The following is a 72,089-nucleotide window of genomic DNA, read 5'->3' as shown; positions in this document are numbered from 1 at the left end:
CTGTGATGTTGGCTCATAGGTAGTGACATACTCTCTGTGAGGCAGGAGTGATATTGTTTCTCTTAAGAGCAAATGATGGAGATGACTGAATGTACATAAAACACCCGGGCCCAATAAACATTTACCCTTGGCTTTACTGAGTCCTGCCTACATTGCAGAGGCTAAATATAGCATCTCAGATGAGATATGTTGGAAAAGGGACCAGGGTACTTCCTTCCCAGACACCTTCTCAACTCTTCTTCTCCAGGAATGGTGAGCACCCCAGGGCTCTGTCCATTTCCATTCCAGGGTCTCTAGAGGTGGAAAGGCATGGGTGGGAGGGTGGCTGCTGGAGCCACTGCCAAGGGTTGGGGGAGCCTTTTCTGCTGCCTCACCACGCAGCCCTCCTCTCCAGGTGCAGGTTCTGAGTAGCATCCATCCTCCATTCCCTGAAGCCCAAGGGGCAACCTTGCAGATAAAATGACCACAGAGCATCATGGCCCAGTGAGGTTGCCTTGCTGCCTGGCCATCTTCCACAGTCCCACAGGAATCCCCTCCTGTCTCTGATAAATACCTTTTGACCTTCTCTCTCTCTCTCTCTCTCTCTCTCTCTCTCTCTCTCTCTCTCTCTCTCTCCCTCTCCCTCTCCCTCTCCCTCTCCCTCTTTCTCCCTCTTTCTCCCTCTCCCTCTCTCTCCCTCTCTCTCCCTCTCTCTCCCTCTCTCTCCCTCTCTCTCCTCTCTGTTGCCAGCTTACTTTATTTTATACTGTTTGGGACTCTGTGATTCTTCATTTGTGAGGATTAATGTCCTTCATCCATTCTGGAAACCTCTGATTCATTAATCTCTCTAAAATTTTCCCCATCTCCCACTCTCCTCCACTCATATTTTTAGGATCCCTACTAAGATCCGACCATCATACTAGCCTCCACATTATCTTCTGGTGTTTGCCAGCTCTTCCTTGTCATGGTGCCTCTGTATATGTTATAGAGATCTGTTTCTGTATCAGTAATTCCTTGCCTGCCTCAGTTCACCTATGGTGAGAAGGCAATTCACCTCAGGAGAACACTGAATGCCTTAGAACTTGTTAACACACCACCCTGAATCCTCTAGTTCCAAGCCTACCGTAATGGGAAACCTGTGCCAACCTCCTGGCTTATAGACTTCCCTGCCATCCATCACTCTTTTGATACTTGTAACCCTCAGCTACTCTGCCTGTGAGTTACTTTCTCAAAAGCCTGAGATGCCACTCCCATAGCAATGTCCCAATATCACAAATGGCACTGCCCTTTCACCAGCCCACAAAGTTGGCAGTCAGTGATGGGTAGGGTGGTACACCTTGACACTAGAGTGCTAGTAAGTATTGCTAATTCAGTGGTTGTGAGCTTGACAACCAAGGGCAGCAGACTCAGTTTTGAAGTCCAGTTCTGACACTGTACAAACTGTATAATCTGAGTCAATTTACTAGCCAAGTTACACCTTGATTTCACTCTACAATGTAGGGTTCTAAGTGAGCCTTCTACTCAAGTGTTCTTGAGGACTCAGAACTTTGAAGCTGGAAGGGCTTTTCTGTGAGGTACAGGTGTTCTCTGGGTCCATTGTGAACATCTTCATCAATAAAAAATGGGATGGGAAATCCATTCATATCCATGGGTCATGGCGTTGCTTTGTACATACAAGAATTCAGTTGCTTCTGGGCATGATAGCTCATGTCCATAATCCCAGCATTTAGAAGGCAAAGGCTAGAGAATAATGAGTTTAAGGCTAGCCTGAACTATATAGTAAGTGTAAGGCCAGCTTGATCTACCTTGTGAGACTCTGTCTTGAAAAATAAAAGAAAGAAAAGAAAGAAAAATCTAGGTGCATCTTCATTTTTGTCTTAACTTACCTACTATTCATTTTAATTTATCTACTTTTTTGTTATGGGGCTGGAACCCAAGGCTTCTTGTGTGCAAGGAAAGTGCTCTGTCAGTGAGCTTCATCTCCAACTCCCAACCACAAATCTAGTCTCACTGGAGGCATTAAGATGAACCTCCTGTTCCTAGGCTTGGCACAGGTAATGAGAAGCCAAAATGAAGCTCAGAGCCAGAGAAGCTGCTGCTTTGCTGAGGGGTGTGTCCATCGAGTCATTAAGGTCAGAGCCATGTGTCTCACTTGAGTTAACTAACTCCAGGTCCTCAGCTCTTCTGACCTGCTGAGCTAACCAAGGGGCAGCTGTGAGCCTGACCACCCCCATGCCCACCCTGACACCCTTCCACAGGACCAAAGCCTTGGAGTCAGAGCTTTGTCCTCCCTCCAAATGTGTCCCTGCCAGATGTGCCCACCCCTACCACAGAAAGCAAGAAGGTTCCCCTCCCCCAAGGGGGACATGCTGCCTCTGCTGCCGCTCCTCCAGGATCCATAGTCTCAGAAATGTGAATTCAGAGGCAAGTTACAGGGCTTAAGTTACTGCCGACACTTGATTGGAATAACTGTTACGTAAAAGCCAACACAGATGAATCGCCTGTAGGGAGTTGTCTGCCTGCATGAGTTTTTACACATCTTTCAGCTAAATCAAAGATCCAAATGCTAAATCTCACACTCAGGAACATCAAGTGGATTTGTGACAGTCCCCGGAGGACTCGGTGTCCATAAACCAATGAATGAATTACACTGATCCCGGTATGTAGTTTCTCATCTGTGACTGATACAATATTGATAATATTCTTTATTTCACTTAACTCTTTCTGAGCCATGTGGAAACTCACAGCCTCAGGTTATGTCAACCTTCTGATGAAGGTGATGATCTGTTAGGGGCACAGAGTGGATCAGCTGACTGATTATCACCTTAAAGGCCAGATGAGGGTTGATAACAGATGCTGTTGGCTTCCATGGTATTGGTGTCGGGGGTCTGTATTTTCATTCAGGAGCTACTTGTGTCAGAGCTTTGTGAGCACATTTGCAGCTACTGTAACCAGCAGCACTGTTGGGAGATCATTGGTCCTAATTGAGCCCTACTTTGGAGCTCAGTAACTTGGCCAGGTCTGTTTGCTCTTTTTCTTTCTTTTAGATTGCATGTAGGGGTGGAGCTGAAAGATGGCATGGGTTAAGCCTACTTGCTGCTCTTGCAAAGGACCCAAGATCAGTTCCCAGCACCCATGTCAAACAGCTTACAACTGCCTATAACTCCAGATCCAGGGTCCAGTGCCTTCTTCTGGCCCTCATGGGTACTGCACAATGATGTGGACACACACACACACACACACACACACACACACATACATAAATTAAAGAAGTTGTTTTTGTTTTTGTTTTTTGAGACAGGGTTCCTCTGTGTAACAGTCTTTGGCATCCTGGAACTCAATCTGTAGACCAGGCTGGCATCAAACTCATAAGATCCACCTGTCTCTGCCTCCCAACTGCTGGGATTAAAGGCATGTGCCACCACTGCCTGGTTAATTTAAAAATATTTTTAAGATTATGTGTATGAGCAAGTGTCTCTCTGTGTACCATATGTGCAGCTGCCTATGGAAGAAAAGGCTTCAGATCTCCTACATCTGGAGTTAACAAGAAGTTGTGAGCCACCTGATATGGGTGCTAAGAACTGAATTCTGGTCCTATGGAAGAGCAGCAAGTGCTCTTAACTGCTGAGCAATCTCCCAAGCCCCTAGCCTGATCCATTCTGAACACAGCATGTTGATTCACGAGTCTAAAATGGTTGTATATGGAGGATGGGTAATGGGGCTCAGGGGAGGGGTAGGAGTGGTGGTTGCCTTCAAGGCACTTCCGGGACACCATAGTGCATTAGATGTGCACACAAGACAGGGACCTTGTCCCATGTGGTCAGAGAGGTAATGAACATAGTGAAGATGATGTGGATCATGGACATGTTCCTGCCAGGTGCTGGACTTGGGTCTTCATGCACATTAACCCCTTCACTTGTTGATTCTGTTTCCTGTTATCTAGGAACTCCACTCTACAGACGAAAAAAACTTCAATGAGGTCACTTCTACTTGAGGTCACAGTGACCAAGCAGTTTGAACCTGGAATACTCAGATTCAAAGCCTTTGATCAGTATGGCCAAGACAACGAGTACACAGGGATGCCCTGCTGATCCAGCTGCTTGAAAAAAACAAAACAAAACAAAACAAAAAAAAAAAAACAGAGCATGAACATTTACATTTAATCCCTCTGTGTGGGTCTGTCTCTGTGTCTCTCTTTATGATCTTTTTCTATGTGCATCTCTTTCTTGGACCCACTCACCCATGGTATTTTGAGATAAGGTCTCACTAGATAGCTCAGGCTGGCCTTTATCCCCTGATTCATTTGTCCTGTCTTGGGAATAGTAAGATTATAAGGCTGGAGTCACTACGCCCTGGATATTTTATTCTCTTTTGATCTTCTGGCCCAGTGAAGGGGACACCTGTGGGTGTTTAGTGGCTTCAGATTTAGGATGTTAAGGGTACCAGTTGAGACTAACAGAGCCCCAATCCAAAAGTACCTGGCTACTTCAGGAAGCTGAGCTATGGCAGCACAATCGGCTCCTGCTGTATTGAAAAGCCACACTGTCTGAACTTGACAAACCCTTGGGAGTTCCCAAAGAATATTCTAAGAAGTCTGAGGGGTTTCTTGTAGAAATGTTACTGCTGGTCAGGGTCTGGAAGGGTGCTTCTGCATTCTTGAATTGAAATTAAAAATTAAACTTCAAGAACTAAAAATAATACATCTCATAGATTTGCAAAAGCAGTAAGATAAGAAGTTATATAGAACATGCTGTTGAGGCTGATGTAGGCTGCAGGAGAAAGAGTGCTCTGGGCCCTGGTGATTGTTTGGTGCTTCATTTCATAAGGTTTAAGAAAAGGAGGGGCTGGTTACTAAAGTGTCAGTCATTGTCCATTTTGACTGACAGATTATGCTGTATATTCATTTTTTCCTATTCTGCCTGTCCTTTCCCATCATTTTAATCATACATGTGTCCAATTCTATATAGTCATAAGATTATAAAGAGGGGATTCTCTCTAAAAGTTTAATTGAAGACATGTTTTTTCTGTGTTTCTATATGTGCCCCAAACCAGTTCAGGCTAGATGAACCTCCATATTCTTGATACCTGCATACCTTAGGAATACACTTGAATAGAAGCTATCTAAATTTGGTTGTTACTGGGGCAGAGAAATCTATACTGTTGTTCAGAAATAGGAGGAGGTGATGCAGGTGGAGTCTGGGGTCTGGGATTCTGAGGTGACTGGGTACGTTGTTTGGAGTGGGGTGTGTGTGTGTGCATAATACACACAGGTTAAGGAACTAGGCTTCCAAGTGCATTGCTATAGAGAAGGGAGGAGTGCAATTAAGCCAAGACAAATGGGGTTCCAGGCTAACTTGTCTCGTGTGCTTGCCTGAGCCAAAGTACAGAGTATTGCCCTTGTGAGGACAGGAGAATTGAAAACAGATTTGAGCCACGCCGCCTTTTGCTTTTTCGTTGTAGAGAAAGGACTTGGTGAGAGTCACACGTAAGTGAAGCAAGGTTCATTTTGCTCATGGTTTTAGTCTTTCATAGTTCAGAGACTCACACCATGGTGATGAGGAGGCAGAGAAAGGGGTACAGGGAGAACACCCCAATGATCCACTTTCTCCAAGGAGGCCCCAATTCCTACCTGTCACCACCTCCCAATAATGCCATTGTAGAATTAATTCACCAAAAGGTTATTCCACTCACTAGGTAGAACCCTCAGGATCCAATAGGATCTGAACTGCCCTCACAGACAACCCAAATCTTGCCATGGTGATCTCCCAGCCTCTTTCCATCCGATCAAATTGACAGTGAAGATTTTAATCATTACAGACTCATTGAAATAATTAAACTTTCATGACAAGCATCTCTTTCATCTGCCCCCCCCTCCTCAGTTCCTCAATGTACAGTGAGGGTCTGGGACCCAGAGAGTCAGCCCCTCTCACCTCAAGTGAGTCTGCAAAGCAATGACAGAGCCAGGTCTCTGGCCTCCAACTTAGTGACTCCCCAGCAGACAATAGATAGAGGCTTGGTAAGTCCCACCCCTAAACATGTCACCTTGCAGTCGTTGTATACACATGGTCTGCATCAAGGACTTCTCACAGCCCCTTCATTATCCTGACAGACTTGAAAATAGTCAGGGAAATTCCAACAATCCTGGAAGGCTGAATTCTTAAAAAGCAAAATAGCTGTGAAAGGAAAACCAGTCAACCATGCACAGATCTGAGCCTATAGACCTTCTTCTCTAGGACCTTACAAATCCCCTCCCACCCAGCAGAGGAGAAACAATGACTGAAGTGATTGGGCTGTTGGTGAAGGGCTACTGTGGCCAGTTGATACAGCCCAGTTTGGCCTTAAGGGAATATGACTTTCTGATTAGTTTGGAATTCCCTGCTGGCCTCCACACTCACCTCTAGTCACCACACACAAACCCTAGTCTCAGTGGCTAAAAACAAATGTTTGCATCTCCCAGCAACTGTACCCTGATCAAGTCCTCCTCATCCTGGGTCCAGGAGAGGAGCTGCCACCTTCCAAGTCATTACAGTGGCTACCGCAGGGGCAGAGCATCAGAGAGCTCCATGCTGCTCTAAGTCTTCATGCTACTTCTGTAGACTGTCTTTAGGCACAGGAAGTGATGATGCCGTATTTCACCTCTCTCCCTCTCACACTCGTCCATGACTCAGGCCCAGCTGCATGGGAGCCATCTTGCCCAAAAGCATGCTCACTATAAGCCAGAGCTTGGGGGCCATGGGCTCCAATGTGTACACAATCTGTACAATAGAAACAGAGGCTGACACCCACTGTGGGCACCACATTCAGAAAGGACAAGGACATACCACAGCAGACCCTTGCCAAAGCTATTCCATAATCTTCCAGATGAGCATTTCCAAGCGCTTCCCCCAGGAATGTTCTCCTGGGGTCAGTCTCTGAATCTGCTCACAATGCCAGCTCCCTTGGTCCTGGCTCTGCCTCCTAGAAGGCTTTACATGGGCCCCTCTCACTCTCTAATGATTTCCTACTCAGAAAGATGACTCTAAGTCTCGTAACAGCCGATCTTTTTGGAAAAGCTTCATTGGGAGTGCGTTCACTCGGGGCAATCTGCCTCTTATCTACTTGTGTCTAGTAAACTCTGTGTGCCAATAAAGCATGCCCACAGTTCTCCGAGATAAATTCTTCCAACTCTTTGCTTTGTTCTCTTTGTCTGCTCCACTCCCTCTCTCCTTACTTTTGGTGATGATTTCAAGTTTTTATTTTGAAATAATTTTACAGAAGAGTTACAAAAATAGCACAGTGGATTCCCCTGGGCTCTTCACCCAGTTCCTTGGTGTTTACATCTTGCATTAAACTATGGAGTGATTGTCAAACCGAGCAGCAAAGTCACTTCCTGCCCCCCTCCCTCAGTCGGTAACTGCTCCTCAGCCTATTCTTATCTTTTGTGACCTTGACACTAAGAACTAATCACTTGTATTTGGATCTTCCTCACCTTGGTTTTTTGTTTGGTCAGTTAGTTGATTCTGTTTGTATTTTTGTTTTTGTTTTGTTTTGGTTTTGTTTTGACTCTGTTCCTGACAGCATTAAGATTATGCTTTTGTGTTGTGAAGGTTCAAAACCCCTCTGTCCTATGTTTTCATTTTGGAGAAAGGAAATAAACAAACAAAATTATCTGAAAACACCTATTTACCCTGGCTTCCTCTAGGTGTACAAGGAAGACCACCTGCTTGGAATCTGTCACACACACACACACACACACACAGCCCCTCACTACTGGATTCTAGGCAAGTGTTCTCCCACTGAGCCACACCCTCCTCCTCTTCTTCCTCCTGTTCCTTCTCTTCTTCCTCTTCTCTCTTTGAAATAGGAATTTACTACCTAGCCCTGCTGTCCTAGATGTTACTGTGTACCCTCAGCATGGCTTCCAACTCAAGAGCCTTCTGCCTTAGCCTCCTGAGCTCACAGGCAGGAGCCTCAGTGCCCAGCTGGCCTCTTCTAAGTAGTAATTTCTGACTGTTTTGCATCACTAGATGTTTCAGTTTCATCTTGGATTCTCCCCACCCCTGTTCTAGAGTTTGTTATTTCTAAAATAATAAGTTTGGGGTCCCTATACCAAAGAATAATACCTGGAAAGAAAGCTCAGAGCAGTCACTGTGCCAACTGCAGCCACAGTACCATGTTTCCCAGGTCATCTCAAAAGCAAAGCCCAAAGTACTTCACCAATGCTTCCCCTGTGCAAACATACATATGTTTTTCTATATCTCTCTGTGGGTCTCTGTCTCCATCTCCCTCTTCTCACGTGTGTGTGTGTGTGTGTGTGTGTGTGTGTGTGTGTGTGTGTGTGTGTTTTGTTGTTGTTGCTGCTGCTGTTGCTACTGCTTTTGTCAAGATATCACTCTGTAGCACAGATTAGCCGGGACCTCACTATGTAGCCCAGGGTGGCCTCAAACTTGTACCAACCGTCCTGCCTCAGTCTCCTAAGTGCTCAGATTATAGGCCTGAGCCACCACACCTACCTACAAGTCTTTGCTAGAAGAAAAACTTGCAGATATTTCCCCCAGTCTGTGTTTTGTTTATTGCCCTAATAGTGTATTTTTCCAAAATAGCAATTTTTAAATTTTTAAATGAAGTTTAACTTATTTTTTCCACTTATGAGTCACACTTTCAACATCATGTCTGAACACTAACCTAATTCAGACACAGAACATTCTCCTGTGTTCTCTTCTAGAAGTTTATTGCTGTGTATCTCACATGCTCTGAATCATTGTGAGCTTTTATTGTAGGGGTTGTATTTTTTAATTAAAAAATTATGTGTATAGGTGTTTTTGCATGCATGTATGTCTGTGCACCATGTGCATGCCCAGTGCCCACAAATGCCAGAAGAAGGTATTGTATCCTCCAAGAGGGGAGTTATAGGTGGTTGTAAGCTGCCATGTGGGTGTTTGGGGATCAAATTCAGGCCCTCTGTAAGAGCAGGCAGTGCTCTTAACCACTGACCCATCTCTCAAGCCTCCTATTGTGGACTATTTTGAGAAGGTGAGATATGAAATCTGGGTCAAGGGTCATTTCTTTACATAGGGATTTTCCATTGTCAAAGCACAATTTCCATCAAAAATTGTGCTTTATCCTTTCTCCCTTGAATTTCCTTTTTACTGTTGTATAAGTCTTTGGTGAGAGTTTTTCCGGGTTGTATTCTATTCTATTGACTCCTGTAACTCTTTAAAAAATAAATATCATGTTCAGATTTCACCCACTTTTCAAAAGGTCTTGAAATCAAGTAGTTTGAGTTGTCTACTTTGTGTTCTGTTTTCAAAATTGTTTTAGCTCTTCCACCATCTTTGTTACGCCTTTCCAAAGGAAGATTGAAATTAATAAATACTTGTTTAAAAAGACAGGATTTGGAAAGGGTGGTTGACTGGTTACTAGATCAACTCAGGAAGAACTGGCATATTAGCAATATTGAGTCTCCAATATTTAATCACGGCTTTTTCTCCAGTTAGAGTCTTGATTTCCTTCCTCAGTGTTTTATAGCTTTCAGCTTACAGAGCTTATGCAAATTTTTATCAGATTTACATATAAATATTTCATTTTTGTACTATGATAGGTCTTCTATTTTATAAATTTTGGATTAAAATTCTACAGATCTAGTATTTAGAAATGTGATTTGATTTTGTATATTGATTATGGATCCTCAAACCTTGCTAAATTCATTTATTTGTGTCAGAAATTGTTTTATAAATTTTCTATCACTTTCCACCTTGATAATTGATAAAAAACATGAGAATTTCTCCCATCTTTTCCAATGCATTTGCCTTTGATTTCTTTTTCTTGCCTTATTGCACTAGCTTTCACAGTTCTGTTGAACAAATAGGAAAAACATTCTTACCCCAATCCCAGTCTTAGGAAGAGAATAGTCAATGACTCACCATTGGGGATGATGGTAACCTTGGGAATTTGGTGGATACTCTTCAGTTGAGAAAAATTCCTTCCATTGAGTTCATGTATGGCATGACTGATCTAGAATTCATGAGGAGGTGTTAGCCTCCAGTGAAAATTATATTTTTAAAGACTAACCAAAGTGTTAGAAGTTCCAAAACAGATAGCAAATAAAGACAATTTACCAAATGCAGCAAGACCAACAAGGGTCTGTTGTGTTTGAACCAAGCCTGCTCTTTCCCCCTTCTTTCTCCCGGCTCAGAAAGGTAGAAATTGCCCTGCAGATGAGCACAGCCAAGGACAGTATGTTCCTCATCCTCCCACCATGCCTCCTAAGATAGAAGGCTGTCTTTGTGGGGCATGGCATGGATATCTCTGACTCTGTCTCAACTGCCAGCTCTGAAGGTGATTTTCAAATGAGGAAAGTGGAGCAGCTGGGGAAGGGTCTCTTGTTCCCACTCCTCACTTATAGGATAGAGGCTCTGCTGTAGTGACCTGTTACAGGCTCTTAGAGACATAAGATTTATTTAAACACACACAATGCATTTGTTGGGTTTGTAACATTTACAGATGGAACACAGACAAAAATAATACCACAAAGAGAGAGTAGGAACAACGCTGTAACATTATAACAGTAGTATGTCTATGCTTAACTGGAATGAACAATGAATGTGAAGAGCATTTGACAAATGAAAAGATCAAAGGTCTGCCCAAGAATAAATACCAAGGAAATAACTCAAGAAAACATACTAAAATATAGTTAAAGAAATTAAAATTTCTAATTTAAAAATATTGAGATGCAAAATAAAACAGCAAGAACAAGCAATGGGCAAACACCAGGGCAGAAGGCTTAAGGAAGCCAGGTGGCGATTGTAAACCTAACTATATCAATAATGTGATGGCTAAGCTTGGTTCCCAGCTTGACTGAATCTAAAATCAACTAAAACACAAGCTGCTGTGAGGGACTTTCTCGATCAGATCATTTGAAGGGAGCAGATGTATCTGAAACTTGGGTGAGAGAAGGAGTCTTTGCTTTTTGTGTGCCTGCCTTCATTCCTGCTGCAGAGGCATTCCTTCGCTGGTATTCGAATCACCTTCTTCAGCATGTCAACCAAGACTGAAGACCATCAGCTCTCCATGGATCCTCCAGGCTCTCAATGCCAGGATGAAGCTACTGAGATATCCAGCCCCATGGACTGCACAGCTACACAATTCTTGGCTTCTCCAGTGTGAGACAGCCATTGTTGGACTACACACCATTTTGTATAAGCCAGTCAAAGAAATATTCATGTAAACTAGTCAAAAAATACATAGATATATGTAGATATATTTACTCTGTCATTTACATTCCTTTGGAGAACTCTAACTAATACAGATTATAATACTAACTGTGTATGGATTAAGCAATCAAATAAAAGGGAGGCATATTCACTCTGGGAGGGGGGGAATGTACGATTTAACTATATGCTATCTCAAAGCACATTTACATTCAAAGACATAAACCAATTGAAACTGTTACATATTAAGATATACTTGTAAACAGCAACCATAAGAAAACAGGAAATAGAACTATGTCAACATCAGATAAAACAGACTATAACACAAAAAAACATTATTGTAAATAAAAGATGTTTAATTACTATAAAGGTTAGTCCATCCAGAAGCCATAACAATAATAAGCATATAGACACCTAACAACAGGGCAACAAAACAAAGTAAAAGTTATTTTCAATAAAGAGCAATAGACAATCAAAGTAGACAACTTCAGAATCCACTTTTCATCACAAATAGGAAAACAAGTTAGTTGTAAAAGACAATAGAAGACTTGAACTTCGAACACTACACATCAACCAGACCTAGTAGGTACCTGTAGAGAATGCTACCTCTCAGAAAATGTACACTCTTCTAAGACACACATGAACCATATATTAGACAACCTCAACAAACTTTAAAGGATTGGGTCAGGTGGAATATATTCTTTAACCACATAATATAAAATTAGAAATCACTTTTAAAGAAGCACATCAAACTGGAAGAGAGACTGTCAGGGACTAGGAACAGGATCTAAAGGAGCAGCTGATAAGTGAGGCTGATAGAGAAAAAAAGAAAATACAATTCAAATACTTTATGTGCATGCACAAAATGAATTGCTATTTTGGATAATTAATATGTAGTATTAAACATTAGAAATCAATTTAGGGTCAGTTGGTAGTGATGTACATCTTAATCCCAGCACTTGGGAGATAGAGGCAGGAGAATCTCTGTGAATTCAAGGCCAGCCTGGTCTACAGAGTGATTCCAGGACAGCCAGGGCTACATAGTGAGACTCTGTCTTGAAGAACTCCCTCCCAAAAATAGGAAGAAGAAGAAGGAGGAGGAGGAGGAGGAGGAGGAGGAGGAGGAGGAGGAGGAGGAGGAGGAGGAGGAGGAGAAGAAGAAGAAGAAGAAGAAGAAGAAGAAGAAGAAGAAGAAGAAGAAGAAGAAGAAGAAGAAGAAGAAGAAGAAAAGAGAAAAAAAGAAAGAAATCAATTTAGGAAATCCATAGAAGTATGAAAATCAAATACTATATCTCTATTTAAAAAAGAAGAAACCAAAAAGTGCATTAGAAAAATAACATGAAGGAAACAGAAATCACAAGAATCAATATAGTTAAGGTAATGCTTAGAGGCAAGTTTATAGCTATTAATGCTTGTCTTTAAAAAAAGAAGAAGAATGGAGACTAAAGAGATGGTTAAGAGCACTGGCTGCTCTTCCAGAGGACTTAGATTCATTTCACAGCACCTGAATGACAGCTTACAACGGTTGATAACTCTAGTCCCAAGGGATCTGAAGCTCTCCTCTGGCCTCTGTCAGCACCAGGAACACATGTGGTATACAAGCATTCATGTAGACAAAATATCTATACATATAAAAATAAAATAAAACAAAATATTTAAGAATAACTAAGAAAGGACTGAAACTGTAGCTTAGTTGTAAAGCATTTTCCCAGCATGTTGGAAGAAGAGGAGGAGAAGGAAGAAGAGGTAGGGAGATGAGAGGAAGTGCTAGGAATGGAGGAAGCCTTGAGGGAATGTGTGAAGAGTGGATGAAATCCTGAGTGAGTCCATATTGTTTGTCATGGGCATGGCCATGTCAAGGACCCCAATACCTCAGTCCCATAGGAGGGGCAAAGTCCTTCTCTGGTTCTTGTTGGCAGTGTGTGCAAAAACTAGCCACAGTTCCTTCCTCTTCTGGGAAGACTGCAACCTGAGACTGTTCCCCTACAAAGACCTCTTACTGAGACTGGCTAACTCCTCCAGCTGTGCAGAGGTTCCAGGATGATTAGTTGGTGGTGACATTTCATCAGAACTTTGAATATCAACTAAACTTAGTAGGCATCTATAGAGAATGCTAACACCCCTCCCCCAGAAAATATATACTCTTCTTAGATGCACATGGACATTTTCCAGAATGTACCATATATTACATGGTCACCTGATCCCATCCTTTCTGTATGTGTAGTGTATCTGTGTGACAACCCTTTCTTCATCTCCTCATGACACCATCCAACCATGTGGATGAGACATGCAAAAGACTTAAAATTAGTTTAATCTTTCATCTTAAAACACAAAGATAATAAAAGTAAGAACAAACTAAGGTAACAAGAAAACAATAAAGATTGAAGTAGGAATCAATGAACTAGAAAATGGGAAGAAACTCAATAACAACAAAACCCAGTTCTTTGGAATGATGAATAATGTTGGTGACCTTTTAACTTATACAGAAGAGGCCTGCAATGATTAGAATCAAGCCTGAAAAATGAAACATTACTACTGAGCTTACAGAAATGAAGTGAGGATTATAAGGAGGCATCATGAAAAACTATATGCTGGCAAAATGCATAAATTAGACTGAAGTAGATACCTCTGAGAATGGCATTGTCTTAGTTAGGGTTTCTATTGTTGTGATAAAACACCACAAAGAAAAGCAACTTGAGGTGGAAAGCATTTATTTAACTTTACAGTCCCACATCATAGTCCATGATGGAAGAAAGTCAGAGAAGGAATTGAAAGCAGAACCTGGAGGCAGGAACTGTAGCAGAGTCCATGGAGGAGTGCTCCTTAGTAGCCACTCCTCATGGCTTGCTCTGCAAGCAAGAAAGCAAGCATATACTCTAGGAAAAGAGTAGCAGAGCTGACAGATTCCACCAAGCACTGGCTGTATTTCTCCTCTCCCTGTTAGTCCCCCCTTGTCTCCCCCAGGGTAGGTACTTCCAGCAAAGTGGTGTTATTTTCTTGAAATCCCATCTTACCCAGAATTCAGTCTCTTTTGTAGGATGCAAAGATATGAATAGGGCCTTAAGTACCCCTAAAATTGAAAAGTTTACTAGGGGAAAGGGCAACAGCACTCTGCAAATGCTCCCCTGAAAAAGAAATCATAAAGTTGCTTTATTCTGACCTAGCTAGTGTGGGCCACTATTGACCATCCTGTTTTAGGGGCCCTGAACTAGCCCATCAGAATAGATCACCTCAAATTATCTTTATGTTCCATTTATCACTCACCACCAACCAATTCTTTTATGGCCCATCTGGAGGCACCACCACCACTTATGTCCCATTTGGGAGAGTGGCTGTGGGTCAGTCCCTCCCAGAGCTAACAGAACTAGCCTAGGTGTCCAACATAGAGGTGTCTTAGCTTGCTTTTTATTGCTGTGGTGAAACACCAAAAACAACTTGGGGAGGAAAGGGTTTATTTTAACTTACAGTTCCAGTCTATCATCAAAGAAACTCAGGCAGGAGCCTAGAGGCAGGAGCTGATGCAGAAGCCATGGAGAAGTGCTGCTTACTAGCTTGCTCACAATGGCTTGCTTGGTCTGCTTTCTTACACACCAGCTGCCCACAGTGAGCTGTGCCTTCTCACATCAGGTGCCAATCATCAATCAAGAAAATGGCCACAGACCAATCTGGTGGAAGCATTTTTTTTTTTCCAGCTAAAGTTCTTTCTTCCCAAATGACAGGGGCTGGAGATGGCTCTGGGGTTAAGAGCACTGGCTGTTCTTCCAGAGGACTTAGGTTTGATTCCCAGCACTCACATGGAGGTTCACAACCATCTGTAACTACAGTCCCAGGGGATGTGAAGCCCTATCTGGCCTCGCTGGGTACCAGGCACAGGTACATGTGGTACACAGACATACATGCAGGCAAAACATTCATGACATATTTTTTTAATTTAAAATTTTAAAAGTTAAAAAAAAAAACTAGCAGCACAAGAGTTACAGATAGAGAAAAATGTGATATACATACACAATGTTTTTCATCCTTAAGAAAATGAATACAACTGGAGATAGTAATACTCAGAAAACTAAGCCAATGTTAGTAATGGCTCCTAGATTTTATATAGATGTGTGCATGATATGAAAGTAGAAGACAAACTACCCAGGGCAACAAAGGGGACCTGCAGAAGGAGGACAAGCCAGGGATGTGGGTGTGATATCCTCAACATTCAGTGTATGAAATCAAATGCGTACGTTATGTTTTAAAGCAGAGCAAGTCTTTGTTCTTACTCATTCCCTTTCCTGAACACCTTCAGTCTTCTACCAGCTGCCAAATTCCTCTACAATATCCTCTAACTTAAATCTTCCAAAAAGTAACTTCCCAAATTTTACTGTTTTTTTTAAATGTCTTCTATGTTTTGAAAAATATTTTCACTGAGTACAGAATTCCAAGTAGACAATATTTAAAGCATTTTGAGGCTGTCACCCCATTTTCTTCTGTCTTACCTGACTTCTGATGGTACTCAGCCTTGCTTTATCATATATAATCTATTATTTCCCTCTTCAGTCACCTCTTGGACTTTCTTTGTGTTCTATTTTCTGTGGATGGAATGTAATGCATGTACTTGTCTTGTTTTGGTTTGTTGTTTTGTTCTGACTTTTTGTGGGTAGGTGCATTTAATCTGTCTGAAATTTTTGCATCTATAGTTTAATATCTACCACTAATTTTGGAAAATTCTTAACTATTGTTTCTTCAAATAGTTTTTCTGTCCCACCTTCTCTGTCTTCTCCTCCCAGGATTGCTACAGTGCATACAGTATGCTGCCACGCAACTCTTGTTTCCTTTTGGAGTTCACATAGGTCATGTGTTCTGGCCAGTCTTCAAGTTCACTCTCCGGTGAAGTTCCTGCTCCCTCATTTAATCTTTATCTGTGTTGCTGTGTCTCTCCTTCTAAGAATTGCCATTTGTTTTCTCTAGCTCCCATCCCTTTCCTGGTTGTCTTTGTTAGGGTTTCTATTGCTGTGTAGAGACACCATGACCACAGCAACTCTTATAAAGGAAACATTTACCTGGGGTGGCTTACAGTTTCAGAAGTTCAGTCCATTATCATCATGGTGGAACATGTTGGTGTGCAGGAAGACATGGTACTGGAGAAGGAGCTAAGAGTTCTACATCTGAACAGGAAACAGGAAGTAGTCTGTCTGATTGGCCGTGGCTTGAGCATATATAAGACCTTAAAGCCCATCTGTACAGTGACACACTTCCTCCAACAAGACCATGCCTACTCCAACAAGGCCACACCTTCTGATAGTGCCACTTTTGGGGGGGCATTTTCTTTCAAACCATCACACTGGGTTTTTTTTTTTTCTTATAGCTGCCACCCCTTTCCTGGTTCCCTACTCTTTTCCTGAAATGATCCCTTTGATCTTACGTGCTGTGCACCTTTTCCATTACTTTCTTTAAATATCCATTTGTAACTTAACAATCCCCTTTCGGGTAGTTCCAACATCTCATCTCTGCAAAGTGTAGTGGTCACTCATCTTTCTGTATGCCATTCTTGTTGAAGACTGGGCACCCTGTATACTGTCTGAGACAGACATGGGCACACCTTTCCTTTTGCTGAGCTTTTATTACTTCTTGTCAGGAGTTAGGCTAACTTAGAAGCTGCTTGCTGTAATGGCTTCCCCAGGGTACTAGGGGCTTCAAATTCCTCTACTTGAACTGGAGCAGACACAGGCTCAAAAGGCCCTATTTAGAGATTCTGATATTAGTACTTTTCCAACTCTTTCCCCTGAGGTAGGGGAAATTTTCCTGCTGTTTCATCCCAGATGCAATAGATTTTCCTAGTTCCTTAACTATAGCAGTTTTTCATGCCTATTTCTCTGCAAAGTAAGACTTTTGTTCCAAAGGAAAGATGCAAAGGAATAGCCTAGGTATAGCCCCATTTGCATGGTTGTTCCCCTCCTCAGGGAAACACAAAGGGAACTCTCAAGAGCCCCCAACCCCACCCAGTCTTCCTAGTCAGCGCCTTGTATGGGTTGTGAAGCAAAAGCTTGCACTGAGATATTTGGGCTCCCATGAGGCACTCTGGGCTCCGTCATGTCCCTTCAGCCTTTTACACAGTCTCCATCAATTTGTCTATTACTCTATCTCACTCTTGCCACCAATGTCTGGTGGCTTTCCCCACAGCCAGTCAAGTTCTATGCCCGTTGTATCCTTACATGTTTCTGTTTCTCTCCAGATCTTGTGCTAGGTGATCATCCAGCAGCTTCGCTGTGAGGGTTTCCTTTTCCCTTGTGGCCTATTGGCCACCAGTCCATGAGGTCAAGGGACAGAATCAATGACAGAGAGCTTTATACAGCCTGTGGGTACAACAGAGACAGCCCTCTGGGAGATGGCTTGGGTGAATCTGCTCAACTTTATTCATATATAGGATTGGGACCAGTAGCTAGGGGATCACCTAATTTGCATTAAACAGCATGCTCCTATCATAAAGCTCCTAGTACAAGTCTTAGTTATCATCTGTGGAAGCATGGTCCTGTCGTAATGTTCCTAATTACCATATGGGCAGCAGGCGAAAAGTTTCTGCAGAGAACTGCATCCAGGGTCACACTAGAGATAAGTCAGGCATTCAGGCCTAGTGACAGTCTCCAGATAAGGTCAGGTAGAGAACAACACGCCTTCCACAGGGTAGGGGGTCCCCAAGTCATCTATGTTGCTGAGCTCAGAGACAGCTGCTAGGTGGTAGCAGATTGCAACCTCCAACCATCAGGGCCTCCCAGCACTTCATCTCTGCACACACACAGCAATGGCTGCTTCTGACTTTTCCCTTTGCTTTCTTAATGTGTGTGTGTCAGGGGTCACTTTTCCTAGTTCTGTACATCCCTCCTTGTTTCACAGTATACACCTTAAACTTTGTCTTACCTTGTTTTCCATTGCTGTGATAAACACCATAACACAAAACAACTTTATTTGGTTCACACTTCCATATCACAGTCCTTCACTGAGGGAAGTTGGGGAAAGGAACTCAAGGCAGGAACCAGGAGGCAGGAAGCAGAGACCGTGAAGGGGTGCTACTTTCTGGCTTGCTTCCCGTGACTTGCTTAGCCTGCTTTCTTATACAACTCAGGACAAACTGACCAGGGATGGCACTGTGCCTAGTGGCCTGGGCCCTCCCACATCAATCATTAATCAATAGAAAGCTTCACAAGCATGTCCAAGGGGCTAATCTGATGGAGACAATTCTCCAGATGAGGGTCCCTCTACCTAGATAACCCTAGTGTGTCAAGTTGACAAAAAACTAACCAGTACAACCTGTATTGTTTTGAGGAAAAGAATCTCATCTTGTTTTCCTCTTCCACTTAAATTTTAATTTTTTTTTTCAATTGATCACACCCTCACTGAGTCTTGGGGATGCAGAGATGACAACTCTATGGTTAAAAGCACTGGCTGCTGCCGGGCGGCGGCGGCACACGCCTTTAATACCAGCACTCGGGAGGCAGAGGCAGGCGGATCTTTGTGAGTTCGAGGCCAGCCTGGGTTACCAAGTGAGTTCCAGCGCAAAGCTACATAGAGAAACCTTGTCTTGAAAAACCAAAAAAAAAAAAAAAAAAAAAAAAAAAAAGCACTGGCTGCTCTTGTAAAGGACCTGGGTTCAGTTCCCAGTACCCACATGGCAGCTCACAACCATCTGTATGATGTACATAAACTCACATAGGCACACATATTTGCATAACTAAATAAATCTTTATAGTTTTGATCAATTGAAAGTATTCAAGGGACTCTACACCCTCTCTTAGCCTCTACTCTGAAATCTTTCAACCCACCCAAGATTTTGACAACTATCAGCTGGGCTCTCAATTCGCTATGTTTCCTTGAGAGTTTTCCATCAGCCTTTGTTACCAAAAGTATTTGCTAATAATTTGTCTTTACTAATTGCTTCTTAGGACCTTTTAAGCTGCAAAGGTATCACACTTTTCCTTCCTTCTTGTGAACCAGATAATTATGGTTAAGCTCATCTTTTTCTTTAGTACCTTGTCAAATGCAGCTAGCAGCAGCCAGCATGCACTATAAGTATCTCCTCCATGCTATCCTTGGGAGCTGTGCGCCTGCATCCCATTTCCCAAATCCCTGCAGCTGACAGTTGTGCCAAATGCTTTGCCACATTCTAACACTCTGTTTCTTCTTCCCAGCTTTTGCAGATCACTCAGTGCCTACTGGAGTTTGGATCTGAAACATCTCCCAAAGACCACATGCAAAAGGTTTGTCCCCCAGCCAACAGCACTATTGGGAGGTGATGGAACCTTTATTAGGTGGAGCCTAGTGGGAGGAAGTAAGATCATTGGAAGTGTTCTAGTCTGCTTTCTGATTTTGTGATAAATATCACAACAAATAGCAACTTCAGGAAGAGAGGGTTGCTTGTTTTTGTTCTTCATTTTACAGTTCCCTGGTCATAATCAAGGACTCATAAGCAGGAACTCAGGTTGGGCAAGTACCTGAAGGCAGGAACTGAAGCAGAAATCACAGAGGATGTTGCTTACTGGCTTGCTTCTCACAGCTTGCTCGGCCTTTCTTATACTACCCAAGACCACCCGCTCAGGGGTGAGAAGCAAAAAGTAATAAGCACAGGAGACACGTCCTTGAAGGGGATAACTGGAACTCTGGTGTCCTCCTCTTATTTCTCCTATTTCTACCCTGTTGTTATGAGGGGCCCAGACATCCTCCACTATACCTCCCGCATAATACACTATGCCATCATTGGCCAAAATCAGTTGTGCTGAGTGACTATAAAATGAAACCTCTGGAACCATTAGAGAAAAATAAACCTTCCTTCCTTAGAAGTTGAAAGTCTCTGGTATTTTGTCACAGTGTCCAAAAGCCAACTAACATTCTACCCCAATATAGTCAATGCTCCTTGTATTTTAGGTTTGGATTTTTGTCTGATACAGACTTCCACATCAGTCAAAGAGGATATATTATAGGATTCCCTTAGGTCCGTCAGGGATAGCTGGTTGATGGCTTTGCTTTGGCCCCTACTGCCTAGAGCTTTTCAGATTTCTTCCTTATATGTGATATCCCTAAGTTCCCCTTATATTGTACTCCTAATTTCAAGTGATTTTGACCTATCATTTTGTCCAACAGATAGAACCAAAGGCATTGCAGACCTTCATGCCCCAGAATGAGACTCCTACTTTCCTCTTTCCCACTAAGTGTTTCCAGTACTAAGTGTTTCTGATTCAAACACTTAGTACTGCATTCTAGTCTTGGCTCTGGAAGTGTAGTTCTGTCCATTCAGAACACCAAGTCCCTCTGACCCTGGGGCTTGCTGAGAAGCATCTTGCAACCAAAGCTAACTCAGAGGTTTACACACCTGAGCCTCCTTTACAGTATCATGACCCTGGTGGTCTTGGAACTGTGAGAACTGGAACATGGAATTGGCAAGAGCTACTGAGTACTCAAGCATCACCTGATAGTGTCTCCACTGAAAAGCAAATAGGCGAGAGGTGTGGAAAGGGAGGATGAAAAGAAGAGAATAGTCTCTAAGCTTAGCCTCCCCTGACTCAAGGACTTGCTGCCTACAGTACCTGATAAGTTTTAGGCCTCCTAAAGGCCTCTCCTCCAACACAGCAAACTGAATCAGACCAAATTGGAAAGCCTAGGTTTAATGGGTAAAGTTCTCCAGCGATTCCCCGGCCCCCTGCAGAGAGGAAACAAGAGACAGGGATGCAAGACCTGAAGAACCACTTGTCTGTTTTCTGGGATGCAGCTTATATACCCTGTGGGAGTGGTCTTCAGCCTCTCTGGGGGAGGAGCTGTGTTTGGCCGGCTTTAAAGGGGTGGGTTTAGGGAAAGAGATAGGGGAGGGAAGTTGAGGTGGATTCCACCAGACTCCTTCCAAACAGTACCCAGTAAATTCCTCCCCCACCCTAGTTGGATGTTGTAATACACACCAGTTGGAATCTTCAGCAACATGCTGCTGTTCTGAGTCCACTCAGTGTTCATGCCTGGTGCCTCTCCTATCCCAACCAGCATCCTCGGAGGAGGCCACCTAAGAAAGATAGAGAAAACTATCTTCCTATATGCTCTGAAAGACCCTGTGTGATAGATATGCAAGACCAACCTGAGGCCACCAGGTTTAAAAGGCAGCCAATCAATAGAAAGTCATTAGAAATCAATCCTGTGGCAATGAAGGCTCCCATTTGCTCACCCCAGCTCACCACTAGCAGCCTCTAATGCTGGAGCTATTCCCCATTGATATGCATAGCATATGCCAATTTAAATTTATTGAAGCACTTTGCTTTTTTTTTTAAGTGCTTAAATTTGGAAAAGATGAGCTTTATGGGCCAGCCTAACGTGGAATGATCAGAAGTGTTAAAAATGTGTTGCACTTTTTGTCATTTACAAAAGGTTAAAGAGTTGGGTTTATGAAATTCTTGGTGATTTAAAAATCACAAGTTCGCTTTAATCCAGGGCAGTATCAGAATCTAAGAATCCCTGGAAATGTGGGAAATGTGGTATCCAAGGTTCCCTAGAGGAACAGAACGGATAGAATGAATGTGTATAACAAATGGGATCTGTTAGAGTGGTCTACAGGCTGTGGTCCAGCTAGTCCAACAATGGCTGTCTACCAACAGAAAGTTCAAGAGTCCAGGAGGCTGGACATCTCTGCTGGTCTCCAGCATACTCTGGATCCTGAAGAAGTAGAATCTAATGTCAGTGAAGGAATGGATATGCTAGCAAGAGCAAGGGCAAGCAAGCAAAGAGCTTCCTTCTTTCATGCCACCAAAAGATGTGGCCCAGATTTAGGGTGGGTCTTCCCACCTCCAAAGATCTAATTAACTAAAAGTTCCTCACAGGTGTGTCCAGCAATTTAGGATTTTAGTTAATTCCAGCTATAGTCAAGTTGATGAGCAGAATGGCCACCATACATGGTTTATTCTCCAGCTTGCCCACAGTGATCTTCAAAACTTAGATCTTTCCCCAGGGAAGTCACCTAAAAGATCATTTAAAAGTCAATTTGAGGTTCCTTTTTAAATTTCTTATTTAATTTACAGGCAATGTGGGCTTCTGATAAGCATGATATTACAGTGATTCCAAATATTTAGCAGAACTCATATCCTTAAAAGAATTCCACTCTTTCAAATTAAAACTCATTTAAAAAAAATTGAAGTGATTTTAATTGGTCTTCTCTTCAGGCTGGGGGGAAAAAACATCTTACTTCACTTTTAAGAACATTAATTTTTTGTTTTGCCCTGCTTGTTAAAGACGCACACATAAAGTTAGCGCAATCAGCGCTGTGATTTCAGGAATCTTAATCTCACACAGTAAACACTGATCAACCTGCAGAATCTCAGACTGCTGCCAGGAGCAAGCAAACGACGAGCTTCTCCTTCACTGGGGCTGAAGTACTGATCTGCTTTGCAGAGGATGGGGAGACTCACACAGCCACAGATGAAGCAGGATGCCACCCCTCTCCAGGGCAAGGAAAGGCAGGAAGGAGTTGTAGGAGGCTCGAGGGCACTGAGGGTGGGTTTTCTCTTCAGCGGTGGGCTCTGGCTGGATTTGACTTTCTGTATCCACACTCCGTTTTTTAATTTTACCTATAACAACTCATTACAATGATCTCTGACCTAGAACATGACTTAGAAGAGGCGCTGGTACCTACATTTGCTGATTTTGTCCTGAAAAAAAAATTCTTTGTAAAAGAGATAAACATTCCCTGCCTCTCATCACTCACTGAAAACACTCACATGTGAACTGGAGAAGGGTTCAGCCAGTAAAAAGAGCTTGTGGTCAAATCTGATGACCTGAGTTTGATTCCCAGGTCTCCTCATGATGGATAAGAAAATAAACACCACAAAGTTATCCTCTCACCTCTGCTCTTAGCTCAACACACACACACACACACACACACACACACACACTTAAGTAATTCCTTTTTCTTTTTTTTTTCTTTTTCTTTTTCTTTTTTTTTTTTTTTTTTTTTTTTGGTTTTTCGAGACAGGGTTTCTCTGTTGTAGCTTTGCGCCTTTCCTGGAACTCACTTGGTAGTCCAGGCTGGCCTCGAACTCACAGTGATCCGCCTGGCTCTGCCTCCCGAGTGCTAGTACTAAAGGCGTGTGCTACCACCGCCCGGCCAAGTAATTCCTTTTAAAGATGCACATGTTCCATGGGTGATCAAAAATGTCACACACATGAAAAAAGGTATATAAATGTGAGCATAGATGTTTGTCCCACTTGAAGTACTTGTCAGCTCTCCATGTCTGAATTACTTACCAGTTATTAGTTATTTGCTTATTGATTTGATTTTTGAGAGTCTTGACTATCAACATAGACTGACCTGGAACTCATTATATAGTTCAAAAAGGCTTGAATTCCTAATCCCCCTGCCTCCACCTGAGGAGTGCTGAGTTAGAGGCATGCACCAACAAGCCTGGCTCTGTGCCTGGAATTCCCCTCCTGGTTTGTGCTTCATCCTAAACTCCCATGGGTTTCTGGAAGCATGGATCTGCCTCGTGGGTGCTCAGTGCCTCACAGACACTGGGATCCCTTCTGGCCACAGCAACAGAGAGATCCTTTTCTGCTCTCTCCCACCGTCCACGGGAGTGCCTCTGGCAGTTGTGGCAATTTAAGTGTCTCCGACCTGGGAGTTTTGGAGCCAACAACCTCAGTCTTTGAGATAGGACAGGAAGGGAAACAAAATTACATCCAGTGAGTCACTTTATCAAAAAATTCCACAAGAAATTGGTTGTTACCTGCAGATAACAATTGGTTTGTTAGCTATTAGCCAGGGGCAAAGCCAAGGCCAGTAACAGCTCCAGCTGTCCAGTCGTTAACTGCAGTAAAAGCCGATTCTGAGGTGGTTATTGCTGTGATAAAATATCCTCAAAAGATTATAACAGCAATAGTGTATGGGAGAAAAAAAGTCTTAGTGGCCCTGGTATGACTGAATGGCTGCGTTTGAAAAATTGGCCGTTCCCTGGCGGTTCATAACCGATTTTCCACCAGTCAAAAGCAAGTTGTGCTCTGTTAGGTTTATTGTACAAGGCAATAAAAATATTGGCCAGGTTAAACTGTCAGTGTGCTATGGCATTAACCATTCTTTTACTGTGTTTAATTTAGGCGTTACGATGATTCATTATGGAAGAACGTGTCCCATGCAAATGAACAGACATGGAGTGTCAAAAATATGCACCGTGTTTTTTTAAAGCAAAATTAATTTTTATTTGACAGCTTCTGTAGGCGGAAGGACATCGGAAATGTGACAAAAAGTGTACAGAACTTATACTTTTTTTAAATTGCCATGGCATCTCTGAGAGGTTGAGTCGTGACAGTGTGGTTTCCCTGGGGTGTCTGCCTGCTGTGTGTTAAATAAAGTGTCTGCTCAGGGCACGTGTTAACCAACAGATGCCTTCTAGAGGGACACAGCTCAGGGAAATACGTGGTGGTCTCAGTGCCAGGTGAATTCTTGCCTCATAGACCTGGGCATTTTGCTCTTCTCGAGGTCTTCCCACACATCTGGCACCAAATGACTCTGGTGAGGCATGACTCGGGGTTGACCTGTTGGATCAGGCTTGTGGGAATGCTTCCAGGAACAGCTGTGACCTTCTAAAAGGGGTCAGCCAGCAGTCAAGGCAACAGATGACAGGGATCTGACTGCTGGTAAGGGAGTCAAGAGTCTACCTTGAGGCCTGGCTCTTCTCTGATGTCCTCCTGCAACCCCGTCAGCTGTGGAAGCATATTATCAAAACCTATGGGTGCTAAAGCTAGATGCTTGCTGTCTAAATTAAGGATATGGCTGCCACAGGACATGGGAACAATTGGTAGAAAGTCAACATGGTTCCTGATGCTGACCAGGAGGGAAACATCTACGCTCTCCTCCCTGAAGTCCCAAGAATGAACTATCTAGCCCTTCCATGGCACACAGTACTTTCTGACTCAAGAGTTCAGCTGCTGACAGCTCTTGCTGCCCAACCTTACCCTTGTTTCTTGAGCAGACAAAACAAAAGTGGTCCTTGTTTGGTGTCTAGGGACACATGTGCCCTGCCTCCTTCCGAAGCAGGAAAGCTCAAGAGCCCCATGCCCTACCCACCTGTACACACTTTTCAGAACCTCGTCTGCCCAAGGGCTGCAGCTGTGGCTCACCATCCAGGCTCCTGGTGTGGACATCTTTCAAGCAACATCACCAGACACTCTTTTCCTAATACACTGGCATCAGCCAGCTACCCAAGGGCTATCTGGTGTCTGAGTAGAGTGCTGGAGGTGAACCAGAAGGGGATCCATGGACAGCTGTGTCAGCAGGATCTACATGGGTGCAAACAGGGTCCCTGCTTTCTTATTCCCTCAAAGCACTCAAGCCAACCCAGGTTGTAGGCTGTGCTTAAAATGGCTCTTACTGGCTCCATAGAAACTCCATTTATTTTCCTTCCAGGAGGCCTCATGGTCTTACCTCCATGCTAAGAGTGAGTCCAGAAGACTCCACAACCTGGAGAGATCCCTTTGAAGCATCTGGGCTTTTGGAAACAATGTCAACACACAGGCACCCACATAGTCACACAGTTATCCACCCACTCTCTCACTGAACACACACACACACACACACACACACATCTTAGTCAGCTGTCATCATCAGGCTCTGTAGAAGATACTCAGCCACACCTTCTTCTCACAGTTCTGATAACTGAACATCCAAATCAAGGTGCCGACAAACCAAGGCACATATGTCTGAAAACTTGATCCCTAGTTGGCAAAAGTGTTGGAGAAGGAGTAGGAGGTATGGCCTTGTTGGAAGAAGTGGGTCACTGGAAGCAGGCTTTGAGGTTTCAAAAGAGTCACACCATTTCCAGTGTGCTCTTTCTGCCTCTTAATTGAAGTTTGAGAATGTGAGCTCTCAGCTGTTCCTGCCACCGTGCCTTTGCTGTGCCATTGTGGACTTCAACCCCCTGAAACCTTAAGCCTAATTAAACACTGTCTTTTAGAAGTTACATTGGTCATGGTGTTTTGTCACAGCAAAAGAGCAGTAACTGAGACACAGATGAACTCCCTCTTGCTGGGTCTTCTCATTTCAAGGACAGTGATCATGTTCTTGTATCTATTCTTACTCTTATAAGGCCCCACATCCATCATCATTATCTCACCTAAAGTCAGTTACCTGCCATGGTCTCTACCTCCAAACACCATTGCTCTGGGAGGTGAGGCTCCTGCATATGAATCTGGAGGACACCAACATTCAGTCCATAGAACCCACATATATATGTGTACCATATTTGCACAGGTACATGTACACATAGACACTCACACTCACCTGTACACATGCACGGACATACACACTCACATGCATACCCATATGATCACATACTGTACACAGAGTTTATACACATCCACTGATGGAATCAGGAGGTGCTTATGGAGCTAATGGGGTAAACCAGGTCCTTTGTCAAGCTGGCCAGATCAATGCACACTCAGCTCCTTATAAGCCCAGTTTTGGCAACACAGCACCCAATGAGCATGAGTTTAATAACCAGAATCTGGGTCTATAACTGTGTGTTAGCTGGCATTTAGTCAGTGACAAATACCTGAGAAAACCAACATAGATAGTTAGTTAATAGTTGTTTTCATCAGTGCTAAAACTAAATACATGACAGGAAGCACCTTAAGTGAGGGAGGCTTGCTTTGCCTCATAGTTTGGGAGTGAACATAGCTGATCACGGTAAAGAAGGCTTGATAACAGGAGTGGTTTCATGCTGGGGCCATCTGAGTGGGTTAGGAAGAAGAGCAATCAACTGTGCTCAGCTGACTTTCTCCTTTATTCATCTGTTTCATTTGTACCTGTGTCCACAGGTATGTTCACATTCACAGGTGTGTGCACATCACAGGTACAAACCTGCACTGGGAGATGCGAAGGGTGAGGGAGAGGTGGCAGAGCTGCAGTCAAGCTATTGGTTCCGAAGCTTCCTCTGTTCTGCCCATCAGTCTAAGAGACTAGGATCCTGGAAGGAAGAGGGAAGTGGCTCTTGCTCCTAGGACCTCTACCCTCGAGCGCTCAGGGACAGCAGGTCCAAGCCTGACAGGTGAATGGCTCATTGTTTGCTGAATGATTTGAGGTAAAGCTGAGAATCCTGGGTCCAGGGGTCCCCCTTCATCCTCATTTCGTTGTTAATTTTTCAACTCCAGCTGCCTCCTAAACCAAAGAAGCTGTCCTGGTCCCTTCAGATCTCATTCTCCTGACAGGGCCAGTGCAAGGATGCTCTAGCCATCTCTTCCCAGCATTCTGGAAGCCAAGCCTCAGGGCAGCCCAGAGACACACTAATGAAGAATCCAAGCACTGTTCCAGCCACTTGGGGAGGACCATGACCATGCCTCACAACTTGTGCTACAAGGCTGGTTCCTTGGTAGCCCTGGGTGGTGGCCTTGATCAGGTGATGCCACATGTCTGCTCCAGCTTCTACCAACTAAAAGAAAACATGGTTCTTAGGCTGGCCCTTGCCCTGGCATCCCTTTCAAAACACCAGTCAACCCTCCCCAAATTTTCCTTTGACTCACAAACATTTATCTTTCTGTGTCAAGGATTGATTCTAGCATTATATTTTCTAAAACTATATTGCATTTTTGCAAATGTTACACCAAAAAAATGAACAAAATAATATAAAAATTATATTTATTTTTATTCCTAGCTAACTCGATGTTGTATATGGGAAAGCACAGCCCTAGGCAAGTCCACATGAAACACTTCAGTACAGTGGTTTAGCACAATTGACTTCAGGAACATGTTACTCACAAACATAACTAATTTTCTGTTTACACAGAGAATCGAGAGTTGGTGTTATGTCTCCAAAGCAAGTTCATCTGGTTTCAGATTTAAAGCAGCATTTCCTCTAGATCTTTGGGTAGCAAGCCTGTGCTTGCATGGCTCCACAAAAATCCGCCAGGTCCCCATTCTCCTTCCTTCTCAAAGGCCGCATTTGACTAATTCTGTTCTTCTGTAATTGCTAAATCAAAAGAATTTATTATCCCTGAAACTTTAAATGGGAAGGAAATAAGAGGAGGAGGTTAGCATTGAACCTTAATAATGATAAAATTCAACCATGGTCAGCCGCCTGCAAACCCATAATCCCCGTCCAAGAGAAGACGGCAAACGAGGGAGGTGGGCTGCTCTGAAATAGCACAGCCATGTCGCCCTTCCATTTGGCACCAGGCAGCTGATGTGGGCTCCTTCTATGAGGGAGAAAGAGCAGCACGGGTTTTTCTGCTACCTGCTTAAATGAAGCCTAATTCCTCTTATTTTGCTGTAATTAATTTGGCTTAATTCTCCCTCCTCTTGCTAGAGGCCTCTTGCCATATTCCTGGGTTTTAAAGATCACTCTGGGATAGAAAGAAAAGGGAAGGGAGAGAGAGGCAGGAGGGGAAATAGGGGGTAAGGAGCAGAGCGAGGAGGGTGGAAGAGCTTGGCTTCACAGCATTCCCTCAGCAATCAGAAAGGCACATCTTTGGGGTAGGGACACTGGGCTCAGATGGGGCTACAACAGGTGCCTGGCTAGGGCTGCACTCACCAACAGAGATGCTCCCAAGACAGAACCTGTGAAAATGGGTGCTTTTATGTCCTTTTGGTGTCCAAGTAGAAATTCCATGCTGAAGCCACACTGTCCTTGGCCCATGGGTTCCCCTTGGGGGGCCTAGAGCTTCAAAGCAGATCCAATCCACCTACAAGGAATGGACAAGTGGTGATGAGCTCCCTCATCCACAGGTTGCCACACTACTAGGTCATCCAGGGGCTAGCAGTCACCATGTGGATCAGCAGGAAGCACGCATATTCCCTATTCCTCATGCTAGGAAAAAGCTGGTCCTAGGAAATTGCAAGGTCTGACATCTCTGTCCTGAGCTGTCAGAATGTCATCTGTTCCCTCCATCTTGGGTTACATCCTCCATGTTCTGCTATCCTGACCCCCGAGATGTGGCCATGCCTTGTAACCTCTGACAGCCCTGCATATTTGGCTGCACTCTCCAGGCTTGGCTACATCCCCATGTAGCTACACCTTCCCACTCTGCCATCTCCATGTTAGACTGGGCCCTGAACAAGCAGCTTCACTCCCTTACAACTAATCTTATCCTAAGTACACTTCTGCTGTTCAAGATGCCCAACCTTGTTTCCCAGCTGCCTGGCTCCTGTTTAATTTTTATTTTTAAAAGCTAATTATAAAAAATTAACTTTGTATGTGCACAAATTTATGTGTATGAGGTGTTTACGCACAACAGCTTGAGCCTGTGCACATGGGGGTGGGGGGTGGGAGCCAGAAGAGAGTATCCAGTGTCCTCCTCACACTTTCCACCTTATGCCTTTTGAGGCAGAGTCTCTCACTGAACCTGGAGTTTGCATTATCCAGCTAGGCAAGCAGCCAGCAAGCCCAGGTGATCCCCATCTCTACTCTCCTTAGTGCTGGAGTTACAGATGTGAACAGGACCATGACAGGCTTGCCCCACAGATGTTGGGATCTGAATTCTGGCCTCATGTTTTCATAGTAAGTGCTTTTAACCACCGAGTCATCCCTCCAGCTCCGGGATTTTGTTAGTGTGCAGTCATTGTGTAAGGCAGTGACTTTCAAATGACATTTTCATACAGCTACCTCATGTACTTTGCTCACCCCCTTCACTTACCCATTCTTCTTATGTCCCATCCCTTCTACTGGTCCCTTACTCTTCCAAAACAGCTCCCCCTCCGCTTCTATGCCATGGGGTTTTGTTTTGTTTCCTAAAGCTGGACTCTGACTATGAGGGAAAACACAAGCTTTTTGTCTCCCTGAGTCTAGTTATTTTGTTCAACATCATGATTTCCAGCCCCATCTATTTTCCCAAAAATGACATGATTGCCTCCTTCTCTGTGGCTGAATAAAACCTGTTGTATACCTATACCACATTTTCTGTATGTAGCCAACTATTGAACACCTAGGCTGTTTCTCTAAGTTGACTGTTGTGGGTAGTGAAGCAGTAAGCAAGAGTGCTCACACATCTCAAGTGTACACTGCCTTCAGTTCCTCCAGGCGCATGTCCAAGAGTGGGATAACTGGATCACAGAGTAGTTACCACATGTCTTAGTTACTTGTCTTATGGTTGCAACAACAGACAGCCTGATAGGAGCAACTTCGACAAGAAGGGTTATTTGGCTCACAGTTATAGGGTACAGTCCAACATGTTGGAAAGTCATGGCTAAGAGCTTACAGCAGCTGATCACATCTCATCCATAGTCAGGAAGCAGAGGGAAATGAATGGTCCTTCTCAGTGTACTTTGTCCTTTCTCTTCAACTGTAGCCCATGGAAAGTTGGGTCTTCTAGCCTCAGTTAACCTGATCTACACGGTCCTCACAGGCTCCTGGTGGGTTTCCTTGGTCATTTTACATCCTGCCAAGGACTTGTCAGGGTCCTAAGTTCTTGGCAACTTAATCAAAGATTTGAAGTGTGCACAGTCAACAGCTAAAGGTTTGATTCACAAGGTAAAGAAATGGCATCAAGCAGATGTGTTGCAAAACAGTACCAGACTCAACAAGATGGCTCAGGAGTCCTAAATTCTTTTCTGGGTACCTTTTATATAGTCTAGGCAGAGGGAGGGGCTGATCCTTCGGGAAAGGATGGGGTGGGTCTTTACCCTGACAGATAGATGGGCTGTTATGTAACTTTGGACAATCTGCACAGGCAATAGACACACATCCCGTAATTTTAAGACATACACAGAAGATAGTAAATAGAGGGGTTTCCTGACAGTTCATTTCAAGGACAGATTATTTCTCATTGTGCTTATGCCCAACCCTGACTGGTTTAATCTGGACTTATTTAACTCTCTACCAGGAAGTGCCTGACCACAAATTACCCTCAGGAGTGAGGGATGCTGCATGTTGTGTCTGCTCCAAGGACACATTTTTCCACAGGTTGTCCCCTACACTGCTCATCTGAGTAGATCTATTTTTAGATTTTAGAGGACTCGGCATACAGATTTCCGTAAGTAGCTGAACCAGTTTACATTTGTACCCACTGTGTATAATGGGTTTCTCTTTCACCACATCTTCAGAAACACTGGTTGTCATCTGCTTTCTTGGAGAATTCTGACTAGGATGGGGTGGAATCTCAATGTAGCTTTGATGTGCATCTCACTGATGGCAAAGGAGGTGAAATGTGAGTACCTCCATGTCCCCCAGAGGGCCAGCTGGAGGCTGTGAGGTGCTTTGGGGGATCTGCAGTCATCTGCAGGTGGGATCCTCAGTTCCTCTATGTGACACCAATGTTGATCAGCAGTACTGGTGAGACATGGCAAAGAACAGGGGAAAGAGACTGATGGTTGGGAGGGAAAAACCTGTATGTCTTGACCAGCCAGCTTCCTATCTCCTTCACCTTGCACTCCCACAGATGGATCTGTGGTTGGTAGGTAAAATAAATAAAAAAAATTTCTTAATAAAATAGTAAAATAAATAAATAATAACAAAACAAAACAAAAAAGGAATATCCTAGGTCCCTCTCTACTCTCAACTTCCATAAAACCACATGCTCATCAAACCTCGTCAAACCATGTGGGCACCTCTCTAGGTCTCTGTGTAGAAAGCTTGGCCCTGCCCTTCATCCTCAACACAGCAACAGCCATGTTATCGGCTTTCTTAGCCCTGTGCCCACTCTCTCGCAGGGGCCTCCTACCCTCCGTCACCTGCATAAAGTCCCACTATCTCATGGACCCCATGGTCTCTGGTGACTGCATCTACCTTCTTGGAACAGTTAAGACAGTAATGTCTGTCCTTTAGTTATGTGATTAACTGACTAGTATTCCTCCCCCAACAGGAGGCTTTGTTTTTTGCTCATTTTTTAGCTCAGAGCCTGCAACACGGCCTGACAAGGAAAAGTTACTCAATAAAATTAATTTTAAAAGTCTATTGGCAGGGTGAAAATCACAGGATAAGAAAATATTTACAACACAGATAATGGAATACTGTCAGATACTGGGTTGGTTCTATCAATATATAAATATGTTAAATCATCTGTGTGAGGGCTGGAGAGGTGGCTCAGTGGCTAAGAGCACATGTGGCTACTGTAGAGGACCTGGGTTCGATTCCTAGCAGCCATATGGCAGCTGACAACGATCTGTGAACCTAGTTCCAGGGGATCCCACAGGCATGCCCAAGGAGTATCTATACATGCAGGCACAGTCGTACACATGAAGTAAAATAAATACATCTTTTTAAAAATTCATTTATGTTTTCTTCTCTCATACATTGCATCTCAACTGCAGTTTCCTCCTCTCCTCCCAACACCTCCCCCCATGTCCCCTCTCCCCCAGATCCACTTTCTTCCATTTCCCTTCAGAAAAGATCAGGCCTCCCAGGGATATCAACCAAACATGGAATAACAAGTTACTTTTGTGCCACTTTTCAAAAGAGATTTGTTTATGTTTATATTATGTGTATGAGTATTTTAGCTACATGAAAGTCTGCACCACATGCATACAGTGCCTACCGAGACCAAAAGAAGGCCTCATATCCCACAGAACTGGAGTTACAGGTATTTGTGAGTCATCAATATGAGTGCTTGAAATCGAACTTAGGTCCAAGCAGCCAGTGCCGTTAACTGATGAGCAACCTCTCCAGCCCACTTCTGTGACACTTTGGTAAAATACCTGGCAGGAAAAATTTACAGGAGAAAAGATCCATCTGGGCTCATGGTTCCAGAGAGTTTTATTCCATCTGGCAGGGAAACCAAGGGAGCAGCCGATCCATGTCTTGTCAACTGGCTTAGGGAAGAGTGGAGAGAAGAGCTACCATTCAGTAGCCCAGGGACATGTGCAAAGTGGGTTTGCAGAAGTCCACACCAGCTGATAGCATTCCATAGCTGCTCCTTCCACACTCTGTCCAGGGAGTTATTAGAACCCATGTGCCTTCTGCAGATGCACTTGTTATTTCCTTTTAAAACACTCAGACAGAATCCTCATTATGAAGCAAAATCGTGTGCATCTGCAGTGTGAGTCAGTTCCCCCTATTTTACAAAAATTCCTGACATTTGTACCTTGAGTCTACTTAATGGCACCCCCACCAGCCCCACAACCGTCCTGAATACAACCTTCTACTTTGGCTTCCCACCCCCACCCCCCGCCTCAGTTCACAGCCCACGCCTTATTTTCTTTTCACCTTGATCTGTTTTCTATTTTAATACTATCTTACTGTATGTATTTTTGTCATCCACATTAAATGCTTCTGGAACACAGTGGGTGTAGATCAGCAAATAAGCACACATGCATGCCTGGTGGTGTGACTGCTTCTCTGCTCCACCGACAGCTAGTAGAACCAGGAGCCCCACAGGAGACCATGAGAACTTCTCCAAAACACCAAGGAGGAGGGGCTGGAAGGACCTGAAATGTGGGGTAATATCAAGTGTGGCCATAAAAGAATGGGGAGAACATTTATCCAAGCTGTGGGCACTATTGTCTCAGCATGGATGGAGGATGGTCATTTTTGGCCAAAACTTGCCTAGTGGATGCCAAGAAATGGACTGGCTGAGAATGATGGGTGACATATGTCTGTCTTCCCAACACTGGGGAGGTAGAGGCAAGAGAGTTCAGAGGTCCAGATCAGTCTGACATTGTGTAACTCTATGTAAAAAAAATAAAATAAAATAAAATAAAAAATTAAAATAAAAATCTAAGGGGAAAGAGGGTAAGAGGGAGGGAGGGAGGAGAACAGAATGCAAGCCAACACTGGCTGGGAATAGGAACAGGCAAAGCAGACCCTGGTCCCATACTGGTGTCCTGGGAAGTCTACTTCATTACAGAGGCCACCTGACCCATAGTCTCTGTCTGGCTGACCATCTATCTCTAGACTTAAAGGCGGAGTGACAGGCTGCAAGGGAATGGAGCACAGCCGATTGAATCAAAAGAAGAAGCTGTGGGCACAGGGCCAGAGAGTATTTTGGATGGGACTTTTTTGTTTCCAGTGTCCTATGGAAACCAGCTGCAATTCTTTTTTTAAGTACCATCCCAGCTGACCTTTTGAAAGGAAGGATTTGTATTTCAATGGGAAATCTGCATTTCCACTCAAGACAGAGGCTCAATTTTCTGTCCTTGGTTGTTCTCAGACAAGCCAATTCTGGGGGCGGGGGTGTCAATCTGTAAATTTGCTCTGAATCAAAGACAGGATCACAAGTGTCCAGAGAGTGGCAGCCTAGAGGCAGTCACCTGCACTGATGGAAACAGGAATAACTGCCTTCAGTGCACATGAGAAGAACATCTTACAGTAGCCATTCTTAAACTCCTGAGGACACACAAAAGTAACCAGTAGAGAAGTACTAGGGAGGAGACTAGTATTTCTATATACCCAGACAGGCATCAAATGGCTTTTGCTTCATAGGGGCAGAGAATGAAGTAAATACTCATTATATTTTTAAAAAGGTTTGAGAAATGGATAGAAGATTGGATACATAGGTAGATGTGTAGATGGGTAGATAAATAGATGAGTGGATGGGAAGATACATAGGTGGAAGTATAAATGGATGGATGGGTAGATAGCTTGGTGGGTGGGTGGGTGGGTGGGTGAGTAGACATATAGGTAGGTGGGTGGATGGGTAGGCGAATGGGTAGATAGAAGGATGAGTGGGTGGATAGATAGATGGATAGGTGGATGGGCAAATGAGTTAGATAAGTGGGTGGATGGATAGGTGGATGGTGGGTAAGCGGATGGGTAGTAAGTAGATGGATGAATGGTTGGGTAGATATACATATTTGAGAGTAGATAGTTGAGAACATGACATAAAAGTACATTTAATTTTGCAGCCATAGCATAGTACTAGAGAAAGGAAAGAAAGTGAGAGGTAGAAAGATTAAGGAAATGTGGTTGCCACATGACTCCTCAGGCTTCTACCATACTGACCAATGGACTGCATCATATCAGCAAGTGGATGGTGACCTATGCTGAATACGCTGACCTGGAAGCGGGAAGCTATGATGCTGCTGTCACTTCAGAAGGTGCCACTTGCCTGACACCTAGACCCTAGTCATCTCTAGGAAAAAGGAAGGCACCTGTTGAAGCCAACACTGAGATTTACTCTGGGTTAGGAATAAATCATAACCTTCAGGGTATGCAAGAAAGAGGGGCCAGGGCTCACATTTGCTCTGGGGAGCTCAAAGCATATGAGCAGCAGAGATCTGGCTCAGCTTAGTGGAAGTTCTTAGCCAACAGGACACAGTGCTCCAGGGCAGGTGTCTAGGCACCGAGCCACTAAGGTCTGAGTCCCACTCTAGCACAGTCTGCAGAACCTGGGGCAAGAACTCTGGATTTGGGAAGTTCTGAAGCAGCTGACTTGTGATCAGGAGTTAATAGCAACACAACTGGTCCTTAGGGAGGGGACATATGGAGACATCAGCCCTCAGAGGCCCTAGGTTCAATTCCTGGCACTAGAAAGGGGAGGGGAGAAGAGAGAGCCAGCCTGTTCATTAACAGTAAAAATGACAAGTGCAGGAGGGAGCTGATGAGGCTGGCTCTGCTGGGACAACCTGGAGTCAGCACACGGGCCCAGAAACCCATTTTTCAGGGACAGTGTGCTCTGTGCCCTCTTGTTGCCATGGTGACCTGGGCATGCTGCAACCCGTCATCTCAGGTGCTTAACTGGTTAAGAATCAGGAGGGAGGAAGGGTGGCTCACACCATCTATTCTTCAGGAACATCCTGAATTTCTTTTCAGAGGCTTTGCTTTCGTCCTCTGAAAGAAAACAACTTATGAGGTGCAGAACTTCCTGGCTTATTAAGACAGCTATCACCACTCATATCCATGATGTCCAAGAGAGGGACTGGGGGTGGGGCATGACCTCCCTCCTGCAACTGTCCCCAGTTTACAGTCCACATCCAAGAAGCTCCTGCCCCCATCCCTGCCTCTGGTCTCGAGGGAGTTCCCCCTAGGACAGGTTTCTCTGGGCACACTTGGACACAGAGGCTGCTGTGAACAGAGAGTTCTAGGGCTGCTCTATGCAGCCTAGACTGAAAGACGCTGAGTCTCTGTGTCTCCATCAAGGGAGAGACAACAGACAAAAGGGAGAACATAAACTAGGTTTACTTCACAAAAAGTGAGTACCGGGGAGAGGGTGAGGAAACTGAAGGAGCTTTGTCTCTTTCAGAGGTACCCTCAAGAGCTAGACCAAGGTTCAGTCCTGACTCATCTCCAGCCAGGTGCTTGTTGAGTGGCCCTAGTGACTTGCTTAACCTTTCTGTGCCTCTGAAGCAGGAAAGGGTACATGATCTTGTAGTCTTTCAAATCCTTAAGATCTTGAGAGATCAAGGCTGAAACTGGCAGGGAGGGGCACCTTACAGATGCTTGGTCTGCATTTTCCAGAGAAGTTCAGAAGTCTCCTGGGCCAGCAAGGGAATGCTCTCCTTGTCATTCAGTGGGACTCTAGGAAAGTCCACAGACAGGAGCTGAGAATTGACCTGGCAGTGTGGGGCAGGGCTCAGCATCCTTGGGCATGCTCACAGTCTGGGTGAAGATGCAGAAAAGAAGACAGATGTGGAGCCTGACACTCAATCATTGTCCCAGCTGTGTCTACTGGAGCCAGAATCAAATGGTCCCAGTCACAGCAGAATGACACCCACCCATGGGTACAGAGCAGTAGGGTCCTGACTAGGGAAGTGACTTTTGCGAAGATTCCTTCTTGGCCACAGCTTCCAGTTGCCCCATTAGGAGTCCCCACCACATCCTCAGGCTACTTGGTTTATCTTATCTCCTGAACCAGACTGTCTACCAGGATGGGGACATGGGATCCAGATCCAACAAGTTATGGGCATGGCACCTGATGAGAGAGATGCAGCAGCATCTCTAGACCCAGCTGAGCCTGCTAAGCTGATGGACGGGACTGGCCTATTCTTTGCTACCCAATAAAGACAGATCTGAGGAAACGGTCAGAATTAGCTGGGAAGATGGACCCCTGTGACATCTTTGATCCTACTATGCCTGAAGATGTCTCTTAGCCCTCTGTCCTCATTGTTGCAACCAAGATTCTGCCTCTTCTAACGAAAGAGCTCTGGTCAACTGCACTGTGACACAGCTGTCACTCTATCACACACACTCCACCCTGGGAAACACTTGCATCCAAGCCAAGGGACTGCAAGGTCAAGGAAAGAGTCAAGGAGGTTTCAGCACACTCTTTTTCCAACCCCCACCCACGCTCACAGGTGCTAGGACACAGTCATCCTTTCCAAAGTCCCCATAGCCATGGCCTCCCAGAATATGACCAGGAGCCCCTCCTATACTTGCCCAGGGCAAGGAAGGGAGGAAGGAAGAAAGCATTTAAAGAGTTGGTCTCTCTAGAAAATATACAAATAGGGCTGGAGAGATGGCTCAGAGGTTAAGAGCACTGGTTGCTCTTCCAGAGGACCTGGGTTCCAGCATCCACACAACTGTCTGTAATTCCAGTTCCAGGGGATCTGACACCCTCACACAGACACCAACACACATGGAATAAAAACAAATTTACAGGCTGGAGAGATGGCTCAGAGGTTAAGAGCACTGACTGCTCTTCCAGAGGTCCCGAGTTCAATTCCCAGCAACCATATGGTGGCTCACAACCATCTATAATGAGATCTGATGCCCTCTTCTGGTGTGCAGACATACATGTAGACAGAACACTGTACACATAATAAATAAATCTTTAAAAAAGAAAACAAATTTAAAAATTTTTAAAAAGAAAGAAAATATACAAATAAAAGCATGCCCATGACCAGAGGTGTCTCCAGATATGCTGGATGAAGAGAGGGAGGAAAACTGAGAGCCTCCTTAATCTAGCACAGAAGAAATCATTTGGGCAAAAATTAGAGACAATAAGAGACACTAATGTGATTCTTAAGTGTTACTCTAGGTCTTGGGGGTAGTTAGGGGAAGTAAATTAGGAGGTACTTGTGAATCTAGCTTTCTCCAGGGACTTCAAGGGCCTCCCTGAAGAAAAAACTGTGGGGAGCTTCCTGCTTTCTCTTTAGGGATTTTCTTTATATTGAAAAGCAACGCCTTTCTAATTGGCTGAGTCCTGAAGCTCTTCCTTGTGGCCTGCCCCAAGCCACAGCCAAGAGACACAGTGCCTGCCTAAGGTGGCTGCACCTACCATCAGTGAAGAGATGATGGCCCCAGCCTTGAATCACGATATTCCTGGCTGCTAGGGGCTTAAGGTCCTGTCCTCACTCTGCACACTGCCCCTGTCCCATTTCTGAAGTAGCCTTGGACATGCAAAGCTTGCATCCCTCTGGGAAACACCACTCTCTGAATTAAGTTGCTGTGTGGACTGTAGCACCAAGGGACCCTTGGTGACAGTACCAGGAGGCAAGAGGTTAAGAGGTTAAGGTTGTCCCCTCTGCTCTTTTGCTCCTGTGTCCTTCCACACTTCCAGATCTACCCAGAATTTCCTGCCCCCAAAGCCTGAAATAAGGGCAGTGGGGGTGTCTTTGTATGCTATGAGCACCCGTGATAGAGTAAGGTACAAGATCAAGATTCAGGCAGGCTTGATATCTGGTGATGGTGTCCTCTGCTTCCAAAATATGGTACTTTGAGTTTCACATCTTCTTTACATGTGGAACAGTGGAGAAGACAGAAGAGCAAGGGATCTAGGCTCCTTCTGCCAACTCCCTTTATGATGGCTTTAATCCACTAGTGAGGGTAGAGCCCTCAGGACAGAAACATCTCCCAGAAGGTCCCACCTCCCAATATCACTGTGCTTGAGGTTAAGTTTCCAGCACATGATTTTAGAGGGGACACATTCAAGCCAGAGTACTGATTCCCCATTCTCCCTTTCCAGTGGACTCTACCTCCATGGACCCCATGTCTGCCAAGTTGCCATTAGCCTCTAGCCATACTAGAACAGAATGACTGGCCTGAAACTGGTCTTCCTAATTCTTCATAAGTACCAAATAGAACAGGGCTTTTCCAAGGGTCCTGCAGGGTTCAAGAAATAAAGATGAAAAACAGAAATAAAAAAGCATGCTCCTGCCAGGCGTGGTAACACACGCCTTTAATCCCAGCACTTGAGAAGCAGAGGCAGAGGCAGGTGAATCTCTGAGAGTTTGAGGCTAGCCTGGTCTACAAGTTCTAGAGCAAGTTCTAGGACAGCTAGGGCTGTTACACAGAGAAATCCTGTCTCAGAAAACAAAAACAAACAAAAGAAAGCCCCAAAGTTCAGCTTTTTTGTTGTTTTGATTTTTTGTTCTGTACAAAGGGATGTAGTGGGAGGTCCTGGGAAAATCTTGAGCAGTTGTGTGAGACATCCTTTTGAGCATCCCTCCAAGACATTGGCTTGGAACACAGGGAGAGTAAGTGCCTTCCTCCTGCTTGGTGCAAATTGCCCAGGCTGTGTCCTCCGGTCCAGAGTTCTCAGCATGGTCCATGGGTTGCTCCAGACATCACCTACAGAGAGGTCATCACAGACATCACAACCCAGAGAGACCACTGGGCCAGGTGTTCCCACTCTGTACTCCAGCAGACAGAGCCTCTTGTGGGTGGTGAGGCAGTCACTATATGAGCTAAGAACAGAGACGTGGGCTCAGCAGAGGCAATCACAGAATATCAAGGCAGTCGAGGGACTACCTTTCTTTTGAAATGGGAATGGTGATAGTCCCCTGCACCCAAGCTCTCTATCTTCACTCGTTTGAGCCAGGTGAAGATTGAGACTGAAGAGTTAATAATGGACAGAACCAGAAACCATGCATTGCCTGTGTCTTACAGAGATATCTAGGAGTCTCTACTACTTAGGTACCCACATATAATGACCCAAAATGTCCCCAGATGTCAAATGCCTCTGAGGGATGGAGTTGCATAATTGGCCCTAAGGAGGAAACAAATAGGAAAAACCCCACAGGTAAGGCTATATGAGTGCAAGCAGAATTCCAGAGAGCAGGAAGGAAACTCTGGCATTGTTAGACAGGTATGAGGGTGAAGAAGCCTCTCCAGAAGGCCTCTGGGTATGGGGTCCCAAGCAGAAAGAGTGATATTCTATGTTAAGAGAGTAGTTAATGGAGCATGATACCTATACTGGCTTGTGTGGGTCTCTTCCTGGTTTGAATTTTATAGCAATTGAGAAAGTGAAGAAAAGGGAAGTGACTCTCAAGGTTGTCTGGCCACGATGTCTGACCCTGAATCTGGCAGTCTCCTCTCTCTTCTTTCATTCCTTTTCCTGTTCTCCTCCTTTCTTTCACTCTCTCTAGCTGTCCCCCGCTTCCCTCATTTTCTCTCTGCCCTCAACACCCCACCCCCAGTTCACAGGGATTCAGGACTCAAGAGGGTTCTGGCCACGACCTTGAAGAAACCTTGCAAGGTGGTGTACATCTCTGCCTGGCATAGATCCCACACACAGTAGGCTTTTGTGCACCCTGACTATCCTTGAAAACAGCCCATCCCTGCCCCCACCACCCAGCCAGCAGTGTGGGAGCAGGTGGCTGCCTGCTTTGACAGGGTATTATATAACCTCCTGCCCTTGATGGGTAACAGAAAGGAGAAAATGAGACACGCGGCAATCCACTCAGAGGGACATAGACCAAATCCACAGCTTGGAGTCACCGAGTTTTGGCAGACGTGAGCAGTTGAGACTCTCCCAAGGAGACTGTAATTGAGACCGGCACTAGGTTATCAGTGGTGGTGCATCTGAAAAAAAAAAAAGGCAAGAAAAATAAAAATTAAAAAAAAAATCTGAATTGCTTAGCATCTGAATTGCTTCCCGAAGACACAGAATTTAAACATGATTAATTTTTCGGCTTTTTTGTGAATAAGGGCTGATTAAATGTTTATATTTTCCATCATTTTGCTGAAAGCGTGACTACATTATGCCTGCAGAACTGTACTAACTAAATAATATTTCTGTTACTGTTATTACATTGATTCTGCAGCATTGGGAAACAAGATCTCTGCTATCATTATATCAATCCAAATATGGCATTAAGATCAGTGTGGGCACGAGATGCTTCCCTCCGCCTCCTCCCTATACCTGGAGACCAATGCTCAACACCTGCGACAGGAAGGGGGCTCTGGAGAAAGTCGCCTTCAGGAGCATTTAGAGATGCTCCAAAAAGGAGATGGGCTCCCAGCCCTGCACCCCATGCTTCTGTAATGCTGCTGTGTCTCTTGCCTATTCCTAGACACCCTCCCCAAAAGAGGACAAACCTGCCACTTCCTGATAGCCGGGCTGTACCCCATGAGGGTGAGGGCTCAGTCCCAGGGATGCCTAAATTTAGATTACAAAGACGCTGTCGCCACGGTCACCCAAATACCGAATGCAAAAATAAGATGAAATATATTTTGACTGGTTTATAAAAAAAAAAACAATCTGACATAAAGTAATATTCATCTTTGATGAATCCAATATTCTTATGGAATGACATTAGGCGGTATCTATTATATCTTTCATTGTGTTCCCATCTGCCCTTTTCAGGAGCTAAATTATGTGCATTAGTACGTAAATGGGCTAATGCCTCTCAGTATTTAGAGGACTGCACGCCGTGAATACATTCTCTGCTTCGAGAAGTAATTGGTAATTACAATGGTCATTTAGGCAATCACTGTCTCTCCTAGATTCATGTCATTCTTAAAAATAACTAGCTCTTAACCTTTGACAGAGTTCCACAGAAACCGTTCATCATCGCCCACGCTTTGATTAATTTCACACATACACAAACCTGTATCAATAAAAGTGATGGTTTTACATTTGTTAACCACAGCAATTTGCCTCCCTCATCAAAACAGCTTAATATCAGGTAACACTGTGCTCCAAATCTCATTAGTTTCATTTTATAAACACCTTTATAGTTCCTTTCTTGGAAGAAAAAAAAATACCATCTTGGAGCATTCTTCTTCAGGCCATATCCAAACCAGAGCTGATGTGGCCTCTGGCAGGGGGTCTTTTTGTGTTGGGGGGGGGTAAATAAACGAAAAGTAAGAAAAATGACCAGGTGTCACCAAATTCAAGTTTCTCATTTTTTTTTAACTTACTGTTCACCCTGATCACCAGAGCCATGCATTATCTGGTGTTTTTGCATGTGGGCACCTTGGTTCAGAGCCGTGGGGAGGGGCAGAGAAAAAGCTAAAATGTCAGACACATGATAAAAAAGCCTGGCTTGGGGAGCCTCCCAGGACATACCACATCGTCCAGCTCCTTGACACCTGCTTCAGCTCCAAACACAGGGACTTCATCTTTAACTGCACCCACATATACATTTTACCACCCTTTTTATTTATATAAAAGCACCCACAAGTAAGTGGTGTCGACGCATGCTGGCATGTGGCCGTTTCTCAGAGTTAAAGCTGCAAGGCAGACTTTGTTGAGCAAAGGGGATGAAAAGCATGCTTGGAGCCTGCAAAATAATCCAGTCCTGTCTATGGGAGGCAGGCATGCTTTTCCAGTTAATATAATTATATGGAATTATGGAGCCACTTGCAATATGGAGGTAAAATTAGACTTTATTGTTGGCTTCACCCAAATCCCTGCCTTCTGCAGAGTGGATGTCTGCCCCTGAAACACAGTGCGTGAGTGAAGTTTTCCAGATTCGTGCTTCTGCAGAAATAAGGCTGGTGTCTGCTCCTTGAAAGCTCTCTGCAGGGGCATATCTTTGAACTTGGGACCTTGCAGAGGAAAGAAGAGTCCACTGGCCATCCATCCTAGGGTCTTGTGGAGTATGGATGGCTACAGGCAGGCTAATAGGATAAGTCTGATGGAAATGGACCATCCAAGAGAGTGCCTCCGTACTGTTGGGTCCTCAAGAGAGATGCCACTGGAGGTCAGCTGTCTACCTTGGGATCCTCTTATAGATGTAGCTTCATCCCTACTTCAAAGTAACACTCCATAAGTAATTCCCGAATTTGTGTCCAATCTGCAGACAAAGAAGGCGGGGTTTAGAGGACTGGCTCTCACTCTTCCTGACCAGTCACCTAGCCAATGAGAGAGACTTGAATGTCCTTCACTGTAAATATGGGTGCATAGAGGCACTGTCTGTGGGGCCTGTGAGGATGGCTTAGGGCAGTGCACAGCTCTCTGTGGATGCCAATGTTATAACTATGCATCAGTATTCTACTGCTGTCCTTGTGTCTCAATGGCTGCTTCAACTCAGACTTTCAGGCATCCCTGAGCCAAAGCCCCCTGGGGTACCACACCCCAAAACAGCTTCATAAAAGATGAGACCCAGCAAAGAATGAAAATAAAGGACCCCTTCCCCCCTCAAAAAAAAAAAAAAAAAACAGTGGGTAAAAATCCATAAAGGTTTTAAAAATGGAGTATTTTCCTACCCTCTGTTCTCACTTTCCACACACCCCTCTTTCAAAATTGCCACCTAGTCTCCTTTTGGATAGGAGAAGGGCTTCCCCTGGGGCTGGAAACAGACTTTCAGAAGAGCTTTCCCGGTCCCCACAGTGTCACACTGGCCATGCAGAGCACTGTCTCAGAGAGGACGGGGCAAGAGCTGGATTCCTGGCTCTTGGCTGGACCAAGGTAGAGGATGGGTGACTAAAACACCCCAGGGCAGTCCTCACTGTGGAAACTCAGGTGGCTTGCTTTGTTTCAGTTTGGATTCCAGTTGGAATGATGCTGATAACTGAGTCTTTTTTTTTCCCCCAAGGCATAAAAGACTGAGAACATTGGTCTGATTCACCCCCCTCTTTTGACAGGTATATGATAATAGGATGGTTTTTATGTCTACAAAGGTCAGGGATAAAAATTCACAACTCTCTCCACACATGTATTTGAAATGAACACAAAGACTGAAGGAAAAACAAATATGAGCCATAATTGGCCCCCTTCCCCTCCCCCTTTCTCTTTGACACGCTGCATACACATGCATGTGCACAAGCGTGTGTGTGTGTGTGTGTGTGTGTGTGTGTGTGTGTGTGTGTGTGAACATTTATACATCATGACTTGGATGTAGGAGGAGGGAGGTGTGACTCAGAACTCGGGAATTCCCCAAGAACCTTGCACACCCTCTACCCCCTCCCCAATACAAAATTGCCCAAAAGTACTGTATGAATTTAGTCAAATGGAATGAAAGGGATGGCTGAGACTTCTTTTCTCCGTGCAGAATTCATCCCCTAATCTGTAAAGCTATAGAGAGTCCTGAGTGCACAGGAGACCTAACTACGGGACTTTCCTTTCTTGTCTTCAGTTTAAATGTCCTCCTGTGCAGCAGGGAGCGCTGTCCACAGAACCCTTTGGGATCTTACTGTCCTGTCCTCTGTGGGTCTGATAGAAGCCCTTGAATTCTCCTTTCATTTGAACTCCGGAAACCCTCTCAGGGTAACTGTTTTGATCTACATTGATAAGAAGGGTTGGGAGCTGTGTCCAAGGTCACACAGCTGGAGGCTCTGTCACTCCTGACCCCACCTGGGGAATCAGGAAACAGGAATGCCTAGGTTTCCCAGCACAGTGGCTTTGGCTGACTGCCCTGCGGGAAGATTTGAAAAGCGCCCAGCCTGGCCCCTGAAGTCAGGTCACCACACCAAAATCTGATTTTTCTTTTTAGTCACAACAATGCTCCCTTTGCTTGGCAATGAATCTGTAACAGGAATGAGGACAGTGGCATTTGGGGACATACTCTGAGGATACTCTGTGCTTGTGGCCTGCTTAATTCCACTCAGTCTTTATACCCATTTCACAGATCACACAGCTAGAGTCCATAGAGAAGGGCCTGGCTTCCCACCCTATCCAAATGGTTACAGACCACCTGCCTCCCACAGAGCCACCCCTGAGTCCTCTGACCTTGTTCAGAACATAGTCAATTCCACACAGCTTCTATGTGGGAGCAGAGCAATGCCCCAACCCATCGTGACCAAGAGGGAGACTTGCTTCCTCTCTGGATGATAGAGAGGGAAGGGAATCTCCCTCATAGGTGATGGCAGAAGAGCAAAATCAGTAAAGACTCAGAATGGCCTGAGATTGCCACAGTAAGACTGCCCAGTGGTCCTACTTTAGGCTGGCCCACCACTGTACAGGAAGAAGGGAGGGAGGGAGGGCCATGTGCAGCATAGACAAATCTTGTTGTGCACTAACCAAGTTCTACTCCCCCAGGAAGCACTTTCTGACTGCCCCAGGCCTAGCCCTTTCTCTATTCGGATTCACATTGAGGGTGACTTTCTGCCTACCCGCATAGCTGGATGTCCCCTTTCCAACGCTGAAGCCAGAATGTGACATATGGACAATCACTTTTGGTGTGTGCTATCTAGGCCTTCATGTGTCTGAAATATACAAAGCAAATATTCACCCACAAATGGGCCACTGCTACTTGGGATTTCACATGACCTCTGCATATCTTCTGCCATGGGTCCCTGTCTCCTACCTCAACTCACTCCAGTTTAAGGTTCTCAACAAGGGTATGTTTTAAGTGCCATGGACAGCCCTTGGACAGTGCCCCCACTCTGCCCCTTCACTTCATGCCAGAATGTGGAGGGCATATCAGTGCTGGTGAGTAGGATACCACCGGATTGAGGCACTTCTGGCAACATTGGGAAGGCCTGGTGTCTATCTTGCATGTGTTTGAGTGCTCCTGTCTGTCACCTGTGTGCACATACATGTAAGTAGGTCTGGAGCTTGAGTGAGGATTTGTGCACATCAATGTGCATGAGCAGCATGTATTCACACATCTCAACATATCTGTGTGCCCAAGCAGTGTGTGTACCACATCTGTGCACATCTGAGCAGTCTTGGGCTGCTGTTGGCACAGCTTCTCCAAGGTGAGTGTGCATACCAATCACTCCTTGGCAGGCAGGACCCTCGGCAGTACATCTGTGCCCATGTGTGTACATGCCTCTGTATGCAGTGCCCTGAATACGGAGTGTAGGCCACAGCTTTGTGTGCATGTGTTGGGCAGCAACAAGAGGACAGAAACAGCTATTTTAGGACCCCATGTCATCACTCAAACAAGAATGTGGAGCACAGGCCCTCCCTGGGTTATTCATGTGACACTGCAGTCTGTGATGAGAAATGATGACATGACACTCAGAGGAAGCAGGATGAGTGTCTCTCATGGAGCAGACAGCACAGCACAGGGAGAGGTCGGAGCGTGAAGTAGAAGACTGCAAACTGAGTTCTAGACCGGTCCTATCAGCACAACAGGCTGTCTGAGCCTCCATTTCCCCATCCCATCCAACATAGCAACAAGGAGACTGGGAAGGCAGCCCTAGGACAGGGAGGATTGGAGTCCCAGTTTACACCTTCCTAACTATTTTACTGAACCCATTTGTATTTGAATGTCTTTTTCTGAAAAGTGGGTATATTATGGTACTACCTTTGGGACTTTTAAAACTAAATGAAAATGTCGATTTTCTAGGGCAGTGCAACAGTGCCAAAGCTATGCTGACTTCACCACTGTTCTGCTGACCATATTGCCCCATATGGAGACTTCAGTTCACACTCAGGAACCCCTGGGGTCCCAAACCCAGGGGTAGCTGTGTGACAGCTAGGATCCACAAAGAATGAAAGTATGGGGTCCCTTGATCACAAAAGAGGAGGGTGATAACACTCCCAAAGGCCCCCAAAAATAAAGCACATTTGTTCTGCTCACCTCTGTCAGTTTGTTGTGGTGTCTTTAAATTTCTGCTTCCTGTTATTCTCGGCAAAGAATATAAGAACTTGGCCCTATTCATGTGAATTTTATCTTTCCCCGTTTATATTGGATCATGCCAGTTTCAAATACCTACAGAAATCATTTAACTCACCAAAAGTATGTGACTTCTTATAGGGCAGTGGTGTTTGTTTATTTGTTTGTTTGTTTGCTTGTTTTTAAGACTGAGTCCCTGATACCAGGCTGCCTATGGACACAAGGATGACTTTAAACTTAGGATCCTCCTGCATCTACATCCTGAGTGCTGCGATTAGAAGCATGTAGTACCACACCTTGTAGATGTGATGCTGTCATCACTCAGGGCCTCAAACAAGCTTAACAAGAACTCTACCAACGAGCCCCATCCCCAACCCTACACACATGATCTCACTCAAAGCTGATATGCATCTTACTGGGAGCAGCATGCACCCTGAAAAGAGCTAACTCCGATGCTCTGCCTTCCCTCCTCAATTCCCATTCCTTCTCCAATACCTTCTACCTCCCTCTGTAGGACACCAGGCCTTCCTCTTCCTTGAACAGCGTGACTCTTGGTGTGAGGAACTGTAGTGAAGTAACCCTAATCAGAAGGATGAGTGAGATAGGGTTCCTTTGAGCACCACTGTCTTCTTCCTGTTTCAAGTAACAACTTCCAATTTACGGATAAAGCATGGCTTCGTGATGGGTGGGATGTTCCACTTGGTCATAGATGAGCCCACTTTTCTGTGCTCACAGTGAGTCATGCTGAACACCCACGCATGGTGTTCTGTGCTGATGGGGTTTCATGGGCACATTGAGTGGCAAGGACTTGTGTGTTGGACCTCCTTTGTCCACCCAGTCTTTCACTCTCCCACAAGACCTCAACCATCTAACCGATGCTTGAACATGAAATCATTAAGAATCTCAAAGCTGGGTATAGTTGTAAGGGCCTATCATCCTCAGGAGACTGAGATTACAGAATCACAAGTTCAAGGCCTGTTTGGGCCACAGAGTGAGTTAGAGACCAGCCTGGGCAACTTAGTGAGATCCTGTCTCAAAATAAAAATTAAAAAGAGAAGCTGGATTAACTCAGCAGTAGAGCACTTGCTAAGCATGTAAGGCCCTGCATTCAACCTTCATTACTTCAGTGAGTGTGGCAGAAATGAAACTGGAGACAAGGTTGAACCAGGCATGGGGCCCTGCTGGGCACAGAACTCGGGTTTCAGGAACACACTCAACACTGCTTTGGCCACCCTCCCGGTGGGCTTGACTTCCTGTTTCCTTGTGACTTCCAACCCCATGTTCATTAATGGCAGGAGCCAAGTGATGAACACAGCCTCGCATCTCTGTCCCCAGCAGATGCCTCCTGTAGAAGCATCATGGCAGCCAATCCATGTTCATCCATGAAGCTAATCAAAATCCCACCCGTAAAAGGTGTTACCTCTGGGGCCAGTGAGATGACTCAGTGGGTAAAGGCACTTGCTGCTAAGCCTGATGACCTGAGATCAATCCCCATGTGGAGAAAGGAGAGAACCAACTCCCTCAAGTTGTAGTCTAACCTCCATACACTCCATACAAAATAAACAAACAAATAAGTAAATAAATAAATACATAAATAAATATTAAGATGCTGTCTCCCAGATGCTTGATAAGTGGAAGACACTTAGTGTAATGGGAAGCCTAATAGCAGCCATTCTGAATCAGCTGAGGGAGGGACCCAAGGATGGGGACAAATGAAGATGAACCTGGGCTGAGCCAGTCACCAACAGAGATGGCCCTTGTACAGTGGTTTTCAACCTTCCTAACGCTGTGATACAGTTCCTCATGTTGTAGTGACCCCCAACCATAAATTTTGTTGCTACTTCATAACTGCAATTTTGCTACTGTTTTGAATTGTAATGTAAATATCTGATATGCAGATGGTATTATGCAATCCCTGTGAGAGGGTCTTTTGACCTCCAAAGGGGTCATGACCCACAGGTTGAGAACCACTGCCCTAGAAGGTAGGTGAGATGACTGGCCAAGCCTGGCAACCAAAGAGCTAGATAAGTCAACACACCCAGGGCCTGCAGAGGATGGGGTGGGGCAGCTGGATCTTGCGTACAAGATGGCTTTGGCCAACTATGGAGTCTCCCTGTTATTGTTTGAGTCCTAAGTATCCCTCATCAGCTCATGATTGGAGGCTTGGGCACCACCTGATGGTGCCATGGGAGGCAGTGGCATTAGCTCAATGATCTAGGGGTATGATTCTTGCCTCTTTCATCATCCCTATCTTAGCCACCAAAGGTGAGCCGTGTTCTGTCAGGCTAAGTGACAGACCACAGACTGAAACCTCTGGCACTATGAGCCAAGACAATCCTTTCCTCCTTATATTTTGATCCATCTCAAGCATTCTACCACAGCAACAGAAAGTTGACTAACATTTCCCACACATCCAGCTGCTGGACACCTGCCATATCCTAAGCTAAACAGAATACATATTATCTCATCTAATCCTTACAACCATCCCATAATAAAATGTATTATTTTCCCCATTTTTCAAGCCAGGAAACTGTGACACAGAGAGTGTTAGTAAGTGATGATGTGGGTTTCTGCCCTGAAGGAGCCTGCCTGCCCCAACCTCAGCCCAGTAGCTCACCCTCAAGTCAGTCCCAAGCAGAAGCTACTCAGCAGAGGGCAGCCATAGATAGAGCCTGGTTTCCCCAGGCTGTGGGAGCTGGAGACAGCCACCTGTGACCCACCCTTTTAATATCCTCAAAAAGCAAAAATATTTTAAAATAGCTTCTTCCATTTCTTTTTCCATCAACAACAAAACAATTAATTTCTTCGTAGATCGTTTCTGTGAAGAACAATAAGGTACCTCCCCAGGGGGTGTCATTATACTGAAAGCCTCCGCCTGGGGTGGGAGCTCCCCTCTGGAAGGAGCCTGCATGAGCTGCTTGTCTGAGCTGGCTTTGCATGTATACCCTACCATCAGCCTGGTGGCAGAGCAGCTTGCAAGGCCTGGTGTGGTGCTCATCAGCCCACCAAAGGACCAGGCAGGGGAGGTACTGACTTCCCATTTTGTTGGTATCCCTCTATGCTGGTCATAAGCATGTACAGTTACAGCCTTGAGAAACCGCCATCACCATAAAATGCCAAGCAGGCCAGCTGTCCACAACCAGTTTGGGCATCCTGGTAGGCTCAGCCACAGAAATCCATAAACAGGACTGCATAAAGGAAGGGGGTTAATGAGACGTCTCCCTGGCATCATTCTGAAGCAGGGGGCCGTGACTCCACCCACTCCCCTTGTAGAAGAAAGGAAGCCACCCAGGAAATTCGGTGGCTCCTAAAAAACCTGGGACTTGTATGTCATTCCCCTGATGCCCTTAAAGACTGTCTTATACACTCATCACCTAGCCTGTGACCAACACTCTCCCAGCTGCAATGGTCCCTCTGGTCCCCTGGAGACAGTATGCAAGGCCTCAGCAGGGACATTTTTCTGCAGGTAATGGACTCTTAGAGACCCTTGCTCCCAGTGCCTTCACTACAAGAGCAAAGACAGGCTTTGCAGAAGCCAAGCACTGAGCCAGGGGATGCAGGGCTGAGTCAGGGCACTCTTTTGTGTCTGATTACCAGGCAGGAAGAAGTCTGATCGAAATGCGTAAAGGAGATCTGTTTGTCAAATACAAGTACCTCGGAAATGAAATGGCAGAAGGCCAACAATAATGGTGGCGTGCACAGTCTTCACAGAGGCTCCAGCGAATCTCCACATGCAGGTGACTGTGACTTCATGTCCAGATTCAAAATCTACCTGGCTCTCTGGTGACAGCCTGAGGAATACCTCCTAGAAGGTTCGTTCAGGTGACATAGAAAAAGCATCTGGGAAGTTATTGGGCTGGAAGGTCCCCAATCCATCCATGTAGCCTGCATGTTCCCAAGGGGCTCCCTCCAGCATCAGGAAAAGTTAAAGGTGGTAATGACCACAATGTGGGTATAAACAGATGCAAACGTCCTCAGTAGGAATGGAGTGTTACATGACTGATGTCTCTGCATTCTACTCCCCCAGAGAGCCTCCAAAAATATTTCTTAGGGTCCAAAAAGTGTATTTCCTGCAGGACTTAGTCATGTTCATAAATACTTCCCTGTGGCTAAGAAGCAATCTGCTTGCCATTAACACATTGTATGCCATTATCAATATTGTCATTAACTTCATCTATGACCAGAGCGGGTACTGATGAACTGTGATCAAGCCAGCCTTATAAATAAGGTGATCCTCACAGATATACCTTGGAGAAGGCCAGCTGCAGGTTGGGCTAGCAGGCATCACCAGTATGAACCATCACCACAGGGCTTCCCCGAGCAATATTGGTCCAGCCTAGCTTCCTGAGAGACCTGCCTAGTCAGAGTTGGCCTTGAGGACATTCTGCTGAAAGCCGACATCAGAGTTTCAGAAACCAGTGTGAGGAAAGCCATGATAATGAAATGAAACCCCTGGCCTTGCAAGAGAAGATTTCATTTTGTACATAATTAATAAAAACTTATTCCCCTTTTTCTTTATTACAGAAGAAAATAAGTTATTGATTTCAACCACAAAGATAACTATTTGCATAACATAGCTGATTATGGGCTGTAACAGGTCCAGATGGAATTAATTTGCTTGAAATATATTATATCATTTTCTTAAACAGGTAAAGATTTCACATCCAGTAATCTTTCTAGTTGATTAGCAAAGCCCCTAATCTCATCGCCACTGGCTTAGAGAGACACATCTCAAATCCCCGCCCTGCACAGACAGAGATGAATTGTTGCCTAAACCAATTCCACGCAAGAGCTTAGGTACTTTCTAGTCACTTGGGAAAGGCATATAAAGGGGAAGTGCCTCTAACTGAACAGACCCCTGCCTCATGAGTCTTGTGGCCTCATTAGTTCTCCTGGGGGGATGGGGGGGGTCATTTACAGCAGTGCAATCACTTCACTTCTCTGGCCTGACAGTCATGGTACACACTGAAAGTATGCTTCTCTGGTCTATGAATCAAATGTCTGCCTTTCTTTCCCTTTCTGGAGATGAAGGAAAAAGAGGTTTAAGGTGGCTAGGTACCAAGTTCTTTCTAGGTCAGTCATTGTTGGGATGATTAATCTCAAGGGTCAACTTAATGAGATACAGAATCACCTAGGAGACAAGCCCTCAGAACACCCATGAGGGATTATGTAGATTAAGCATATCTATGAAGAAGTGTCTCAATGGGGTTAATTGAGGTAAGAAAACCCACCCACTGTGGGTGGTGCCATTCCCTGGGCTGAGATCTCAGACTGTACAAAATGAAGAAAAGACAGCTGAACAGCAACATTCGTGACTCTCTTCTTCCTGCTGTGGATATGATGTAACCAGTTGTCTCCTGCTACCTCCATTTCCCCACCATGATGGTCTATACCCTTGAACTGTGAGCCAAAAGAAACCCTCTCTTGCTTAAACTGCTTTTCTCTGGGTATTTTTGTCATAGCAACAGGCAAAGAAATTAAGAGGGTTTCCAAATGCCAAAGGTATAGGCTGAATTGCATCCTCTAGAGCAGAGATGTCCTTGCTTGGGCTGGATCATGGGAAACACCTGGAACACATATGATGTCATACTGGGAATAGATAGGCATAGTGGCATACGCTTATTATTCCAGCCCTTGGTATCCTGGGGCATGAGGGTTACAGGTTTGTAAATTGGCTAGACTCATGTGCCTCATTTTACAGAACTAAATGTACCCAAAATTAACATGAATTTGAGCAACATTTTATAGGTGAAATGAGTTGTCCTTACATTAAAACAGTTGGGCCAGGTGTAGATTCAGGAGGATCAGAAGTTCTAAACCAGTCTGCACTTATAGCAAGACCCTGTCTCGAAATTCAACCAACAAAGCACTTTAACCAAAAGATAGGCTACTTCCTGATGAGAACAATCCTGGAAGAACATCCCTGGATGGGATGAAGATTCTCTTATAGCCACTGCACACAGCTCTCCTATTTCCAGCAAGGGGCAGGCCTACTACCTGGAGTCATCTGCTCAAGTCCAGAGCAAGCAAGTTAAAGCCTCCTGCTCCCAGGGAATTCTTCTTCAAATAACCCTTGAATAACTTGTGACTCACCCTTCCTCCCTTGTGCTGAACCTTGACAGCTGATCAATTTTGTAAAATAGGAAAGGTCAGCTTTGGTTTGGACAAAATTAAAGTCTAGGGTGAGCAAGGAAGGCTGTAGTAGCTGAATTTCACAGCTGGTCACAGCTGGAAGGAGCCCCAGGGCAAATAGCAGGCAGTCAGTGTGGGAAGAGCTCTTAAGAAGTTCTCTCTCTCTCTCTCTCTCTCTCTCTCTCTCTCTCTCTCTCTCTCTCTCTCTCTCTCTCTCATCCGTGTGGTGTGTGTGTGTGTGTGTGTGTGTGTGTGTGTGTGTGTGTGTGTGTGTGCTGGGTCTTGTACTTGCTAGGCAAGTGCTCTATTTCTGAGTTATAGTCCCTAGCCCCTTGCTGGGAGATTCTAGGAAGGTGCTCTACCGGTGCGCCATGTCCTCAGTCCTTCACTGGGGGATTCTAGGCAAGTGTTCTACCACTGAGCTGCCAGCCCCTCAGTGGTGGGTTCTAAGCAAGTACTCTACCACTGAGCCATGCCTCCAGCCTCTTACTCCAAGATTCTAGGCAAGGGCTCTACTGCTGGACCACACCCCCAGTCCCTCACTGGGGAATTCTAGGCAAGTGCTCTACCACTATGCTATGCCTCCAGCCTTTGAACATTTTTAAAATACATTTCTACATATTCTTTGAGAATTTCATACATGTATAATATGTATTTTATAACAACATGATCTATCATATCTACCCTCAGCTCCTCCCAGATCCTCCTAAGATGTCCCCTCCAAACTTTATCTCTCCTTTTTAATGACCCAATAAATCCAATTACAGCTGCCCATGTACAGGTGGGTTAAGGGGACACTCACTGAAGTCTCAGCAACCTACCAGTGGCCACACTTCCAAAGAAAAATGACTCTGCCCCCAGCAGCCATAAACTCTCAGTGGTCTTCAGCGGGGGTGGGGCTCCTGAGCTCCTCCCACATTCATGCTGGACTTTTGTCTGGCTTTCTCTTATGCAGGTCTTACACAGGGACCCAGAGCTACAGTGAACTCATGAGTGCAGTAACCACATCTTGCCCAGAAGACAGCACTTCACAGCTCAGCTTCCCAAGCCACTATATGGCTCTTACGTTCTTTCCACACCCTCATCTGCTACGGTCCCTTAGCATCAGGTAGGTGGGAGAGAGGATTGATATATCTGTTCCATCTAAGACTGAGTACTTACAATTACTTCTTTTCAACACTTTGACCATTTATAAGTCCTGCATTAATTACTGCCCACTGCAAAAAGATTCTCTGGCCAAGGTTTAGAGTGGCATAGATCTAGGGACCTAAACATAAATATCCAGAAGGCAATTTGAAAATGAGATGTATGTATGTGTGTGTGTTTCACAACCATCCCTAACTCCAGTTCCAAAGGATCCTTTTCTGACCTCCAGGGGCACCAAGCATGCATATGGTGTACATAAACATACACACACACATACACACACACACACACACATATACATACATATATGTTACACACATATATATGTTACATACATTATATATATATAAAAGCAGATTTCCTTCTAGGACCTAGGGCCTTCCCAGCTATGGGCTTTTGACCAGGTTTATAGTACCAGGCAAGAATATCCTCTTATGGACTTCAAACCCAATCAGAAAATGGTTGGTAACTCTCCTAACTGTCATGCCACTACTGAAGCAGTGTGCCCATCTTACCAGGCAAGTTGGTATTATACCATGCAGTGTAAGACCCTCGATTTTATTTTCTCCTACAGCACCTTAATGCACTGTGAACATGAGCAAAGAGAAATTTTCCTGTTAAGTTCCTGATTGATTTCTCTATGTCATGCCATCAAACTGTGTGGTGTCTTCATCAATAGGATCTTTACCATCTTACAGTGGTGGGCAACCAAAAGCAATGACAATTTTTTTGTGTTGTGGGAAAGGAGGCATTCTGGGGTTCTCCCGACCAATAACTCATAAGGAAGGTCTTTCTTGCCTAGCACTGAGACTTTTATTTAATAGGCTCTGGGTTCTAGGGGCAGTATTGTCTACCCAGGAAGAATACCTCCATTCAAATGCCATTATACAATTGCATTTTTCTTAATTTGTCTCTCTGTGTGTATGTGTGTTTCTGTATATGTGTGTGTGCCAATGAATGCTAGAGTATTGGATCCTTTGGAGCTGGAGCTAAAGGCCCTTGTCATCTTCCTGATGTGGGTGCTGGGATCTGAAATCTGGTCCTCTGATTAGGTAGTAAAGACTCTTAACTGCTGCACCATGTCTCTAGGCCCTAACTATATTTTTAATTAGTTTACAAAGTAGTAGGTTTCCATAACATTTTTTCATCCATCCATAGTTATGCTAACTCACCCTCTCCTCTAACTCACCCTCTCCTCTCCCCCATCTCTCCACCCCACCCCCATTGAAAGCTTTAACCCAGTATCATCACCACCTCTTGGCATATATTACATGTGTTTAACTAACCCCCCCACCATGGGCCTTTTCTGGATTCCTGACCTCTACAGACATCCAAAGGTAAGCATATAGACATAAAAATTCAAGTGTAGATCCCCAGTGTGAAAGCAAATGAAATAGTTAACTTTCTAGTCCTTACTTTTTTGAGACAAGGTTTTGCTATGTAGCATAGGTCAGTTTTCAACTTACTATTTAACCCAGCCTGACTCAAAATCATGATCCTCCAGCCTCCACCTTTCAAGTGCCAGAATGAAAGGCATGGTTCAGATGTTTTCAGTGATTCAGGTGTTGAAAGAATTCTGAAATGGGACATCCTCCACCTGGCCCTCGCTCGGTCATTCAGGCCCTGCCCCTGCCCTGCACAGTGCCAGAGGCTCAACTTCCCAGACTGAGAAAAGGGGAGTGTCTGTCCAGCTCATCAAATGCAAAGGCAACCACTTCTGTAAAAAGAGCAAATGCAGACATCTTCCACAGTGACAGACCCTTCAGTCTGTACTAGGGGAGTGTTTGGCACGTGGGAAACCCATCTTCCTGGTGGTAGAGCAGGCAGCTGCACACATGACATGAGTCAGCGGGGACCCATGTTTATATGGCCCTCGGTGTCACTGTGCAAATGGCAGAGCACCTCAATCTTTGGAGAAAAAAAAGAGAGAGGAGGGGAATTTAATAGAAAGAGATCTTATTATTAAGAAGCCATGAATAGAAGTGCATTCATTCAACCTTGGAAGTATGATGGCTTCCCAGCTAGCAACGCATTTACAAAGGAATATGTCATTAATATAAACAGCAAAAAGAAACTATTAAACTAACACAATTTAAAACTGAGCAAACCCTAGTGTTTGATTAAAGTTTTTATACATTCTGTACACTTGAACAGGTAACATAGGACCTTAATATTTTTGTTGATTTTTAATTTGCTCAAGGTATGACATGGGAAACGTTAAAGTTTCCCTAATTTGTATTTGAAATTAAGTGGCAGATCCACAAGGAGGATTTTCGGCCTCATTTTCTCAACTGTCTTCAGACTTTCTGGGGAAGTCTACAGTACAACAGTAACTCAACTTAATGTCAGCCATGTGAGAGGCAATCTCCCCTTTGTCGGAGCGGTAATGCAGCACTCAATTTTGCTGGAGTTGTGTTGAATATAAATACATATGGTGAATATTAACTTTGAGGATCAGCCTAATTCCATATATGTTTTAATGCCCGCATATTTTTCTAGAAGGTTCTGTGGGTCATGTACTCCACACTGTGTCTTCTTTAACAGTGGGTTTATTTTTCCATGGTGGCGATTAGGATAAGGTCATCCCCGGTCACACGTGATACCAATACAGGGTCAAGAATGCCTCCCCCACATCTGGATAGGCAAGGGCCTAGTCTCCTCCACAGGAAATGTGTGTGCTTCTAAAGACAGGAGGCCATGCCCAGCCCAGACAGACCCTTCGAAGCCACCATGTGCTACCTAGATCTGCATTAATTCCTCGCCCGCTCATTCAAAGCCATCTTCCACAGGAAACTGGCAGATGTGTGGGCTGGCAGGCTGGAGGGTGTCGTCACATTTCTCCAGAGCTGGGAACCCAGATACTGCCTCCCGGCAGGACGACAGAAGCTCGCCGGGCACACGGAAATGACTTACTGTAATAGGATGGTTTGAATGGCCAAATTACAGCAAGCCATTTTCATTCTGATCACAGCCGCTGGGACTCTGATATGCTGACACCCAGAATTATTGCTCTGTCATTAAAAAAAATAAAGGAGCGGGTGGGAATGCTTTGAATATTCCCCAATATGACATGAGAATGACACAGTGGGTCCCAGGATTAGAGGCTAGCTGAAGGGCTGTGGAGCAGAGGGAGGCTGTGGAGGGGGAGGGGTCCGTCTTTCGGTGGGCATCCATGGGAAGTTGTTCCATGGGCAGCTTCATCAAGAGTGTGAATCACCAGCCAGGACCAATCCAAGTGAAATACCTTTAAGACTTCTTCCTTCTCGACTCTTGAAGATCCGTCTTGTCGGCTGCGAGGAGCCTCATTTTCATGTTGGAACAGATGGGGCAAAATTGTCATTAACAGAATCTGACAACTCTAAAACTGAAATATAGATTTCGAAAGGAATCTAATGAATTAAATCAATGTTATTGCAGTGAAAGCCACAGAAATTATTAGTGATTTGTAAAGTTACCCTGTATTTTAACCTCAGTATATTTCAGTCTAGGCCATTTGAACAGTGGCCGTCCTTTTTCACTGTCGTGGTTAATGTGTAACTGCATGATACACTCATCTTAATTTATCTTTCCCCTCCTGATTCTATGACTGCATGCCGGCCAGCCCTGGTGTTGGATGTTTCCAGGCTTTGTCTGGACTCTGGGGTACACAGCCCTCGATTTGTACAGACCAGGGCCTGGCCATGACCTTGTGGGGTCTCCTTGAAAATATGAGATGTTGGGTTCATGGTGATTTTTTTCCCCCTATTTCTTTTAGTGAGGAGAATCTAATTTTAAGAACAACTCTAAACTCTGGGGCTGTTTTAAGTAATAAATGGGAGGGAAACATTTCCAGATGTCCAATTTTCAGATGCTTTTCATGATCATATCAAACCAATTAGAAAAAAAACAAACCCAGAACATGACTGGCCTTCCTGCCTCTGGGACCAGAGGGGTGGCAGCTGATTCATTCCCTCCCACCCCCACTGGGGGGAACATTCCAGGAGGGCTCCAGGCCTCGGGGCCTACAGATCAGGTCAGAGTGTGTCTTGTTCACCCAGTTCTACCAGAGGATCCCCTGAAGCATTCACTCAGCAAACTTTGGGGGCTGCTTTTCTTGTGTCCAGCATTGGTAACACAGCAGTGTCCAGAGTAGACAAGCTCGTGTGGTTCTGAAGCTCCCTTTGGATTTGGGAAGGTGGGAGATGCATCCTGAACAAGGAGACAGAGTCATCAAAGTCCATGATAGGTGCAAGAAAGAGGACAGAGCAGAGTCAGGATGGTGAGGGCCCCACGTGTAATCTGACCAAGACAGCCACTTGGCAAGCACAGCTCAAAGACCTAAATATGTGAATTGGCTACGGGAAGTGGAGGAGGAAGCCTTCTGGTAGAGGAAGCAGCAGATGCAATGGCCTCAGGGTGTAAATGAACGTGAGTTTGCAGAATAACAAGAGGTCTGTGGACTCAGGTTCATCAAGGGAGGGGGGGGGTGCAGACAGAATAGAAGGGCTTGGCAGAATAGACCTGATCGTGTAGGGACACAGGATTAGAGTCAAGGGGAGCAGATAGCTTCATAGGCTTCTATCTGCCCTAGAACTCACCATCTCTACAAGGAATGCCCATGGCTAGCTTCCTGACACCTAAACTGGAGCTTCTTAGAACTGGCTTCAAAACACAGCCTGCTTGGATGGCCAGGTCAGGCTGGGTCCTGGTAATACTGGGTCTCACCTGGGCTTCTAGTTACACTGCCCTCCTAATCTTCATGGATCTGACAGACTTGTGCCTGCATTTGTACCTTCAGAATTAAGTCTAGTCTCCTCACCCCTGTGTCTTAGACCTTGACAGAAACCTGAGTCATCGCCCCCAAGCCCAGACTGCTCCACACACTCCGTGCCAGACTGGCACACTGCCCATCTCCTGTCCATTCCTATCACACTTCCATCTCCCACCCCTAACCTACACTCATCCTCTGTCTTCATATGTCACTGCTGACTCATCCTGCCAGGACCCACTCAGACAGCTCCCTCCATCAGACAGACATTTCCCAGTTCCTCACAGGCAAATAGCTTTCTCCTTGCTCTGGGACATGGACCTCTCTCACAGTCGTATCCACAAGCAGCTCCAACTCTGAACACTGCCATGTGCTGGACACAAGAAAAGCAACCCCCAGAATTTGCCTGATCCCTTCACCTCATCAGTGCCGGTGGGCAGTTCCCAGTGCAGGCCCTCTGAGTGAGTAACTCAGCCAGCAGCCCAGGCTACCCTTGCTCTCTTCCCTGTTTCCCTCCCTCTAGTCCTGCCTCACAGAACCCTGCATGGCCAGCTCTCTGGTGCATCTCAAACTGTGTGTCTTCTCTTGTTTTGGTCTCAGGCACTCTCATCCCTGACTTGCACTGGCTCCCTACCTCTTTCTATATACCAGCCATAGGAATTTATCTTGTATGTGTGCATGTTTGTATATATGCAAGTACATGTGTGTGCTTGCATGTGGAGATCTGAGCTCAATCTTGGGTGTTCTTCAAGTGCAGTCCTCCTTGACTTTTGGGACAGTGTCTCTCACAGGGACCTGAGGCTCACTGATAAGGCTGACTGGCCAGAGAGCCTTAGACTGACTCTCTCTCTCTCTCTCTCTCTCTCTCTCTCTCTCTCTCTCTCTCTCTCTCCAACACTGGGAATACAAGCAGACCATCATGACCAGCTGTCATGGGGAATGAAACTCAAGTCTGCAAACACTTTTTAAAAAGGTATATGTGAGATATATCTGTGTCTCAACCTCCTAGAGCACTGCAGTTATGGGTATAGTTGTGGTCACAGCCAGTTTTTTATGGAGAGGCTGAGGATCTCTGCTTTCTGTTCATGAAATGAACAACTGTCCTCCACATGCCTCCACTACCATAATGTTCTGCCTGAACACAAGATCCAAGCACCAGCCAGAGACTCTGAGACTCAGAACCAACAACTATCTCCCTCAACTTGTCTCTGTCAGGCATCTTCTCACAGAGACACAGAAGTCATTAATAGAGCTGTGTACACTGAATGTCTCTCATCTCAAAGAGACTGATATTCACTGGGAATTACTAAAGAGCTGTGCAGTAAGTGCCACCTTACTTAGACATGGAGACGATTAAGATCTGAACTATGTGTTCTGCATTCTTTGGCGAGTCACTGAGTCTCTCTGAGTCAGGGTTTCCTCTGTGAAATGATGTTGAAGGCAGTTATGGATAACCACTCAGTACAGCTTTAATAGACTCTTCCCTATAAAGCACTTTATAAGGTGATTTGTGCCACCCATATTCTCACAATCCAGTCTTCTGAGACCTGTCACCAGCTGCATGTAGGCATGTGATAGGACCTTTGCACATGCTTTGTCATTGTCTCCCTTCATTTTGTCTTCTCCTTATGAGGTGGCACTGTAGGAGCCATGAAGGCCTAGTTCACAGTCCCTAGTCTCAGTGGAGATGGAAGCTGGACCCATGCTCCACACACATCCCTGACAGCCCATCACCTCCCTGTAAGAACTTATACTGAAGCTTGGCCTAACAGCCCACTCTTGCATCCCAGCTACTGGGGAAGCTGAGACAGGAGGATCCAAATCATGCCAAGGCAACTTAGTGATATCCTGTCTCAAAATAAAAACTAAAAGTAGGACTGGGTTGATGACAGCAGTGGAATTGCTGCCTAGAACCCACCAGTGAGGGGATGGAGGCAGGGTTCAATGGTACAGCACCTGCCTAGAACCCACCAGTGAGGGGATGGAGGCAGGGTTCAATGGTACAGCACCTGCCTAGGACCCACCAGTGAGGGGGATGGAGGCAGGGTTCAATGGTACAGCACCTGCCTAGAATCCACCAGTGAGGGGATGGAGGCAGGGTTCAATGGTACAGCACCTGCCTAGAACCCACCAGTGAGGGGGATGGAGGCAGGGTTCAATGGTAGAGCATCTGTCTAGAATCACCAGTTAGGGGATGGAGGCAGGGTTCAATGGTAGAGCATCTGTCTAGACTCATCAGTTAGGGGATAGAGGCATGATTCAAGGGTAAAGCGCCTGCCTAAAATCCCCAGTGAGGGGCTGGGGTGTGCCCCAGTATCCTTGTTTTCGTTCCTCTTTGAAGGCCTTCTGCAGATTCCACAAGGACTGGATGAAACTGTCCCTCCTCCCAAGAAAGTAGATATCTTTGACTAATGGGTGACAACAGAACCCATGTTTCTCCTCCCCTATCCCCTTGGCTTCCAGGAGACTAAGCAATAACACTGATTATTTTTAATCCGGGGTCCTCCTCTCTCAATACCATCATGTTACATCGGGGACATAGGTGTATAAACAAGTTTCTGGAAGTAGGAAGACCAGACATTTTAGAAAAATCCACAAAGAAGACTCTCCCAGAGGCCCTTGCCCAGTGCAGTACCCTCCCCCCATGTGACATTTTCTATCTGATTACTGCAGAGATCCTGGTCATACCCCTTGCTCAGCATCCTGCTCTGCTTCAGGTTAAGCATCCATGTCCTCTGCAAAAGCCCATGTTTCTGCCTCAAACGTCATGTCAGACATAACACAGGCGTCAGAGAGCTTGCTCAAGTGCATGGGGAGCACAAATTTCTGTGATGACTGGAGGCTCAGCTGGTGCTGCATGGCCTGATTCACCATACACTTGAAAACATGCTTCTTGGCTGATGGACTGCCCTGCCTCGGGTTCAAAAAATGAAGCAAATTCTGCTTTACTAATTTAGTTCGCATATGACAATAAATCCCAGAAATATGTCTTATGTATACTTCACATTACCTTTTGCCGACAAATACAAAAACATGGTCAACATTTGCAATAAAATTATCATAGAAATGCCATCTCAAATCTTATTTTCTTTTTTCCAATGTGCATTTCACAAATAACTTGTATTAGAATTATGTTTTACAGAGTAGAAATAGAAAACAAATACCCCTGGTAATTTAAATAGGCATTTGCATAACATGACTAGAACACTTTAGAAAAACACCCAGCATTGGAAAATGTGGGCTCAAAAACACTTAAATACAAGTGATTTTAATAAGTCTAATATGAAAAATGCCTTTTAGCTGTATTAATTAGTGAATTAAAATGTGTTGATCTTCAAATATTTTCCAGTTAACAGTTTTGGGGATTTGTGATTGTTTTTTTTTTTTTTCCTTCCTTCTTTCTTTTTTATTTATTTATTTTTTTCCTGGTTGTGAGAAAATCTTGGCTCTCATTTTTCTTGGACGGTTCCTACAGGTAGTTGAAGAAGACTTAGAAACAAGGCTGGGGGATACTATCAGATATCATACACTCTAGGAACTTGAACTTGGGTCTCTTAGGTGAAAAATGGGGCCATCCCTAGGCAGGCCTGGACTTCCCAGCCATGAGAGAGGGATAAAATGCAATCTATACCTGACACTACCATTAATGCCAGGAACCCGAGGCTGGCTAGGTCATGGGTCCTAGTGGAGAACTTACTACTGTTATTCTCCAAAATGGACACAGCAAAAAAATGACTCCTAATGATATATTGGTGTTTACATAGATCAGGGTGTGACTCAATCCTTGTCAGAGAAGCTCCTTCTCACAGTAGATGGAAATTAACAGACACAGGAGGGGATGGGGGTAGATTGAAGGGGAAGGCTGGGGGAAGCAGGAGGAGAGATGAGAGGGGGATCTGTGGTTGGTATGTAAAATGGATAAAAAAAAATTCTTAAAAAAGAAAAAAAAGATACCTTCAATTGGCCAATGTGCAAAGAATAAGAGACTTTGGAGTGGTCCTCCTAAATGGGATTTCTACACCACATCCCCTCAAGGCTCAGGATTCTATGGGGAAGAGGAGGCAGAAAGGCTGTAAGAGGCAGAGGGGATGGATAACTTCGAACATACAGTGTTCTCCAGTCACAACAAGGCAGGTGCACACAAGAACTCACAGAGACTGTGGCAGCATTCACAAGACCTGCACAAGCTCAAGCCAGACAGAACCCAGCAGGTAAGACCTTACTATACAAGCATGAAGACCAAGTTCAAGTCCTTAGTACCCACATAAAAAAGGTGGGTTTAGTTATATATTGTGGGGATTTATTAAGGCAACTCTACGTAGTTAAAAAGGAGGTTTATTTTGGGGTAACACAGTAAGTAAAGGGGTTGGTTACAGGATCCAGGAGAGGTGAGGTGCAGTCCAGCGAGTTTCTCTGGAGAACTCTCCTCTGTCTACCCATCTCGGCTCCCATCTCGGCCCCACCCCAGGGGCAGGTCATAGGTGGGCGTAGCAGTTACCGGAAGCCTCACTAGGGGTAGTACTTCCAGGTCAAAACTGGAACAGCTACCCACTACAGTTATGTACATCTGTAACCCCAGCACACTGAAGAAACAGAGACAGGGGGAAGGCTGGGGCTCTCTGGCCACTAGCCTTGCTCCAGGTTCAGTGAGAGACCCCATCTCAAGGGAACAGGGTAGAGAGTCATAGAACAGGACCCCCAACATCCCTCTCTGGCTTCTGCCCATGTGAGGGTATGCATATCTACATGCAGAGGCAACTACACCACATGCACATACTCACACATATAACATGGGGGTGGGGGAGACCAATTAATTTTAAAAGAAAAAATGGAGTAAATGTGATTCATTTTTCTCTATCCTGGCCTGTTCTCTGGCTTTACACAATAGGTGAGCACTTGATGGATCCTGTAAAGTGTGCGGCCTAGAGACTGTGAAGCACACACAGGACTGCAAAACCCCAAAGCCAGATAATTCACAGGGTCTCCCTTCCCACTAAGGAGAGTGCTCACACACGTAGCTGGGTTCTGTGCAATGATCACTCATCAAAAATGAGGAAGGTGTATATTTATTTCTGCAATTTCATTTGACTACCCTTCTGAGAATCTTCAGGAGAAAGAAGATCTTTCTATGTGCGACTTCTGAGTTGTTAAAATTTTCATTCTGGGCCCCTGGGAAACAGGGTATTAAAAGCTATCTCTGCTTGCTTGCACCATCAAAAAGAGCCGGCAATCCTCGGAGCATTTCTAGGAATGGAAAGGCCCAGATGGGCAGATGACAGAGCAGGTGGCCTCTGGCCAAGCCACTGGGAACGTGATCCTCCTGCAATTGCAAAAAATGCCAGCAACTAGGTCCATCTGCATCGGAAGGTTCCACACCTGATCAAGTAGGATACAAAGGAAGTACAGACCATCAGGGAGCAACAACTGTGGCACTTCAACCTTGTCATTTGACAGGTAGGAAAACTGAGGTGAATAAGGGAAAGGAAGTAGCTTCCTTAGAATCACACAATAACCAGAAACCAGCCCCCTAGCTCCCAACCAGGATCCTTTTGTCAGAGGCTTTAGCTATATCAGAAGAGGATGCCTGTTTATAAAGAGACCTTGTTAGGATAGTGACAGATTTCCAGAAAAGCAATAAAGAATGGCAGTTGGTTCTGAGCATCAGCTTCATGGCATTAGGAAACACCTATTGGATGAGTGATGCTCTCCTCTGTGTTTCTGTGGGGGCTTTCCAAAGACATTTAAATCATCAGGACTCTGACCTGATCAGCAGATGAATCATCAATGGATTCATACTAGGACCACACTATGGGGAGGTGGTGAGAGATAGGAGGTGAGAGTTTGGAGGAAGAGGGTCACCGAGTCCATGTCCTCAGGGTCATCTGCCCTCTGCTCTGCTCCTCTGCACACACCCACCACCTTGTTGCTCTGCCCGAACACATGGGGCCAAGTGTCATGGACTAAACTCTCTGAAATCCTGATCCAAACAAAATCCTTCTTGCCTTATTGAGTATTTTGTTACAGCAACAAGGAACATACCTCACACTGCAGTAGATCAGGACCTTACCCCTTGGCAACGCATGGCTCATCCATCCAGAGCCAATGTGGGTGTGTAACTACAAAGGCATACTCTGTTCAGATCTCTTTAGGTTTTACCCAATGTCCTTTTCCTCCTGTCCAATCCCACCCAGGATGTCGAGCTGTTCTGTTTCCTTAGGCTCTTCTGGACTCGAACTCTTCCTTGAACTCGCTTCATTTTCAAGGCCCTTGAGGAAAACTGACCAGGCATTTAGTAGAAGGTTCTTCCATCTGTTCTTGTCACATTTTCTTCTCACCATGAGACTGGAGTCATGGGATCTTGGGAAAAGAACCAGGGCCAAAATGTCATCCTTACTCTACTCTCAATACAACCACTTGCTGTTGGCATTGACCTTGCTCACTTGGTTAAGGTCATATTTCTCTACACCCAAGTGACCTGTCCTCTCTTTTCATACTGTATTTTGGAAGAAGATCAGTCTATGCAGCTCACACCCAAGAAGTGGAAATCCAAGCCCCCTCCTCAAGAGCAAAGCACTCTGTGAACTGTATGAACCCTGCACAGCAGGTCTGTCTGTCCTCACTCACTAACTTATTGTGATATTATTCATACCACCATGGACTTGTGGATATTTATGGCGTGGTTTGGGCTACAATCCAATCCACACTTACTTTGTTGTCAATTTGTTCCAAGCTTGTCATTGAAAGCTGTTTCAGAGAGCTTTGAACATCCCATCAGTGTGTGTACATGTGTGTTCACATGTGTTCACAGGTATGTTCATATGTGTGCACATGAATAAACACATGTCTGTGTTCATGTGTGTGCTCATGTGTATGCATATAGCGTATAGTATTTATGTGCACACTTTCATGTGTGTATACATGGGGGTGTTCACATGTATATGCATGTGGGTATGTATATGTTCCTGAAAGTGTATGCATGTGTGTTTATGTATTCACAGGTATATTCATGTATGTTTATGTATTCATGTGTGTGCATTCACATGCATATATGTGTGTATGCACATATTTGAGCCCTTCCCACTGACACTATAAGATATACCAGTTTCATCTTGTATATTTGTTGCCCTAGATTCAACCATTTCTCCAATGAACCCTGGTTCCTGTTGTTGAGGATGGCATTAGAAACCAAGATCTGGGGCTGGTGAAATAGGCGCTGGCTGCCAAGCCTGACAATCTGAGTTAAAGCCTCAGAACCCACATGGTGGAAGGAGAAAAGTGATTCCCAAGGGTTGTCTTCTGACCTCTATATCTGTGCCACGGCACACACTCCTCTGCTTCATTCCAAAGGGATGGAGGGGGGAGGGAGGGAGGAAGAAAAGATCTGGGTGGCAAATACATTCATAGGTGAATCCATAAATGACTCACAGCTGAATGACCTATACAGGAAGGCAGCGTGGCTTTGCAGGAATAAGTCATTAAAGACCTAACTTTAAGGGTGTGTTTCTTCCTCCCCTCCCTCTTCCCCTCCCTCCTCCTCTCCCTCCTTCCTTCCCTTCACCCAGGCTGCTACTAGTTCTTCCTTATCACAGGCCCAGAAATGAGTGTCAAATGACCATGGACAGATCCCTCTCAAACCATGGGACAAAGTAAATCTTTCCTTTGATTAAATTAGTTTTCAGACTTGGTTATCTGCAGGTAGGTGTGTACATATGCACATGGGCTAGTGCCTGTAAAAGACAGAGGACAACTTGCAGGAATCTGTCTTCTTTTTCCAGCATGTGGACTCTGGGATCAAATTCAGGTCGCCAAGCTGGGTAGTGAGCACTGTTTCCCACCAAGCTATCCTGCCCACCTAAATCTTTCCGTCTGTAAGTGGATTTTCTCAGGTCTTTTGTCACAGTAATAGAAAGCTAGCCAGTATAGAGAGTGAAGAGGTAGACACAAATATACATGTTGCCTCTTGCATGTGTGCACAGCTGTGGAAATCTCTACATACATTTGTCTCAACCTATATAAGCTACATAGGCGAATACATGGATGTCTCCAGCTCTGATCTTGTCCTATGGGTCATCATGTCTCCTATTGTCCATCCACGATGCATCTATCTTCAGATGGAGATAATAAGACCATGAAATCAATGTGAGTGGCCCAGGGTCACACCTCAGCAGGGAAGTGGACAGTACCACCTCACTATGTTTCTGCTCTGCCATTTTTCTCATAGCTATGATCAAAAGCCTGACAGAATTAACTTAAAGGAGGGAGTTTTTGTTTGTTTGCTTGTTTTGAGGCAGGTGTTTTGGTTTTGTTTTTGTTTTTGTTTTTTTTTTTTTTTTTTTGACAGGGTTTCTCTGTGTAGCTTTGCGCCTTTTCTGGAACTCACTCTGTAGACCAGGCTGGCCTCGAACTCACAGAGATCTGCCTGCCTCTGCCTCCCAAGTGCTGGGATTAAAGGCGTGTGCCACCACCGCCCAGAGGCAGATTTTCCTTAGCTCAGGCTGGCTTTGCTATATAGTCAAGAATACTCTTGAACTCCTGATTCTCCTACCTCCATATCCTGAGATCTGGGATTGCAGGGATGTGCCACAGAGGGCACCAGATCTCATTACAGATGGTTGTGAGCCACCATGTGGTTGCTGGGAATTGAACTCAGGACCTCTGGAAGAGCAGCCAGTGTTCTTAACCTCTGAGCCATCTCTCCTTGCCACCACACCCATTTTTGATTGCTTGTTTTGCTTGGGTTTTTTTGTTGTTTTTATGTGGTGCTGGGAGTCAAACCCAGGGCTTTCTGCATACTAGGCAAACACTCTACCAACTAAGCTTTATCCCCTGCCCAGGAAGACATTTTGTCTTGTTATGTGTCAGAGACAGGGCCTCATGTGTAGCCTGGCTTTGGCTCAAACTAGAAATCTTCCCGCCTCAGCCTCCTGAGTGCTGGGATCATAGAGGTATGCCTCCACTCACAGCCAGGCAGGGCTTCATATTGTTTTCAGAGGTGTTGGTTCATCACAGCAGGAAGGGTGGAGGTAGAGAAACTCAACCACAGCATCCAGGAAGCAGACAGGGACAACATAGCCCTTGGAACCCATCTCCAGTAACCTACTTCATCTAGGAAGGCCCCTAAAGTTTCCCGAACATCCCCAAAGAGCACCACCAGCTGGAAACCAAGCATCCAGTGTATATATAGGGACATTTTAAGTTCACACCACAGTACTGCACCTGTCTGGTCCTGAACCTCAAATACAACTGCCCTTGGCTAATGGCAGAGCTTTGTGAACAGAGGATGAAAATGGCTTGCTTAGGGAAGAAAGTCCCATCAAGGAGGCCATCGGACCCCAGGATCAGACAGATCAGCAATACGGAGTGCAACCCAAAGATAGTCAGCAGAGCCCAGGCTTGGGCACCCTGCATTTTTTACTATCCTACCACCACAAACAATAGTACTCAGAAATGTGACCAAGGAGAAGCCACTACAGTCAATGCTGGACTTTCCTGCCTGGGACTCTTGGGCTAAGCAGGCATGTACTCCAGGGTCAGGTGTGAGGTGCCACATCATACTCTCTCCAAAGCCCTGGATGACCTTCTGCCTCAGAAGGGACAGTCACTGGGTACGGCCCTCATTGACACTGGCAGTGTTCAGGGTCAGCTTTCCCCTTCACAGAGGTACTAGTAGCATGCACTGCAGTCCCAGGCGCTCAGTTCCCCTTGAGCTCTTTTGTGGATCAAGTACAGTGTCTGGAGGCCCCCTCCTTTCCTGCTCCACTACACTCAAGGGACTGCTTCATAAATAAACCATCTGTATCACCACCTTGTTTGGAGTTCCCAAAATATAAATTAGCCTTTCCTTTTAGTTTAGACAAGACCTTGCTATTTATCCCAGGCTAGCCTTAAATTCATGATCATCCTCCCTCACCTCCTGAGTGCATCCAGACAAACTAACCCTGTCTTATTTGTTCTTCAGAAAGCTTGGCTGCCTCAGCCCAAACTAACCATGTGTACACACACAAGGGCAGGCCAACAGCATCTGCAGGCAGGAAGAGGCTGCCAAAGCTAAGACTCTGGATCTCAGGCTCCCGGGTAGGTCTCCAGACAGTGGCACAAAGAGCAGTGTTTAGAGGTCAGGACAGTTGACACTACTCACATATCTGCTTGTCCACCTTGGAGGGGAGCTAAGAGGTGACATGGCTCCTGTGGTCTAGCCTGGTGAGGCCCTAGAAAGGAATCAGGGAAGCTGCTTGGTGGCTTAGTCCTTAGAAATGTTTGGAAGCCATCCTTTCTGGATGCATGGAGATAGAGTGTGTCATTTGTCAGCTGTAGCTAGATGAAGCGACACAGTGTCAAGGGATTCCAGCATCTGAGAGCACACCTGCACAGAGTCTCAGCAAGTTCCCAGGCAGAGGCCATCAGTCAGAGGAAGGTGCCTATGTCCCATGAAGGGCACTGTCACCAGCAAATGATAGTCTAGGTTTCTAGGTTCACCCATATGGAGTGGTGCCCGCTGTCCCCCCTCCCCATGAAGACGAAAACATTTGTCACCAATGTCCCAGGCCTGCAGACATGCTGTGTCTGATTCATCTGCACCTCTGCTACTTTGCCTGCCAGAGGCCACTGCAAAAGCATACTGTACCATTGCTGGAGGACCTTTGCTGTCAAGCTAACCGCCCAGCCCAGGGCTCACTCTGCTCCTTTTTGCCCAAGAAGTCCACATGCTCTCATGTGCGTGCACACACACACACACACACACACACACACACACACACACATACACACAGACTCACACATGTGCTCACACACGTGCTTACACAAATGTATGCCCATACACATACTTACACACATAGACCATGTCCTTACCCACATATATCGTTCACATGCACACATACTTACATACATATGCTCATACACACATGCTTACACAAGTATGCACCCACAGACAAGCTCTCTCTCTCTCTCTCACACACACACACACACACACACACACTCAGGCCTTCACACACCCATTCATACACAATGCTCACATACACAATGCACGCTCAAAGTCCTTCTACTTCTCCACAGGAAATCTCTCTCCTGAACAAGTAGGTGTCTCTCCTCTAGTCCCTGCCCCTCATGAGGAACCTGGCATCTGGGCTTTTGTGGGGCTGGGTCCCCAAGAGGACACTCAGGCCTCTGTGAGGTCTTAGAAGGCTTCTGAGGTGTACCTACTGGCACCATGCCCTTAGGAAGTAGATTAGAGAACCCTTAACAGGTTCTCCCCACTTGCTGGACATTGGGCAATTACTGGTGAGGTCTTAAGAGATAAGTGAAGCAGGCTCCAAGGAGGCTTTCGGAAACAATTGCCGAGCCACAGGGAGCAATGGCCTTGGCTTTGGACCTGAACTATGTAGCTCTCTGAGAACTGGGAAGCTGTTAATCCTTTAATTCTAGCAGCTGGCCAGGAGCTCAGGTTGGATTTGGGATGTGGGGCAGAGAGGAAAAGCAACAGAGAAATTTCCAAGTCTTCAAATTTGGACCAGCTCCCTCCTCCCTGCCCTTTCCCACCTGTGGGGAAGAAAGGGGATGCCCCTGGTCTCTCTACAGAGAATGCTGCTCTATGGGTGTCCAGCCTCTGGGGACTCTGGTGGCCACTGGCCAAAAGTCAAAGCCAAGTAAAGGAGACAGTAAGAGAGCTCAGTGGGGTGTTCCCAAGAGAAACTAATCACCTCAGGACCAGCAAGCAGCACTCCCTCTGTCCCTGTGGTGGCCCGGTAGGTGCAGCTATGCTGGCCACTGACTCAGCCAAGTGAAGAGAGGGGGGATGCAGCTTCACTTCAGGGGCACCCCACACCCTCATGCTGACTGCCACCAACCCCGCAGGCACAGGGACCCCACTCACTACCTGAAAGCTTACAGCCTCACACTGGCGTGTGGGGACCAACAGGCCTCCCAGAAAAGAGAAAGCAAGATGAGTAGATGGAGAGATCAGGGAGGCTAGGAAAGCCAGGCATGATGGTTCACAACTGTAATCCTGGCACTCAGGAGGCTGAGGCAGGGGGATCATAAATTTGAGGCCAGCCTCAGCTACACAGCAGGACTGTCTCAAAACCTCAACACATAAACACACACACACACACACACACACACACACACACACACACACACACACACACACGGGCTAAGGAGTAGGGCATTTACACAGCATGTGCAAGACCCTGGGTAACGTGGGGAGGACAGTTTAAAAAAATCTGTCCAGGGCTGGAGAGATGGCTCAGAGGTTAAGAGCACTGACTGCTCTTCCAGAGGTCCTGAGTTCAATTCCCAGCAACCACATGGTGGCTCACAACCATCTGTAATGAGATCTGGTGCCCTCTTCTGGCCTGCAGTCACATATGCTGTATACATAATAAATAAATAAATCTTAAAAAAAAAAAAAAATCTGTCCATGTCCCTAACTAGAACTCTAGGGCCGGAATCAAAGCTAGTGCCCTCCCCGCCCCTTCCCCCTTCCTCTCCTCCCTTTCTTTTCCTTCATCCCCACCCTTTTTCTCAGACCCCTTCCAATCTCCCTCTTCTACTTCCTCTCAATTCTCTCCTCTCCTGGGCCCCTCCTTTCCTTCCCAAGCTCCTCCTCCTACTCTTCTGCCTAAGAAGGCAGAAGCTCACCCAGGAAGGAGCTGAAATCAAAGCTAGGAGTTCCCATCTGTCCTGGAGGACTTCAACAGACAGACAGATCAATGACTTGTGGAGGGACAGCAGGCACAACCAGGTAACAGGTGAAGTAACAGGTGAGGTGAATGAGGAGTCAGTGTCCACAGGATGAGACCCAGTGGGAAAGATCAAGGAACAGCACACCCACTGTAGCTTGTCATCACATGACCATTGTCCTTCGAAGTGTTTGGAAATAGAGGTGTGTGTGTGTCTGTGTGTGTGTGTGTGTGTATGCATGTGTGTGTTTCTATGCATGCATATGTGTGTGTCTGTTGTGTGTGTCTATGCATGCGTGTGTGTCTGTGTGTGTGTCTGTGTGTGTGTCTATGCATGCATGTGTGTGTGTCTGCATGTGTGTGGGGGTGGTGTGTCTGTGTGTCTGTGTCTGTGTGTCTGTGTGTGTGTGCGCAAGCCAGAGGTCTTCCTCAATCATTCCCTACCTTATTTTTTGAGACAGGGTCTCTTGTTGAACCCAAAACTCACAAACTGAGCTAGACCACCTGACCAATAAGACCTAAAAGGTCTCAGCCTCCCTGTACTGGGATTACAGACATGTGCCATTGAGCGTGGCTTTTTAAATGGCTGCTAAAGACCTGAGCTCTGGTCCTCATGCTTGTCCAGAAAGTACTTTATTAACTGAGCCAACTCCCTAACCTCCTGGAAATAGATAATTTTTTTAAGT

The sequence above is a fragment of the Peromyscus leucopus genome, chromosome 1, assembly GCF_004664715.2.
Source record: "Peromyscus leucopus breed LL Stock chromosome 1, UCI_PerLeu_2.1, whole genome shotgun sequence".
NCBI classification, from domain to species: Eukaryota; Metazoa; Chordata; class Mammalia; order Rodentia; family Cricetidae; genus Peromyscus; species Peromyscus leucopus.
This window is presented reverse-complemented; position numbering follows the sequence as displayed.